General features: G+C 41.2%; 7 protein-coding genes across 12 annotated transcripts; 2 read left to right on the top strand and 5 right to left on the bottom strand.

Moving 5' to 3' along the window:
* Positions 1 to 5346: 5346 nt before the first annotated feature.
* ppef2a (protein phosphatase with EF-hand domain 2a) lies at positions 5347 to 14588 on the bottom strand. The gene is made up of 15 exons (XM_070965077.1): positions 14464 to 14588; positions 14320 to 14374; positions 14057 to 14232; positions 13507 to 13621; positions 13275 to 13321; positions 12589 to 12755; positions 12454 to 12490; positions 11654 to 11803; positions 11232 to 11567; positions 9562 to 9747; positions 9299 to 9441; positions 8441 to 8547; positions 7740 to 7915; positions 7467 to 7554; positions 5347 to 6332 (listed from the first exon to the last, which is right to left on the bottom strand). Exons 1-15 carry the CDS (start codon positions 14530 to 14532, stop codon positions 6079 to 6081), a joined length of 2106 nt encoding a protein of 701 aa, XP_070821178.1. The 5' UTR covers positions 14533 to 14588; the 3' UTR covers positions 5347 to 6078.
* Positions 14589 to 18261: 3673 nt separating this feature from the next.
* On the top strand, positions 18262 to 24221 carry LOC139333200 (flavin reductase (NADPH)-like). Of its 3 annotated transcripts, none has more exons than XM_070965494.1 (5): positions 18262 to 18494; positions 19720 to 19877; positions 20511 to 20712; positions 21747 to 21911; positions 22280 to 24221. In XM_070965494.1, exons 2-5 carry the CDS (start codon positions 19743 to 19745, stop codon positions 22435 to 22437), a joined length of 660 nt encoding a protein of 219 aa, XP_070821595.1. In that variant the 5' UTR covers positions 18262 to 18494; positions 19720 to 19742; the 3' UTR covers positions 22438 to 24221. The 3 variants fall into 3 exon arrangements, with proteins under 3 accessions (XP_070821595.1, XP_070821596.1, XP_070821598.1); XM_070965495.1 differs by having other exon boundaries at positions 18475 to 18494; positions 19656 to 19877; positions 22280 to 23603; XM_070965497.1 differs by having other exon boundaries at positions 18480 to 18576; positions 22280 to 23603.
* A 582-nt stretch (positions 24222 to 24803) lies between these two features.
* LOC139332533 (long-chain-fatty-acid--CoA ligase ACSBG2-like) lies at positions 24804 to 32554 on the bottom strand. Its single transcript, XM_070964553.1, has 14 exons — positions 32414 to 32554; positions 32098 to 32303; positions 31065 to 31348; positions 29933 to 30021; positions 29359 to 29479; positions 29174 to 29254; positions 28792 to 28941; positions 28165 to 28332; positions 27898 to 28079; positions 27148 to 27381; positions 26835 to 27052; positions 26272 to 26411; positions 25949 to 26192; positions 24804 to 25627 (listed from the first exon to the last, which is right to left on the bottom strand). Exons 1-14 carry the CDS (start codon positions 32476 to 32478, stop codon positions 25548 to 25550), a joined length of 2262 nt encoding a protein of 753 aa, XP_070820654.1. The 5' UTR covers positions 32479 to 32554; the 3' UTR covers positions 24804 to 25547.
* Positions 32555 to 34225: 1671 nt separating this feature from the next.
* Positions 34226 to 37011, bottom strand: hint2 (histidine triad nucleotide binding protein 2). Of its 2 annotated transcripts, none has more exons than XM_070964557.1 (5): positions 36787 to 37011; positions 36399 to 36536; positions 36138 to 36242; positions 35834 to 35906; positions 34226 to 35725 (listed from the first exon to the last, which is right to left on the bottom strand). In XM_070964557.1, the coding sequence occupies exons 1-5, from the start codon at positions 36874 to 36876 to the stop codon at positions 35634 to 35636; spliced, it is 498 nt and encodes a 165-aa protein (XP_070820658.1). In that variant the 5' UTR covers positions 36877 to 37011; the 3' UTR covers positions 34226 to 35633. The 2 variants fall into 2 exon arrangements, with proteins under 2 accessions (XP_070820658.1, XP_070820656.1); XM_070964555.1 differs by having other exon boundaries at positions 34957 to 35725; positions 36649 to 36992.
* Positions 37012 to 37689: 678 nt separating this feature from the next.
* mrps30 (mitochondrial ribosomal protein S30) lies at positions 37690 to 40483 on the top strand. 2 transcript variants are annotated; one of them, XR_011602292.1, is made up of 6 exons: positions 37690 to 38307; positions 38458 to 38603; positions 38749 to 38854; positions 39590 to 39766; positions 39930 to 40244; positions 40275 to 40404. XR_011602292.1 is itself a non-coding variant. In XM_070964554.1 (5 exons), exons 1-5 carry the CDS (start codon positions 37701 to 37703, stop codon positions 40187 to 40189), a joined length of 1296 nt encoding a protein of 431 aa, XP_070820655.1. In that variant the 5' UTR covers positions 37690 to 37700; the 3' UTR covers positions 40190 to 40483. The 2 variants fall into 2 exon arrangements, 1 of the variants encoding a protein (XP_070820655.1); XM_070964554.1 differs by having other exon boundaries at positions 39930 to 40483.
* A 582-nt stretch (positions 40484 to 41065) lies between these two features.
* Positions 41066 to 46512, bottom strand: emb (embigin). Its single transcript, XM_070964494.1, has 9 exons — positions 46327 to 46512; positions 45509 to 45586; positions 44466 to 44649; positions 43937 to 44019; positions 43649 to 43785; positions 42810 to 42971; positions 42140 to 42257; positions 41996 to 42026; positions 41066 to 41874 (listed from the first exon to the last, which is right to left on the bottom strand). The coding sequence occupies exons 1-9, from the start codon at positions 46397 to 46399 to the stop codon at positions 41814 to 41816; spliced, it is 927 nt and encodes a 308-aa protein (XP_070820595.1). The 5' UTR covers positions 46400 to 46512; the 3' UTR covers positions 41066 to 41813.
* A 1507-nt stretch (positions 46513 to 48019) lies between these two features.
* Positions 48020 to 59473, bottom strand: malt1 (MALT paracaspase 1). 2 transcript variants are annotated; one of them, XM_070964495.1, is made up of 17 exons: positions 58367 to 59473; positions 57772 to 57938; positions 57358 to 57479; positions 56273 to 56420; positions 55969 to 56147; positions 55706 to 55802; positions 55551 to 55598; positions 54564 to 54584; positions 54411 to 54455; positions 53524 to 53727; positions 53183 to 53360; positions 52704 to 52775; positions 52481 to 52608; positions 51774 to 51923; positions 50346 to 50503; positions 50096 to 50221; positions 48020 to 49062 (listed from the first exon to the last, which is right to left on the bottom strand). In XM_070964495.1, exons 1-17 carry the CDS (start codon positions 58513 to 58515, stop codon positions 48571 to 48573), a joined length of 2484 nt encoding a protein of 827 aa, XP_070820596.1. In that variant the 5' UTR covers positions 58516 to 59473; the 3' UTR covers positions 48020 to 48570. The 2 variants fall into 2 exon arrangements, with proteins under 2 accessions (XP_070820596.1, XP_070820597.1); XM_070964496.1 differs by lacking the exon at positions 55551 to 55598 and having other exon boundaries at positions 58367 to 58614.
* Positions 59474 to 60227: the final 754 nt, after the last annotated feature.

Here is a 60227-nt window from a genome sequence, read left to right as displayed (position 1 = left end):
TGTCTTTGAGGGTTTCTCATCTGCACTTTTGATGCTCATGCTGCACTGATTTCAGTTTCCATTACGTTTAAACACACTGAGCGGCACCAAAGATGGATCATCTCCAGAGTCTGGTCAAAGCACGCCAGCCACTTCCAAGCCAGTTTGCAGTGACATGAGATGGACTTCGTCATCATTCAGGGATGATTCAGCAGTGTCTGAATAGCCTCTACTGTTATTGCTCAGTGCAGCAGATTTCTGTTGCAATCATTACGTTTTTGAAGCAGCAAGCATTTGATGCCAAATGAAACAGCCTGAAAATCCATGATGATAAGCAGCTTGCTACCATCAGCCACTGCACAGTGCAATAGCAAGCAGTGCTATTCAGATGTCATCAGTTAAAGACGCACCTTCAAGTGAGCAGGCCTGTTGTAATGGAAATGTGCTGAGCTGACATGCCGAGTCAAACCGAGTCAAAACAGGCAAACACATGTTCATACAAACCTGTATGGGCTGTTAGCAGGTCACCAAGATTAAAAAGATCTCCACCTCAACCAGCTACAACAGTAAATCCTACTTACACACTGACGCAGCAGAAACAATCTGATAATGTCATACAAAACAATACAACAGTCACTTTTTACTTTTACTTTTTACTGTTAACACCTTAAATACATTTAGTTCATACTTAGTAATGGTTTGGGTTAAGAAGTTGCTTTGTAACTATGATCAAGCATTCAGTAAGAGGCCTAACTGCTGGTCCAAAGTTGTTTGATAGAGTAGATTTCTTTTTCCTATGACTAACTGGACAAAAAGACAAAGATTAAAGCACAAGGACTTTTTCAGAGACTAACTTTTTGCATAAACATTCAATAAATTTGAGATATGTACAGTAAAAACAGCTGAGTCACCACTAACTCATCACTGCTGTCACTGTAAAACCTACAGCCTAATGGCAACAAGTCCAGGCAAGGATTTTCGGGGGCAGATGGGGGTCACATGTTTTTCTGTCCTTCATCCCATCCTATAATAGAGATTAATCAACAAATCCCCAAGGGCTTCAAATGTGTACAAAGCAGCAGCCTTGTGTTCAGTATTCAAACTTGTGGCCTCGAGGGCAGTTACGATCTCCCCGCCTGGATTCTTCCGAGAACTTGAGATCATTGTTTCAGGGTCCACAGACGTCAGCATGCACTTTCTCCGTGACTTTCCATTAACTGCATATCATTCACATTTTTCGGACCTGATTGACCTTTAGTGGAGTCGACGCTGTTGTCTGCTGACACTGTGACTCTTCTCTGCTGATTGCTTCGTTTGTGCACTCTGGAGTCCAGGTCCATTTTGTTTCATATTTTTTGCTTAGTTTAGTACATTTTAAAGTGTCTTACCTCCACATGCATGGTATGCTATTTTTATCTAATTTTAGGATGAAGTCTGACTCATCATTTTGTCAAATTATCAAAGGATCAGGCTGCCAGAAACCCATATTACAAAGAAAATCACACAGGCACCTAATGTTCATATCTTCATGGATAATCAGTCAAAATATTGTTATAGAACAATTCAAGGCTTAAAAATATAAGAAATTAACTATACTACAGTGTATTTAGAGGTTAGCCTCCATTAATACTAATGTGCTGACCCCCAAGATGGGAACTGCTGTTTCATATGGCAAGGGCTTTAACTAAGGATTACTTTTTATAATGGATTATTTTGCAGAGGTTTTCTTTTTCTTTCTTTTTTTCTTTTTTACAATTCACAATTACAATTAACAGTGATGTATGGCAAAGAAAAGTAGCACATCCTCTTGTCTGAGAAGCAGAAACCAGAGAATATTTGGAATTTTTCACCATTTCATCTTGAAAAATAACATTTACAGCAGATTATTTCTCTGTCGATGGACAAAAAGCTTTCTGGGAAATGGGGAAAATCTCTTATCAAAGTCAAACTAGCAGGGTCAGGTGACAAAAACGCACATCAACACACTCAAGCTGCTCTACAAATTCACAATATCTTTCAGGGTCCAATTAATTTTTCCCTTTAAGACTCATGAATTTCTTTAATGTTCCTCGAAAGTTAGGCCTTCAGTCGATGACTAATACATCGCCGTGAGTGCTTTGAGACGCTCCAGTTGACTGAGAATCTTTCATTCTGATGTCTTCATTAGGGCAGAGCTCCAGCAGCTTTACAACGCTAAGACCACCTGCTGACAGAGAACAATGTATGCCCTCTCATCTAGTGCACTGGAAAAATAGGTTTAACTGCCTTCGTCTTTTGTCCCACTTGTCACCAGTGTGTGAGTTCCTATGTTGGGGGTGGTGGTGGTGGCTGGATGTGAAAAGCAACAGAGGGCGGGCGGCAGCACGTCAGCCTCCATCTCTGGGGAAGCACACCCTGTTTGTTTTCACATGCTCTGAGTGTTGATGAGATTAAAGATATACTTATTTGCTTTCTTGCTGAGATGAGGAGATCGTTGCCACTCTCTTACTGGTCGGTTAAATATGATGGTACAGCCAGACAACAGTGGAAACACGGGTAAAAAACAAGCCTGGCTCTTACAAAGACAACAAAATCTTCCTAACAAAACCTCTATAGCTCAATAATTTACATGTGTTTGCTTAATCGGTAAAACAAGAATGTGCATTTTCAATGTAGGACTTTAACCCAGTATATCTTCAGTGTGGCACTTTTATTAATGTAGTGTATCTGAAACCTTCCTCCAACACTGCATTTAATTCCACAAATCAAGAGCTGACCGGTGTGTCAATCTGTCTCCAGCTAAATGATGACGGGGTGTAAACTTTGGTCTGGGCAATGCTTTTTTAACGCAGCCTCACTGCACGTGCAGACAGCTCCAGGCACGTTCTAAGATCCTCCCACCTGAAAGATTACCATTGCAAGGAAAACTGCTCTTACAACACAGACACTTACAAGGACATAATGTTAAAACCACAAGAATTTCCATTATGCATGACTACGGCTCAAATCCAGGGTGCAGCGCTTTGAGAAATCCCAGTTAGCCTCTGTTCGTTTGCTGTTTTGTATGCATCGTCAACTACTAACATGCTTATCGATTGACTTTAAAAATGACAGTGTGCTTATTCTTTTAGCCAGTCACCAGTTCTGAGTCTGGGCTCCTGGTTAACAGAAAACCTGCTGTCGTACATATGCTCAGTACTCCAAAGTTGTATTAAATGGTCTTTTGTGCCCTCTGCTGGTACTCCTGAAAACTGACTGACCAGGAACAATCATAAACTATTGATTATAATTTGACATGGGATGAGATGCTTGAAATTACCTGAAAATTTGCAGAGGTTGTTCATGTTCAGATGATTTAAATTAAATTAGATATGTTAAAGTTTTTTGTGCATTTCAGTATGCGAACTTAATTCTGAGGGAAATTGATTCAAATGTTGCTCAGCTGTTACTTAATATAAGAAAAAATATGGGACAATTAATCGATTTGTTGATCGTCAAAAAATTAATCTGCAATGGTTTGAAAAATGTTTAATCATTTCAACTGTTTATCAGAAACACATGTCAAGACTTCATTCGTTCGAGCCTCTAAGACAGGATTTCATGCTTTTCCTGGTCTTGAATGATGAATAGTGTTAGGTTTTGAGCTATTGGTGAGATAAAACAACACAGCAATTCGGTCACTGGGCTCTAGAAATTTATAATAAATATTAGATTATTAGACAAGTTGAGAAACTAACCCAAATGGATTAATCGATAATGAAAATAATTGTTAGTTGCAGCCTTGTATTATTGTGTGACATTATTTAAGGAATAAATACCTTTTTTCATTATTTACTTTCCATTGAGGAGAAATTAATAGGAAATGTTGGATAATTATTAAGGTGTGATGATAAATATTCTGGTACTTCTTGCAAATGATGTATATATATATATATATATATATATATATATATATATATAATAATTTTTCCCGGTTCAGTCACTGATCTGTTACTGAATTCATGAACATCACTTGCTCCAAGCACAGACACAAATGCATTCTATAAATTTCACTGTGAGGTGTATTTAGAGTAAATGTTTTACATAGTCACCATGCTAGAAAATCATACAGCAACACTGACATTTTACATACAGCAGAATTTAACACGTGTGCACACTGATTTCTTCATGTCTCTTTTGGTTGACTTAAACAGTATGAAACAATGTGGGAGCTTTAGTTAACAATGAACACTGAGGAGATTTAACTAAAAAAAAAGTAAAACACCACATTTTCTCCGTGTCTTAAAGGAATACTTCAACATTTTGGTTATTTTTCATCTTCTTGCTGATAGTTCCATAAAATGATTGACATCACTTTTATGTCTGTAAGGTGAATATGATGCTACGGCCAGGAGACGGTTAGCTTAACTTAGCTTAGCTTAGCAGAGAGACTGACAACAAGAGGAAACTGAGCTAAGCTAAGCTAACCATCTCCTGGCTCCTACTTCATACTGTACAGACTCACATGAGTGAAAGTGAATAAAAATATAAAACTATCCCTTTAAAATTCAGCAAACGTTCTGGGCTTCAAAAGCAACAATTTGGAGGTAGACGCGCATCCTAAAAGTCAAACGAATGAAAAACATGAGTTCTCCGTTCTGGATGAGGTGAGGGTTCCACCTGAGACAAGGAAGAACTCCAGTACATCGTTGGCAGTAACAAACGTCATCAGTGCAAACTAGACTTCATCTCTAGAAGTTAAAACACTTCTACTGCTAAGGCACCAGCAACATTTAGTTGCAAATACTTAGTGCAAGTGATGTCGAGCTGCACAATTATTCATAGTTTTATCATATCTTTTTATTGGTTTAGTTTCTGGTATCTATAACGTCTTTAGGAGGAGTGTAATTATTTTCACATCATGTGGATGAAAGGCTACGGGAAAACAGCATCGATGAACAGATGACCGCCTGCACACAGACTCACAGAGAGCTTTAATATGTAGCTGAACAAAGGAGCTGTATTATATTAGCAGAGGCAAAAAAACAGAGGAGGTTAGGAATCCAGGAGGGGTGGCATTCGGGAGATCTTAGCAGGTTAAACTGCTATGTAAAATATAATTCATTGATCGACAGAAAAACTACCAGCAACAATTCTGATAATCAGTTATTTTATCAAGAAAAAAAATCGTACATTCACTGATTTTCTGTTTTATATCATTGTAACCTGAAATTGTCATTTGAACAGGTCCCTGTGAAACCATGATGGGCATATTTCACAGTTTTCAACATTTTATGGATGAGACCTGCAAAGTTTAGATGATTAATTGATTGGCCAGACAACAGAAATCTAATGTCCTGCTACTTTGATAACTGTTTAAATGTTTGTCTTTTTTTTTCTTTTTATTTTAGTAAAAAATTCAACCATTCTCTTGTTAAAGGTTCTTAAAGGTGAATATTTGCTCTTCTTTTCTCATCTTAACATTGTGGGAACTTGATTATTTTAGGGTTTTGGGAACTAGAAGACTGCTTTGGATAAACTGATTGAGAAAATAACTGTCGGGAATGTGCTTCAAATGCTTCTTGTTATGTGCAACATTTTGAGGTTTCTGCTTTTGGATATCAAAATGCTGTCCATTTAAAATCATCTGGAGTCAGTGTGCAGGTCTTTAAAGTCTTTTACATGAAAGACAGATAAAATAAGGACAGATGTGGATATAAAACATTCTTCAGGACAACTGTGATCAGAACATCTAATATTATTATTAATAATCATGCAGCCTAAACATGATGCCTTTTTTATTATGTGTTCGTGGATTTTGCAGTTTTTACTTATTCTAACATAACAAAAGAGACGAAATTCTTGTTCATGGAGCTGTGTTTCACCCACACACCTCCTCAGAGGATAAAACAGCTTCAAAATGAGAAATGAACATTGGCTGTCAGATACCATGAACTCTAACCTCTTGCTAATCCCCTGTGATCCACACGGCTGTTGCTCAGCACCATCCTACGTCTTAACGTGCGTCATTAAAGCAGCTTGCGTTGGCTGCATCTCCCCGCCCTCCCCTCCGCTGCCTGTCTGCCCGCCATGGAGTCTGAGCCAGGGTCGCTCTCTGTTTCCAGTCACTGCTCTCTGAGCTCAGATGTTGGGGTCTCCCTCGAGCTTGGTGAGGTCGTTGGCGGTGCCCATGAACATGCTGCGTCCTCGCTCCAGTCGGCTCTTCTTGTCTGTGAGGCGGAAGGCCTCCATGAACTCGTCGATGTCGATGCTGCCATCCTGGTTGCTGTCGATGGTGACGGCCAAATCAAAGATAGCCTCGTCCGTGATCTCCATCTTTAGGTAGACACTCAGCAGCTTCCAGGTCTGCCGGAAGTCCTCGATGGTGATGAAGCCTGGAGGGTAGAAAAGGGTAGAAAAGAAAAGATTAGTGATGTAGTAAAAGGGCAGGATGGGAAAAGAAGCAGGATGATACTGATAGAGGGAGAAGTGTGTGTGATAAGAGGCAGGGGAGACCAGTAGATCAGTGGGTTAATCTTCGTCTTAACTGGGATGGATTCAAGAGGTAGTAACATGCTGTTGCTCCCTCTGCACGCTACAGGTGGATTAATGGAGGCTGAACTCAGCAGACTTTTTTATCCTGACACAACAAACACTTTACAGAGCTCTGACACACTTTACACCTCCACTGAGAGTTAGTCCAGTTCGCTGAAATTCACCATGATTGGCTAGAGGAATGGGGGGACTCACAAGCAACAAAGATCAAAACTGAAGCAGCAGAGGACGAAATATCCTGACATTTAGTCCTTTGTATCAGTCAAGGTCCAAAAAAACTGGATTGTACACTTCCCATAATGCAACTTGATAGCATAGCCTCTTTCTTTGGAGAGAAAATTAATCCGCAACTATTGAAACATCCTGTGGCTGCAGCCTCTTCAGTGTGAGGATTTGCTGTTTCTCTGTTTTATATGATTGAATATTAGATTTCTGGGGGGTTTGGACTGTTGGTCGGACAAAACAAGACATCTGAAGATATCCCCTTACACTCAGGGAAACATGATAAACATTTTTTCATTGTTTTCCGAAATCTTACCGACCAAACAATTAATCAATAAAGAAAAAAAATCATCAGTAGTGGTCCTTAAATCTAATTCATCTTTCTACCCTTTTCTGTATTTTTGTCTAATCATTTTTATCTTATTACTGCTTTATGGCCCTGTTTATTTTGTGTCTCATGTTTTCCTTTATTTTGCGTATCATTTATCTGTATTTTCTTTGGCCAGTTGTGAATAACTGCCTGGTCTTTTCTGTCATGTTTTTCACTTCTGTTATCTGTTTGATGCTGTTTTACAAGTGCAAAAAAACTAAGCTAAACTTATCGTGAGAAAAATACACAACAACAACCTGAACTGAATCAGGATTTTCCCTTTAAGAGGCAAGAGAACAACAAAATATTGAGTCTGTTAAAAGGAGGAAGAAGCTATTGGTGTTTTCAGCAGCTTGTTTCAGTGATGAATAATGCGTTTTACCTGAGTTGTCTGTGTCTACGATTCTGAAGATGGTCTCCAAGGTGGAGCGGTGGCGATACAAAGTCTCAAGCAGACTCTGGTCAATGTGCTGCAACAGGAGAAATGATGAAAAGAATATTATTTAACGGCATTTAAATATACGTCACAGTAGAAGTTAGAGTGTGTCAGCAAAGTTCATACAATATCCTTAAATTGATGCAAAATGTGATAATCAGACAGTATTTCTGTGACCACATCAATCTCTGTCTCAATGACTCAGTGCTGTGTCCTTACATCCGTGTTGGGTCCGGTGATGGCGAGCTCATCGAACCATTCGTGGTAGTCAATCATGCCGTGATTGGCGGTAACCAGCTTGGAGGTGACCAGCTGGTAGCGCAGCATCCTCCAGGGCAAACCGAGGTGCATCACACTCTCCACCGCAGATGCCCAGTCGCTCATAGAAACGAGACCTGACGAGGTGGACATTTTACCCACTGCCTGGTTCATATTGTAACAAATTATTAACTGACCCAAAAGAGTCCAAAGAAGAACCCAGCCAATTAGTATTGGTATATTAATATATACATGTATCTTCATGTAAAGAGCTTTATTTGAAGGTGATTTGCAAGGTGGTAGTACAAGAAAAGAAAGGGAGGAGCTGAATGAAATAATGAATAACATACTTCCTTATGTGCTTATTATGTGCTTGAGAAACAAGGGTGTTGGCTGAATTAAAGTATCTCACTGAACAGCAACAGGTTCAGCAGAAGTTTCCGTGAAGACTGTGAGACTTTTGATCAGCCCACATGTTCTTTTTCTGAATGGGGATTAAAACATTTCACACAAAATACAAAAGTGTGAGCTCACATTTCTCCCTAACCCAACATTGTCCACTGAGAACCACAAGGGGAAGTACACATGAGATCTGTCAGAAAAATGAAGCAACACCTGATCCGTCGAGGGCTGCACTGGTTCATGAAACTCACACTACACACCTGTGTTCTCATTGTCGACCTTTTTGAAGGCACAGATGAGGTCAGATTTGTGCGCAAACAGCTGCTCCCGCAGGACTTTGAGGGCTGAGCGCTCAGTTCGCCCGACGCTGCAGACAAGATAACAACATAATGACGGATGATGAACAGAATTAAAGGCAGAACAGTGTCATGAACAGTGTTGTTTTACACAACAGTTCGATCTAAAGAGGCAAAGCTGAACTTTGCTGTCTAATGCAGACACGCCAATGAAGGAGTAGATATGTTGTGTACACATATTTGCTGAGGGTGGTGCTGAAATGATTAGTCAACTGACAGGAGGTTCATTTGACAATATTTTTGAAAATCCATTAATCTTTTAAAGCAACAGTTTGACATTTTGGGTCATATTTGCAGTCTTGCTAAGAGTTGCACAAGAAGAACGGTTAGCTTAGCTTAGCGCAAAGACTGGCTCTGTCTAAAGGTAAACAAGACAGGTAAACAAGATAAATGTGCTCATTAATGAGATTTGAAGGCGCTGGTTGGTGAATTTGTTACCTTTGTACACTGCCAGGCTGGCAGTCTTAAGATAAGATAAGTGGCTGCTGGCTGTTGCCTTGCACTTACCAAACATATGTGAGAGTGGTATCAACCTTCTCAGCTAACTCTCAGTAAAAATGAGCAGATTTACCAAAATGTTGAACTTTTGATTGAATTTTTTTTTTTTTTTTGGTTGCAGTCTCAGAAGTGCAGGGATTTGCAAATTTTTGGACATTGAAATGAGTGTTAATCAACTGATTGATAAATGACCTCATCGCAGCGCCTGTACTGCAGAATGAATCACGTTGCTGGGATGAGTATTGTCTCGTAGTTTTGTTGTACCTTTGTCTCACGGTGAGCTCTCTGGTCATGCTGCTGGCCTGGTACTGAATCAAATAAGGCACAAGGTCTGGACCTATCTTCACGTAGGCCCCCCTGTTGCTTCCCACATCGTAGTAATTGGAGGCAGAGAACAGGGTGAGGACCTGAGTGCAATGAGAGAAAGGATTAATGTCTTAGCAAAGTTTTTAGTGAAAATGACTGAATTGAGGCACTGAACTGTGAAATTATCAGAGGCTCTGTGGGCCGTCAGAGTCTCAGCTCACCTTACGATTGTGGCAGAACTCGTATCCATCCTGCTTACACTCATGGGAGCGGATGATGAGCTGCAGGTTGTGTCTGTTCAGGAAGTCCTCGGTGACATCGGGGCCCCAGTAGCAGCCTCCGCCCCGCACCTCGTTGGGTGTGCAGCCGTCCTGGGTCATCGGGTCGCTCCACAGCAGGTCCAGGATCTGTGGGCAGACGAGAAGAGAGAAGGGAGAGATTTAACATGAAAGAATCGAACTGAACATCTGACAGTAGAATTTGGAAAAGGGGGACTTGGAAACAGCAGCTGGAAAAACAATCTATCATCATCATAATCTATATTTCTAGAATCTCTAATTCTGAATTTCAATCTTAAAGTGCAAAACCTTTTATATTTGTAAAATAATATTTTATAAATATTATTATATTTTATGGAGTGTTTTTTAGGACTTGCTGTTACTTCTGTTCACAGCGGTTTAATGCACGCAAAGACCTGAGGAGCACTGACTCCTCCAGCCTGTGTTTAAGGCGGTGTCTGAAAAGCAGATTGAAGTGACAGCAGAGGGATTAATGACGTGCTGGATTACAGCATGTTGAGGTCCACACAGGCCACAACCCTCAGCACCTCCTCTTAGATGTTCACTGATGGAGCGTTTGTTAGACGGTGACTCAGGATTGATTTAGTCCACTAGAACAGAGATGAGCCATGAAGGCCACGACCTTTGATCAAAACTTTCCACATGACAAAATCACCAGTTGCACATCCCATGTGGGACACTTTAAGACACAAGAAATACAAACTATAATAATAATAATACATTTTATTTGTAATGCACCTTATATCCAGGCAATCTCAAGGTGCTACAGAGTAAAATTTAGCATGTTTAAAATCAAGGTAGGAAGTAAGTAGTAGGTTAAAAAAAAAAAAAAAATTAGTAAAAAGCTTTTTTAAAAAGATAGGTTTTAAGATTTTGCTTAAAAACACTTGTAGACTGTGGGGCCCTCAGATGGTCAGGGAGGGCGTTCCACAGCCTCGGTGGTACGGAGGAAAGTGCCCGGTCACCCATCCTGCGGAGTTTGCTTCTGGGGGCTTGGAGAGTGTTAGTTGTTGCTGATTGGAGGGTGTGTGAGGAGGTTTGGGGGGTGAGGAGTTAAAGGTAAAGGGGGGCGTGACCGTAGATGCACTAAGAACACTAAGAACAAACTGTCTCACACAGCAACAATAATAAATAATAATGAATGACTATCCTTGCACAGTGAGGTGTCCATCATTTGAAAACACTGACACCTCCTCTCATGAATAACAAGAGTCATTTTAAATTTTAATTATATGTATTTTCTTTGTGTGTGTGTCTTGTCTGTGCCTTTACAAGCTGAATATGACATATATTTATATACTTTCTCTTGGTTTTGCCTCTTTTCACCATTATATTATTTTCTGAGTATGTCTGTTTATCTGTCTTGGAGTTCGACTGTGTTTTATTAGTCTTTAACAGTGTTTACTTTTGCTGTTTTACTGCCTTTTCATTTACAGTGCTGGGGTTGGAATCAGACAGAGAATCAGACTCCTAACTTTGGCAGCACTAACGTGGTTAGTTATGAAACAAAATTTAACAAAGAGACTTTGGGATCAGTTGTCTTTTCAGCAAACAAACAAAATGAGACCAATCTATTCAGCGCTCCTCATCACCTGTTTCCACTCGTCCTTGGTCGTTTCGCTGTTGGCAGAGTCAGTGGACACAGACAGAGTCATGTCTTTTTCTGATCTGTTGTTCTCTAAGTTGGACTGTTTCCTTCTGTTGATCTCCAGCTCGTCCATCACATTCACTTTGATCCGGTCCGAGAAGTCCTGCAGCGAGCGGTTCTGGAAGCTGCTGCGAGCTCCGAGAGGTTTGGGATACGTGAGGGAGGTCCGACGCTGGAAGATCCTGTTGGTGCACCAGACGTCCTCGTCCAAGTCCGAGTCGATGGATGTCCCCGCTGAGCTGCGGTGTCTCTTCTTTGGAGGTCTCAGCGCTGAAACATACTGAGAAAGAAAGATTTCATGACTGTGTGTGTTTGATGGAGCATCGATGAGAGAGTTTATCGCAGCTGCACACGTTGTCTCCTCACATTGTGTCTGTCCAGCCTGGCGAGGACACTGAGGTCTGTGGCGTCGGAGATCCCTCCGTGGAGCACAAGCACCTTCTGGTCAATCACCGTTGCTAATGGCAACCAGCTGAAAATCTTCTGCAGCAGCTTCAGGATCCGTTTGCCGTGCATCTGAGGAGAAGCACAAACTCTTCATCCTCCTCCTTCATCAGAAACTATTTGACAGAAACTATTTGACAGAAAATTCATTTTTCTGAAACTGATATTTGAACTTTCCTTTTTATTTATTGCATTGTGTGAATCCCGGGACACATTTTTGTCTCATTTTAGGGGAGTCTGTAATCAACTCTTGATGGTGTAGTTGTCTTTATCTGATAGGCTGTTACAGTTTGTGGCTCCAGTATAAAGATGCTGTTTCAGATTGTGAGTTTGTTGCCTCTTCAAATTAAACTAGTGCACAATCAGTAAGAGAAGAGAGTAAATTTGGGGCATCTGAGGTTTTCTCCATGGGTCTTTGGATCACCTTCAGCTCCTTGACTCATCAGAAGCCAACAGTCAGATGTCCTGCAGGCACCTGGTTTAATGACCTCAAATCCTCTTAGCTGTGAGGAATGACCAGTGTTTTTGGTCTATATCAAGCTTTACTGAGAATGTGTACACACAGGTGACTGAAACCATTTGAATTTGCTGCTCCAGGGATAGTTGGGATTAGGACACATGTCAGCAGTGCAGGCTTGAAAAGCAGGGATGAGGAGTTAATACCAAGCAGTAAACAAAGGACAAAGACTGTTGGGATTCAGGTTAATGTGATATAAACCTACCTTGTATTTAGTCAGCACCTCTTTTGTGAAGCCGTACCTACATCAGCCAGAGAAACACAAGATAACAGTTAGAAACTGAGGTTTTTGATTATACCCGATGAATCTGGACAACAAGAACATGTGCTTTTGTGTCACCTCAGGTTGACTATATGGTCCTCATGGTTTCCTCTGTTCAGGTAGACGTCACTCGGGTAGACGAGGAGGAATGAAAACAGGATGATGAGGATCTCAATGGAGTCTTTCCCCCGGTCTACAAAGTCTCCGTTAAACACATAGGGCTTATCCAAACACGGCATTCCATTCTGCAAAGTGAAAAGCAGCAAAGTGAAGCCGAGTTAAAGGGTCATTCTGTAATCTCACTAAAAACAAATGATCAGCCACAGCACAGAGAGCGAAAACAGATCCTGTCTCACTCACTGATCCATCTGCAGAGAAAATGCAGCGCGTCTCTGTTTTAACCCAAAAGTAACATTTATCAAGGAGGCAAATAGTTGATTTAGCATTTAGTCGATCAAAACATTATTAATTAGCAACAGTTTTGATAATCAATAACATTTTTCAAGTTGTTTAAGCAAGAAAAAAAGTCAAATATTTCCTGATTTCTCAAATGAAAGAATTTGCTGTTTTCCTCCGTTTCACATCACTATGAATCATTTCAGTTGTTGGACTCATTATAGATTGAACAATGAATGAATGAATGAATGAATGAATTAAAATTAATTAATGATCAAAACAATTAGTAGCTGCACTACTGATTTACTTTAGGGCAATCAACAGCAACACCTCATGATCTAAAAAAAACAAGAACATGAGGTTCAGACCTTGTAGAAAATCAGCAGCAGATCTTCCAGTTGCCCGTGCAAATCACCTGCAGTGAAGAGGACATGTATTAAAAAAGAGAAGCTCTTGTTAATTTTTTAGGAATTGCTGTATGTACGTATCATCAAAAATCTTTTGGGATGTGTCTCTGGCTGAGGACCTCATCCCCTGAGCTCTTTTCCAATCACCTCTCCACTGTCTCTGTCTAAAAATCACAGATTTCTTTCATCTCACCACAAATGGTGATTTCTTTGCTTTGGCAGGTGGAGACACGGTTGATATTTGGCAACATCCGGAGCTGTTTCCACGTCTCAAGCAGGAGCTGGAGGACGTAGCGCGAGTGCAGCTGCTACTGGGAGAAAGACTGGTTAGTAAGACGGTTTCAGGCACAAATCAATGAGCAGGTGGTCATACTGCAGCGTTTGATAACCGCTGTGATACTGTGAATTATGCATCAATGTTTTTTGCCTCCATCATCCACAACGCAAATGTCGAGCGCTGAAGTCATTTGAATTTCTAGCTGCAAGGTTAATTCCTCCTTTTCAGTCTGTTTGGCAAATATCACAGCTCAGTGTGCGACAGCCAAAGAACAGAGGACATAAACACGTACATAAGTGACAGTAAAACACCATTTCTTCAATTAACTACTGGCCTTTCTTCAAAATGTATGAAATCTAAGGATATCTGGTGCAGTGAAATACAGAAAGGAGCGTCTTTAAAATCATTTCCACCTCATTTTCCTATAAACTAAGACCACTGAGGTGAAGATTGTGTGTGCACCTACTTTCTTGTTCCTGAAGGCCTCCACCAGCCCGACTGCCTGCTCCACCGTCAGAGGGAAGGTGAGGTGGGGTCCCGAGTAAATCTCCGGCACCTCGATGTTCTTGTAGCAGAAGTACCTCTCCCACTCCACATCCCGACAAACCTCGTTCTCTCGGAAGATGTGCGAGATCAGATTTCCTGGAGGGAAGTTCAAGATGGCAGTTCAAACTCAAGGATTCAGTTTTGCAGGACAGCGTGGTTTGTCAGCCGAAATGGAAACCTTACGCTCGTTGCTTGATGGTGTGAAATTGTCCATGAGGTAGCCGAGGAAATTATACAGCTGCACAGGGAGGAGACGTGAAAGATGAGCTGTTATTTTGGTCATTCCTCTCCAGCAAACATACAGGAGCACCTCTGGTAGTGTCTCACCTTTATCTGAGCCTGTTCTCCAGAGTATTCGATGGACTGGAAGATGTGCCAGGTGTACCTCCGTCTCATCTCTGTGCGCGCTACGTACTGACGGTACCATCGCTGAATCAGGACCGCAGCTTTTATGGCTGAAACAGACGGCAGGTGATCAGAAAATATCTCACAGCAGAGAGGACATATGCAGGGGTGCAAAGTCATTAAGTACATGAACTCAAATACTATATTTAAGCCCAATTTTTAGGTACTTTACTTGATATAATACTTCATTTTTCTGCTTCTTTACACTTCTCCAGCACTAGGAAAATATTGCACTTTTAATCCACGATGTTAATTCATTAGCTGCTAGTTACTTTGCAGATTCAGATTAATAATACAAAATATAATCAACATATGAATTACGATGTATTATTGTAGGTTAATTTAAGACTTTATATTTTAAGATGAATGTCACAGACCTTCATTGACAGAATTGCCTGAGAAACAGCCTGAAGTCCTGAGAGGAAATAACTTATTTATACTTACTCTCTGGTTACTGTAACCACTGGGTATAATAATGTATTTTTTTCAGTATTTCTTTATTCAAGTCCGTTAATGATTATTAAGAATAATCTTACTGAATCACCAATCCACTACAACCTGAAATTTCCGCCTTCACAGAAACTCTTGCATGCTCATAAAAATATCACCAACTGCAGAAACATGAGTCGACCACTTTCGGAAATTATGTTTAAAATGATCATTTCAGGCACATTTTGTCTCCAGTTTTTTCACTTCAGTACTCCAGCCCTGAACAAGATTTGTGTGGTTTGAGCTTATGATCAACATTTGGCCAAACAACACCAACAACACAACAAACAAGGACATTGCTTACATGTGACGGCTGCATGCAGCAGAGCAGAGAGAGACACACAGATACATTAATACAAGGGAGATTAAAGCCTTTCTGTTCAGGCTGAGTGATGATTTCTGTAAATCTGAGAAGGTTGAACAGGTTGGTTACCTTTCCCGGACTGTTTGTGGAACTGGTCAGACTTTGTGACGCCACATCCCATGACTGTTCCTGTTCAAAGCAGCACAAAATCATCTCATCAGCTAAAAGTGATTCCAGCATATGGCAAAAAAAAAAAGTATATGGGTTGTTTGTGTTCTACGTGTGATGCATCAGCATGCATTTCTCTGTATTGCTGAAATTTTATGAGATTATAAGATGAATTCAAAACTTTTTAGAGTAGCATCTGACTATTCATACAGTTTACACGTCCACTACTCTCCACACACATTTCTAAATAATTCTGCTCCAGTCCTCTTGACCTCTAAGGAACTCCTTCATTCACAGAGTGACAAGCTGTGGGTGGCTCGGCAGCAGCAGGAGCGCTGAAGCTGCAGGAAGTTTGCCGTTACACTCTCTTAATCCTGTTATCTTCTGGTGCACTCCTAACCTCTGGGATTGGCCTCAATCCTGCAGCAGAGGACTGTTTTGGTCTGAATTCTACGAAGGCTTACATTAAGCAATCTATAGTCCAAATAAAGGAAATATCTTCACATGCTGAGGTTGTTTTGATGAAACTGAATAATTAATTCACGGAAATGGCATCTCTAAATGTCCTTTCTCTTGCTTGAGGTAAACAAGCGACACCTGAATTAGTGTTCACAATTTACAAAACCTGATAAAACACTGAATGTTAAAATCTGGATGTGGTAGATTTGCACAGTTCAAGGTGTTTGCACATAACTTTCTTGTTTCTCAGTGCTGGTTTTACTTAAAGCAACAGATGGGTGGCTGTCATCACCTGTAAAGATATTTAGCTGCAGGCTAAAGTCTTCCATCAGAGAAGGTTTTAGTTTGAGGTTAAGGTTTAAAGTTTAAATGTACTAAAACGGACTTTGAAAAACACTTGAAACAATTCTCTTCACCATGAAGATGTTTCAGACTAAAAATGAGACTTATGCCATCTAATTTTCTGTTTATAAGTCCTCACTTTGGGTTTCACTGAATTCATTTAACTGCTGTAGAAATCTAAAGAAGTTATTCTACTACAAGATCTTTAAACCAGCCGTTTACTCACGTGGTCACCTCCCTTATACAGTCACCAGCTCCCGAGTTGTTTGGCTGTCAGCTCTCAGTTTCATTGAGTTTTTAAAAAGCCATATGCTCTGTTTCATCCTCCAATAGGCCACCAGGATCAGGTCATGACCTGCAGGGTGTCCATCATACCACTCATTGTAGATGGATGAATGACAGCAGCACCCAGTTATTCACCACAGGAGCCTCCTGCATGCAGCTATCCCAACTGTGCAGCTCCCTCGGCCTGTGCTGAAGCTGGTTTAGCCTTTGGTTCCTCGGTGTGATCGCATAATCAAGGCACTGAGCCACAAGTGGATTACGAGAGCTAATGACTTGATGCGACTAGACTGGACTTTATATAGGAAGATGGCAAAGTGCAGAGGTAAAGACAGGTGGCAAGAGTGAGGCCGGCCCGGCATCAGTTTTTTGAGTTTTTTTGATTACAGGTGCTTTTTATGGAGTCCAGGATTATGTGTGCCTGAGTTGGTTAGTAGTGTTTGTAATGGACCAAAAAGCTGAATGAGGACATCTCCATGATTCATTGCAGCAGCCACAAGTGGTAACACTGTCACCTCACAGCTAGAAGGTCCCGGGTTCGAGTCCCGCTGTGGGCGCTGGTGGCGTGTCCTCCACCATGCCTTCGGTGCCTGCTGCTCGAGGAAAAAGGGCCTTTCTGTGTGGAGTTTGCATGTTCTCCCCGTGGTCACCCGGGTTTTCCTCCTTAAATAACCCCCACTAAAAACATGCAAGAGGATCACCACCTGACCAATGGTGACGAAGAAATACTGGTCCCCGGGCGCAGGCGTCGGCTGGCAGCTGGCAGCCCACCGCTCATGGTCTACCACGGATCGACAGACCGAGGATGGGATAAAAGCGGAGAAAAATTATTTCACGGAAAGCATGGCGTGTAGTGTGCAACTAACACTGTGTGACGTGATCAATAAAGTACGTTTCTTCTTCTTCTGCTGTTGAAATCACTGGTCTGATGCTACAGGTCTGTTCATGGCAGGCTGGAAAAAAGCACAATACCTTCCAAAAACAAGTTATACTACAATGTGTCATTCATTCGAATATATATATCTTAACCATGATTGTCTATTTGTTATTCCTGTTGTCAGACATTTTATTGTTTCTTTTGACTGCTCAGATGTTTTTGCCCAGTATAAACCCAATAAAAAGTGATTATCAATCACATAAAGTGGCTCAATTCAAATTTCCAGTGCTGAGTTCAAGAGACCTCATAAAATCAATTGTTCCATATTTGACACGCAGAAGTAGTAAACCTGTAACCTTATCAGGTATCCTACAAGTAATTATGTCTTCTTCTTTTTTTTTACTGCTAAATCTATTAATTAATTAATTAATTAATTAATATCAGATTTAATAATACATGCACATCACAAGTTAACTTTGACCAGAATTCAAAGTTTTGTTGTTATAGCTTCGATTGTCTGAGAAAAAGACAGATACTGATGTCAACTTTATATGAAACATGGACAAGCCAACAAAAATACATTTGAGAAGCTGTAAGCTACAAAATTCGGTTATTTTTTAACTGATGGTTATCAAATTGTCACTAATTAGCTCATTTTCTGACGTCTGACGAAGTTTAAATGCAGCTAGCTAATGTTTAGCAAGGTAACAGATTAAATTGGCTAGCATTAGATTAGCATTAAATCATACGTTTTGGATGTAGCTTTCCAGCAGCTACAGACTTCTTACTTTTGAGTGTCACGCAATCTCCCCCTGCGTATTACAAAAGACATTACTTCAAATCCGCTCCATCCATCCATCCATCCATCCATCCATCCATCCATCCATCCATCCATTTTCTATGCCGCTTATCCCTTTCGGGGTCGCGGGATATTGAATACATTAAACTCATAACTTTTGACAGGCGTTGATTTACAAACACACTTGGACGCTACGGCTCTTGAACGTCTCCCTCACAGGACGTATGGCGAGGGTGAGTTACCTAATGTCGTGTTGTTACTTAACGTGAGCTAGCAGCATTCACTCCTCTGTGAATTAATGCTCAACACCTAACTGTAAGTTACTGTTTGGGACAAATGTGGCAAAATGTACGTTGCTCCGCATGAGAACATAAATACCAAAGAAAGGGGCGTATTCAATGCGCAAATTCACCCTGGTTAGAGATCATGTATGGCTCCATAGTACTTGTACTCATCCAGTAATGCAGTTTAACTTAATGCAGTAGTTTTGCAATAAATCCAGAGTTTCTGATCATCGTTTCTGAACTGATCATGACTATTAAAGAACTAAACTTAGATTTAGTCGTGAGTCCCTGTGGTGTCATCTTGCAGTATTTGATTTTTGGCAGTGGGACTGTCAATGCTGGGATCACAGATTGAACAGTATGGCGCTGTTGTTAGTCTGGTTAAACATTGAAAGCAGCATAATTCACATAAAGGAAGACCTGGTGTACTGTCAGCTGATGGTTTATGAAACTTATGTTTGAGGTGTCTTTACTTTGAGGATTCATATTAAATCATGTTATTATGCTTTCAAAGTCTGCAGCAGAATTGGCAGGATGAGAAAGTCGTGGCAGTTGTTCTGGATACTGGTGCGTTTTAAGTGCCAGGACAAAAGAAAAAGCACCAGATTGTAGAAAAGCACAAAGTGACCTTTGACCCTTATTAAAGGTCATTTCGGGTTCAGTTGAGTACTGATTGTATATCCCTGAAACTTTATTTATGCTTTATATAATCTAAAATGTAATATCTTTAAGTTTTAGACTGTTAATTGAGTAAAAAAGTGATTTGAGGAGGTCATCTTCAACTTGTGCAGGGCTTTTTCACTATATTTAGGCACTTAATAGACCGAGCAACTTATCAAATAAGTGAAGAAATAATCAGCACAATATTTGATAACGAAAATAATCATTAGCTGCTGCCTGTGAGTACTCCCACACTGTGTCTTTATTGTATATGATTTGAACTCATGAGTATTTCTGTTGCATCAGTGACTAATGTATGAACAGTGAGTCAGTGTTTCATTTATCTGCACTTTAAAAACATAATTTGTCAGATGACAAGCCTAAATGTCGTAGAGAGGGCCTCTTTATTGCGCCGTAATAATCATTTTTTTACACTCGAACTTATGAAAGGGAGGGAACTTCCGAGCTGTTAGTTTGAGAGGTCAGAGCATTCAACACATCGTCTATTAATCAGCCTTGACTGAGCTCTGTGTGAAGATGAAGATCACTGTGCTGGGAGCCACTGGGCAGACTGGACAGTATCTGGTAAACCAGGCGTTGCAGCATGGTCACATCGTCACTGCCATCGTCAGGAACCCGGGAAAACTCACCGTGCATCATGACAATCTTAAGGTAACATAACAGTGAGTTTGTTGTATTGTGCTGCTGTTCGCTGCATGTTGGGATCAAAGTTCAGTCAGTGTTACATCACATGATAAATGTTTTATTGTGTCTGATGGAGGGTTTTATGAGCGACTGAGTACTGTATGTTCCTGAACAGTAGTCACTTAATACACTTATTTTGAATTTGATGCAGCAACATGTTTCGAACAAGTTGGGACAGCTACAGACTGGGAAAGTTGTGGAATGCTCCAAAAACACCTGTTTGGATCATTCCACAGGTAAACAGGTTGATTGGTAACAGGTGATAGTATCATGGTTGGGTATGAAAGGGGCATCCTGGAAAGGCTCAGTCGTTCACAAGCAAGGATGGACAGAGGTTCACCTCTTTGTGGAGACATGATTGTATAATGATTCCTCTGAAAAACTTAAAAACACTTTAATGAGCCAAACTGTTACACTGAGTCAGTCCCATACACGCCATCCTGCTGCTGTTAATACTCCCTAGAGCACAAAATGTGTGTTAATCCGCAGCTGAAAATAGTCCCCAACAACTCCACCATATACATACATCGAATACGTTGCTCCTGATCCGTATGAACAAAAGTCAAAAGAAGAAATGGTTTCCCTGTCTGATACTTTCAGGTGGTGGAAGCTGATGTTTTCTCAGCAGACAGTCTGAAGACTCATTTCAAAGGACAGGATGTGATCATGTCCTGCCTCGGCTTCCCGGCCTCTATCTTCTCAGCGGTGACGGGCTACACCCTGTCGATGAACGCTATGATCAGCGCCATGCGAGAGGCCCGGGTCAACAGGATCATCATCATGACCTCCTGGTACACTGAGCGTAAGTGCAGCACACAGGATGAGGCCTTCTGCCAGGCCTGTTGTGATATGGTAACGAATGATTCTGTAATTTACTCTTTCATCCTCCCAAAATAACTTCCCCTCAGATGTCCGCTGTGAGTATGTGGCTTTCAGCCAAACATTTACAGCTTCTTATCCAACTCCTTTCTGAGCACTGGCTTGTTGCTGTGCTTCATTGTGGTATACTGAGGATGTGATTAGAGAATTTGATATGGATAAAATTTCTGCAGGCAATGTCTAGAAAGAAACCCTCTTTCAAGACTCTGACACCAAACAATGGTGCTTTTTGAGGCATTTTGTGTAATACGATTGATGGTTGATACGATGTTGAAATGACACAGTAGTATGATCTGTGTCTTGTTGGAGTTCAGGTATTAAGAATGACTAACCTTTAAAAAAAAAAAAGTCCTATCTCAGTATCCACTGACCAGTATTTATGAAGTTATTCATTTTCCTGGAGTTTTACCAACACATAATGGTTTTTATCAGTGGATAGATTTGTCCGTTTTTGCATGGAGTTGTTATCATGTGACCTAAGGTAACCTAATCTCTGTGATGACTGTGCAAACTCAGCCCGCTGATAAAGAATGTACAATGTGTTATCTAAGAAGGCCCTATACGTGTGTGTGTATGCAGTGGTAAGCATGTTAGCATGCTGATGTTAGCATTTAGCTCAGACTGCCGCTGTGCCCAAGTGTCGCCACACAGAGCCGCTAGCATGACTGATTTATCACCAGAAGAGCACAATATATTTCTGTACTCCCTGAATCTGAATTTCAAGTTTAACGTGCTACAATTAAAGCTTTGTATATTTGCATACAAGCACCTGAAAGCAGCACTTTACATTTCAGACAGTGGATCACTAAGTTTTTTCTAAGTTCAGGCTCTAGGTCTGTGTGAAAATGTGTTATAGAAGATTGGTTTTACACAACAACCAGCCGTCATCAGAATGAAAAGTTTTTTCCATGCAGAGACTTAAGAGAAGAAACTCTGAGTTTCTCCTTTGTTCGTTAGCCAACTCTGGAACACAGTCTTCTTATCTCATCCGGTTCCTCCTGCTGCCGATGATCCGAAGCGTCCTCACCAACATGTATGAGATGGAGCAGCGTTTGCAGAAGATGGAGGACATCAACTGGACCGTGGTTCGCCCACCTGGTCTCAAGAACCTGCCTGCCTCAGGTAAAAGCAGACAATCAGTGGCCAACAGGGGTCAGAAGCAAACCTATAATAAACAGACTCAAGAACATACACAAGTATTAGAGGCTGCCAAGTCTGACTGCAGGGCAATGTTGACGCCACCATCAACAGCAGAGCTTCATCCAAGGAACCCCATCTGCCTCAGGACACATTTGGCTTTAGTTCAAGCCTATTAGCTTACTTAATGCAGTGTTTGTAAGAATGAATAGGCCTAATTTTTCATTGATGCTGTTCCTTTCCTTTAGATTTCCGCATGTATTTGGGTTCACTTTTTTGCACATTTTACTGCCTGAAGGACCAAATGAAAAGGCTGTTGTTGTAATGCCAGTTTTTCTCCTTTTTGTCTACAGCTCAAGAGTTTCTGACGCATGAGGGATACTTTGTGCCCGACAGCAATGGTTGCCCTACAGGCAGCACAGTGGCAAGAGGAGACGTGGCTCGCTTCATGCTCTCTCTGCTCAACAGCAACGCCTGGGTCAAGAGGGGAGTGGCCATAACTACCAAATGAGAAAGAAGAAAGCAATGTTAGCATGATTAAAGAGAACAAAAACACACATTTACATGTTAATCTCCAGTGGTCTCTAGCCAAGCAGACAGTTTTTTTCAGTGTGAGGTTTAGGGAGAGATTTTTGTCTGCATCCCAAGACAACAGAGGTAAATGGAAGTTTTTTTGTTTTGGATTTATGGTTCAAAAGACTCACCGCACTAGTCAGCCTTGTTTACATCAACAGCAACAGGCAGCTGTTCTCTGTGAAAGAGCTCTGACAAATCCACCGTACGCTGCTTGCCCAGGAGCAAAAAGGCAGACAAGATTAGTGACTAGTTGGTGAACATAGTGGAGCACTTAGCTGCTAAAGAGCTAAATGTTCCCCTCAGAAGTTGCTGGAGAGCAAAGCAGAGCTAAAGGAAGCGTGAGGAGTGGACTCACATTCACAATATATCAGTGCTGTGTTTACAGCATGAGTGGCCAAACAACAAGTTAGTAGTGCTGTAAACTTCAGCAGCAAACTCTTGTTTCAGACACTGTTTTTCCATTACATCTGGATTGTCCCACAGATCTCACCGTAAACTGTTTTCACTGGAACTGTTTTTTAGAAGAATCGCTCCCAGTGGACATTGTTGATTACATGTTCAGTGAATTATGGATACAGATGAGGACATAACTCAGAAAAAGAGATGTTTTGTAAATGCTTCAATGCCACAAAATTCACTTCACCTCTGTTGTACTGGAGCACCAGCAGAAATAGTGAAAATAAAGCCCAAACTGTCTTCATGGTTACATACCACTGGGGCTGAGGAAGATGAGGAGCCTTCACAGTCTTCAACTGGATATAATGGCATAGCTACCGCATTTAGCCTAATATGTGTGATGAATGTCTTTTTTATTTACTCTTTTTTTTAATATCCTTGTTTTCATGTGTTTGAAAACCATCATATGTGTGTTGTATTACATGATTTCAACCACATGAGGGCAGTGTTGTACCATATCCAGCAGCAGTTAGAGAAAGTCAAATGGGTTTAAAACGTTTCCATTTGCTTTTAACTTACAGTTACTAGTTCATATCTCATAACAATGGAAATCTTATAATGTTGCACCATATATTTTCATGAGCACTTCATATTCAAATGTGTACTGTGTCAGTTGTGTAAAATAAACATAACGATAATGAAACTAATGGAGGATCATTTGTGCTTTAAGTGCATAATGACAACTTTTGTGCATTGTTTATGGAAATGTATCAGACAAGTCAGACAATTATAGGTTTTGGAAATCCCTGGTGGTTCAACGGTCCATAAAACAACCAAAGCTGTGATGTACAAGCAGGTGTTTCATATAATCCGTCAAACAAAGCGAAACACCTGGCTGGCTTTGAATTCAGTTGTCTCTGTCATGACCAGTGTAGAGAACAGGACTAGCAAGTTAAGTTTCATTAGTAGCATTGTGTGTGCATGTGTGTGAGTGTGTGTGCGTGCGCGCATCCACACGTTTGTGTATGTATACACATATACGCACATACATGAAAACAAATCAGAATTAAAATGCACAAATAAGGAGAGGTTTGGTATGTTGATTCATGACACTGTGTGGTAAATTCAGACATTTGGAGCACTTGGACACAGTTGTGCAGGGTGCATGTTGTGACAATAGAGGATGTGAAATTTAGTGAAAACAGAGACGTCACATGTTTGGCTCACTTCCTTTGTAAAACTGGCCTATTTCGTGCCTCACCTGGAGAAGTTGCTGTCGACTTGAGCCACTGGTAGAGATTTGAATAAATATTTCTACAACCTGAGTTGACTCTTTGACACAAAATGACAGAACATTTATGGGTCACAGGTCATGAAAGGTTTTCCACCAGCCAGTAGGAGGATTAAGATCTGTTCTCCTTTGCTGATGAGCGTGTTGATGTACCACATGTTTTCGACCTGATGTTATCACTATCAGTACACTTTGTCAAATTCCAAAGTGCCAGTAGTGAATGTGCAGCCATTAGTCCAACCCTGCACTGACAGTTAAAATAGTCAAATAATGCAGAGGTGCATTCTCATGACCTCCTGTTGAACAGTTTTGGGTGACATGCCATCATAGCTTTTTCTGAAAAACTGCTGAAACAAGAAGCAACATCAACCATCCACATATTAAAATTATGCTCATTCCCTCTGGCAATCTGGTTTGTATTTTAAGTCATTAATCAAGCAAAAAGACCACACATCCCAGCTTCTCAAATGTAAGGATTTGCTGTCCTTCTGTTTCACACCGTGATGCATAATATTTTAAAATGAAAATGTAGCATAGCAGTAGTTCAAATGCATTTACTACATTAAAAAGTAATGATTCAAAAATGAAAATTGCACACTCATTTGACCCTGGTTTGGTCAATTTGTGCAAATCATTCACTTTTTATTGACAATCATGGAACACCTATCACAAAATAAACCTTTCAATATTTCTGTACATGGAGAGGCACAAGTGAGATGTGTGCTTACAATCATTTTTGATTGGAGAGATTCAAGCTATTGATATTTGATCATATTTTAAAAACATTTACGCAAACATCACCTTCAGGCAATGTCTGCTTTGCCAGATGGGGATTATTTTACATATACATGAGACCGGAAACGGCATTTAAAATCTTTAAATACATACTGCTGCTTAAAAATGTTTTCATTTGCTTATGACCAAAACAAGTTCACGTTTTCCTTAAAACCTTTAAAAAGGTTAACTTCCTTAAATAACGACCGAGTTTCCAGTGTTTCCAACCCCACATGTGGCTTTGGAGTTACAGTGTACAATTTACCTGTACATGCCACACAGTGAAAATGGTAAGATTTTGGCTCTGATCTGGATATGTTATTTACAAAAACAGCTTAAATATAAATTTAGAGTAGACAGCAGCAACTTGATATTTTGAAACATAGCAGCATAAATCCATATTCCAGTAAATACAACTCAATCAAAATCGGATTTTTACCCTTAAATCTCTTTTGCACTTTTAACATTGAGGCAAAAAGAGGTTGAAACATTTCCCAATGTGATGGCTGGGCATGATACCATGTTCTTAAACAATGACCATCTCTCTTCAGTATTATCTTATCTCTGTGCAGTACAGTCTACTGTTATGCCACTGCGTACATTTCGTCTATTTTCTCCTGGTACATCTTCACAACAATGGGCCTTCTCAGTTTCATGGTGGGTCCTGAGCAGACAAAAAAGAAAAGCAGGTTAACTCGATCTAAATCTCAAAGTAAAGGTTCAGTTTTTACTCAGCAGCACCTGCACCGTAACAACATTTGATCTATTGCACAGCAGCTTTAAAAAGGTTTCAGAGGGAGAGATTTAATCGCGATCAAACAAACTTCACTTGAATGCTGTCTGGCATGTTACACAGTCACAGCACATACCTGTTCACAACATGACCTTGATTAAAAGCTGATTAAACCTAACAGTAGGTTAGGTAGGTACTGTCACATGTAACCTTTGCTCCAGTTTTAAGCAAAACAAAATTCCAATGACTCACCCAGTTCTCCGCCACCGACTGAGAAGTCTCGCTCCAGTATGACCCACTTCTGCACCCTCTGGGCATTGGATGTTGCTCTGGCATTGACGCGCTCCATGCCCTCCTGGATGGCTCTGTAGATAGCTGGCTCCTTATTGGCTATGATCTGTGACACCTTGGTCGCTGTGATGCCGTTCTGCTGGCAGAAGTCCAAAGCCTCGGGGCTCAGCTCGTCTGTGGGATCGCCATTGTCGTCTACGACACACTGAGGAAACAGACGGGTTGTTATGGTGTTTGTTATATTTATTTAGTAGCCGTGACTGCACGAATGGAGGCCCGCTTACTTTGAGAGTGAGCAGCATGGAGAGGAACTTGAGCTTGTCTCCGATCAACATGGCATTGCTGATGATGGACACCTCGCTCTTCACGGCTTCCTCGATGGGCACAGGAGGGATGTTCTCGCCACCGGCGGTGATGATCAGCTCTGTGCAAAAAAGACAGAAGCACAACAGTTCATCAGTGTGTCAGTAGTCTTTCACTGTTGTGACTGATTGAAGTTGAAATTGTTTTAACTAAACTAACTTTAACTAATGTAATTTAGAAACAGAGCCACCATCCCAAATATTTTTATCAGTATCAGCTTTAAGAATCCAATGCCTGTTGGTTTCATCAGCTTATCCAAAAATGTATCATTTTTCAAATGTATCTGAACCTAAAAAGTAACTAAAAACTCCAGCTGTAATATGAAGTGTAAAGTTACATTAAGCACAGGATAAATTACATAAATAAATAAAACCAACCAACCAACCAGCACAAATCCATGTTTCATACCAGAAATGATACAAAATGCTTGTGCATTTTTCCAGACTAAGGACATTCAAAGAAGGTTTTTTTGACCACGGCTTACCCTTGATCCTTCCTGTGATGTACAGGAAGTTGTGCTGGTCGTGTTTTCCCAGATCTCCAGAGTGCAGCCATCCGTCCTGGTCAATAGCCTCCGCTGTTTTGTCAGGCGAGTTCAGGTAGCCCATAAAGACGTGTCGACCCCAGAAACATATCTCTCCATTCCCATCCTTATCTGGGTTGTCCAGCTTCGTCTTGCAGCCTGCCATCACTTTTCCACAGCTGTAAGGACAAATCACAAGTTAACTACATGCTAACTAGTGATATGATTATGATTTAGAACTTGTGGCATGACTCGTCCATAATTTGCTGCTGACCTTAAGATGCGGTATTCTTCGTTATGGGAGATGCTATGTGGCCCGGAGCTTTCACTCATGCCGTACAGCTCCATCAAAGGGATGTTCAGGCTCATGAAATACTCCAAAGTGTGTTTGGTGATGGGGGCAGCGCCTGTGAAGCAGATCCTGCAGCGATCTAAGCCCAGCGCATCACGCACCTTCTTAAAGACCAGATTATTAGCCAGCATGAAGCCCCACGGCACCAGATTCTCCCTGTAAGCCAAAAGATAAAGTAAAGTTAAGAGATTTGTTAGGAATGAATGAAACATCATCAAGATGATGATGTCAGACTCTGTGTTAGACTGCGTGCAGACCCTCATACCTGACTTTTCATCGAGAGGTTGACATTTGTGGTTTGTAGTGAAATGACTCAACAATTATTGGATGGATTGCACTGAAATTTGCCAGAAACATGTTCCCCTCAGGATGAATTTTAACAGCTTTGGTGATCTAGCACCATCATCAGGTCAAAATTTTCAACTGTCTGACTCTTTGGTGTATTAGGAAACATTTCATTTGCCAAGGAAAAATAAATAGAGGCTGTATGTCATAATTATCACTCGCTATCTCATGACCTCATTATTATCAGAACAGATCACATAATTTACCAGATAACAGGTGTTACAGCATATTCTTTGAGCCACCAGATTTTAGATAAAAAGGAGTGTTGGCACACTACCAGACATGTACTTGCTAAACTCTAACAAAGGACTGCTGCTTGTGTCTCACCCATTCATGGCACTGTAGTTGTACTGCAGGCCTATGGACTTGGCCCAGTCCGCCACTCTCTTCCTCATTGGGGATGCCTTGGCACCGACGGCTCTCATCCTCTCCTGCATCTTCTCCCACACGCGAGGAACCCCCATGAAACAGGTTGGACGAGCCTCTTTCAGTGTGTTTACTAAGGAGCCCTGGAAAAATTAATGGAGATGATAGTTAAAATGGGAAAAACCTTCATTTTTAATTTCATGTTTATACAACAGTAGGCATCCTTACCTTGAGGGCGTCTGGCTCTGCAAAGTAGGTGGTCAAGCCAAAAGCAATACACATCCACATGTCAAACATCTGGGCTGCCACATGGCTGAGCGGCAGGTAACTGACCACCACCTCCTCGCCGTGTTTAATATTTGCAACGGTGAGTGCCGAACGGGACGTCCACATCAGCTGCACATTAATAGGTGGGAGAGGAGTGATCAGAGAGGTCTTAAATGCGAATATTTTTCTTGAATTCTCACAATACAAATCAGCAAACGGGCTCACACGCACATAATATGAAATGAATGACGCCACGTTGAGAAGAAAATGTTTCCAGATCTTGTAAAACTTTCTGGTGGAGCCAATAGTAGTATAGCTCAGCTGCTGGAGTTTGAGGTGAGTCTTTACATCCGCCAGTCAGCGTTTATGAGACGGTGATGCAATCTTTTTCCATTTGAGGAGAATCAGTCGTCGAAGAGGCCACAATGGCCCAACATTCTCTAAATGCAGCCTCTGAAATGAGGATTTGCTGCTTTTCTTGATCACATATGACTGTAAATTGAATATCTTAGAGTTTTTAATCAACTAAATGATTAATGGGGAAAATATGTGGCAGATTAGAAAAAACATCTCGTCCAGATAACTCACATTGTCGTGGCTCAACATGACTCCTTTAGGGTTGCCAGTGGTTCCAGAGGTATAGATGAGCGTACAGCACTCATTGGCTCGAAGACTGTCAATCACAGCGTTCAGCTGCTCGTCGGGAACGTCCTCTCCCAGCTTCATGAACTCTTTCCACTACAGAAATACAGATGTTATGTTAAAGTGCGTCTAAATCCAAACTGACCTCTGAGCTGTGCGTTGCAGTTCAACGCTACTGAATTCAGTCACATTTATCTAATTGCTATTCTCACACCACATGTAAGAAAGATAATAAGTTTGCATTAAAACAGTGTAACTACAGGTTTCATTTACAGCATAATAGATGCAGCTTATCTGCTTCATCAGTATGTTTGCCGAGTGAACGTACTGTGTACAGGAATGGCAGTTTCTGCTGCAGCTCGCCTTTATACTGGACAATGGCTTTCAGATGAGGTAACTGATCTTTAACCTGCAGGGAAACACAGATTAAACCACTTGCACAGATTTCTTTCTATCTTTGCAGACAGTTGTCACGTGCACATTAAGAGCTGGTGCTGTGATAAAGCTCCCGACCTGCATGATTTTGTCGAGTTGTTTCTGGTTCTCCACAACCAGGACGTTGGCCTCACAGTTGGCTGCCACATACTCACAAGCTTCGGGCGAGTTGGTGGTGTAAATTCCAGTCGCCAGACCCCTGTGGCACAAACCCAATATAGGAGAGAAAAGAGATTATTTGCTGTGGATTTTGCTCGTTTGAATCTAAAGAATCTAAAATACCCCAAAACATCAACAGCCAGAGGAGAGAGCACACAGTTTCTGCATTATATGAATTCATTCATAAACTGGATATCTCATCCACTGCAGACAAGACAGTTATGACACAAGAGCTACATTTCTGAATATGAATCCTTGTTGTAAAATAAATTTAAGTGTTGCATGCCACTGATTCATGTGAGCACAGCAGCTGGATATACTGACAATACTTTCTGCTGTGTCCATACCTTTCTAGACAGCAGTAAAGAAATGACATTAGGTTGTCTGAGAATTGAAAATGCAGGCAGAGACAAAGAGATGGACTTCAAGATAAACACAGCCAGAGATAAATGTGCAGCGTCAGGTGGAACAATGTCGAGGCATGTGATCTTACCCGGCAAGGATGCAGCCGACGTCTGAGATGAACCACTCAGGGGAGTTGAAACCCAGAATCCCCACGCCATGGTAACGCTCCAGCCCCAGCTACAAGAAGTCAGTGAGCTTTATTAAGCAACATGTATCTTTAATGACACAGTGGCTCAGTGCCTCAGTTACTCTTGACCTACATCCCATCACTCCACCTCATAGGACACACACACACGTCCGTGAAAGAGGAGAAGTAACACAAGCTGTGAATTTCACACACCTGAGTGTTGGTTTTCAGCATCTGTTCCTACACCACAGAGACGGAGTAACCTTTGATGTACTGTTTACAAAAAGGGTGCCAGGAATCGAAGCCTTTACGTAGCTTGTTATTGCAAAAACTACTGCTACTCTAGTTTAGTTTAGAAGTGAGGAATATTACATACAGTGCGGGCAAACAGTAACAAGAGGTGTTCAACTTCAACACTTTAAAGCACTGAGTTTCAGTTTTAAAGGTGTTTGCTGAAGACCAGTCTAAAAGCAAAAAGCCCCTGGAAGGAAGTGAAGGAAGTGAAGATGGCTGCAGGAAAAGTTTGAGAGAGCATCGAAAGGAAAGATGCCAAGTGTCTGCTGATGTCTTTGGGTCAGATTATTATATATGATGACCTCAGGCCACCTTGAATTAAACACAGCTGCTTTGTCAGGTAATTAAAAAGCAAGACAAAATAATCAACAATCACAGAGAGGAGTCATAAAAATAAATAAAAATAAGTAAATGAAATAAAAACACCTTAAAAGAAAGATTTTAGTTTGTGCCAAATTCACAGCTAAGTCAGAGTTTTGCCATTGTTTTTTTCTATTCTATTCCATTTATTTTGCCACCAGTGAACAGATATGCAGCACTAAGCCTTTCTCTCAGCTGCTTTTAACGTTTAATTGTATGTAATTCACTTGAAAGTGCTTACGCTACCACAGTTTGTACAATAAAAGCAACAATTATTACAGTGTTGACCCAAAGCCAATGCAAGTGCCCTTAAATTAAAGCTTAAAACACTTCAATCTCACATTTCAAATTCTAAATCCAACATGCCAAATATTCCCTGATTGTGCTGCAGTAATTATGTATTTTTTTCTATGCAGAACGAGTTTGCACCCAAACAAACCTTGAGGAAACTTTTCGCAGATGCCCGGCACTGCTCGTAGTATTGCGTCCATGTCAGAGTCACCCACTGACCCTCCTCTTTGGAAAGCAAGGCTGGTTTATTCCCGTACTTCTTCACCGTCTCCAGGAACATCTGATGGATGGTGACTGGTGTTTCTGAGGCCGGGCCCGAGCCCTCCATCCTCAGCTTGACTGCCTTGTCTCTGCTGGTGCTCCATAGCTGGTCAGCTGGGGCCAAAGTTGCTGTGACGTTCGGCACTGACAGGGGAACAGCCTTGGGTTCTTCTGTATCGGGACAACAAGGGCAGCAGCGTTTACCCGCCATTGGTGACAAGTTCAGGAGACACCGACGCGACACCAAGACACAGCGAGCTTCTTGCCTCTTAGCAGAAGAGTCAAGTGTATGAGAGGAAAATCATCTCTGAACTACCCATGTGTGTTTGTTGCATCGCGTCTCTCAGAGAAACCTGATTTGCAGGTTGTGCACAGGGGAAAGCGACACTGTCACCTGAGACAAAACAGGAAGCTGTGGAATGTCAGTTTCTATCTCCCGATCAGGTTAGGTTAGAGAGAGTAATATGGTTTTAATACAGTACAATAGACTTGAATTACTCGACTGAGTGTATGAAAGAACAAACTTTACATTTAATGCTGTATTTTTTTTTTCAAGAATTGCACAAAGGCCTTGCTAAAACTCCCTCCTGTTCTTTGTTATTTCTTCTTTTTTTATTGTACTTACTGTTATATTCTGCTCCTGTCATCATTCATTTTATCATCTTCCAAAATCTCAAAATTCTTGGATGATATTTATTCCTCCAAGGCTGTGAGTGCTCCACTCGAATGTCAGGTCTAGTTTCCAAACTTCAGTCTGGTTTGCATTTCTTGTCTTGGAAATCTCACAAACCCTCAGATTTGTCATTGAGTCACTGTGCTCTACACTGACAAGCAAAAAAGCATCTTGTATCTTGTTCAGACACCTTTGAGGGAGATTTTCTAATTGTTCCTTTCTCCTCACGTCACATTCAAACTCATACCTGCTGTAAGTCCTTCAGTAGCTCCGTCCAGCTCTGGAGATCTGTCAGGCTTCACTGGTGACTCAGTGTTAATGGAAGAAATAGTCTCCAGGTTCTCTGAAGCTGATGCTGTACTGAGCTCTGCTGTGGTGGCTTCGCTGTTGAGGTGGGAGTGGGTCTTTAAGTTTGTGGAGTCCGACAGAGTCTGTTCCTTTTGTGTGGGGATGCTGTGAAAGCCATGGAGAGAGCATGAATGCGCTGATATCCACTTAGTGATCACCTTGAAAAAAAGCTAAATATGTGTTTTCCACTTTGGGACATGCACCATTTTACATACCTCTCACTGTGACCATCCATGATGGCAACACTGTTGCTTTTAATCGTATCTTCTTGAAGGTTCATTTTGTGTTTGCTGTGAAAACAGAGATTTTAAATGGACATAATGTAAAATTAGCATTTAAACTCCTCAGACGTCCTCCTCATAGATAGGATTATCTGTTACGACACAACTCATTTATACAAAACAGACATTCATCAAAGTTATTGCAACAGGTCAGAGCCAATGACTGCCATCACTAGTAAACATGCAGAGCAGTAGTCTAAATGTTGAAATTTAAAATATTGCCAGACAGCATTGGGATGTCTGCATGCATGCAATATTCATACTCCTTGCTCCACATTGTGAGCACCTCTGAGCCAAACAATCCCACTTGGAAGCAGAATACACTCAACCATCACGAGCTTGATGTCTTACTGCACAGTGAAATAGCGCCTCCTAGTGTGTGTATATTGAAACAGTGGAAATTATTCCAATATCTGTGTCATCTGGTCACAAGTTGTGCCTTCAAAGAACTGCACTGCCAAATGAAATAACTTAAAACATCTGTAAAAATGTAATTATTGATGCATTCATGGGCACAACTGTCATGATACTTTTGTAGATAAAATCCTATCCTATTAGACTAAGATCTACCAAGCCAGCAGTCTGACCTTAGGTTTTTAAGATGACTTTGGTCAAGATGTTTTACAGACCGAAGTTCATTCGCTACTCAAAGCCACAGTGTGGTACTATGAAGTGAAACGCCTTTGCTCTGGATAAAGTAATTATCAATTTAAGTGCCCCATAATGCATAAAAAGTAGATTTCCGTGTCATGACTGACTTTGATTTGTACATTACCCAGAAAGGAGACAACTTGTTTGAATCTTGCAGTAAAAAATGAGTAGTAGAAGTCCCAGTAGAAACACTGAAAATCCAGAGTAGTCATATGTGTTTAGTCTCAGTGCATAAAGATGAGATCCAGGAGAAGACCAGTGATGCTGTCTGGTAAGCTTTTAACTCGAGCCAATCACTGCGGAGGAGGGATTGCAGAATGACTCTGTTGACCAAACATAAAGGTTGAGGAACCTGCTCACATCGAATGGAGGCTATATCCAGTTCCCAGTCATGTGATTGTCCCATACTTATTTATCAAACATCCCTGAAGGCTGGTGATTTCACTTTGCTTCTGTCAGCATGCAGAGAGTTTACATTAAACTGTGTCATTTTTTTTTGTGTTGTCACTAAAAAAACAAAAAAAACAAAACAAAAAAAAAAAACACTGAGTGCATATGCAGTCCCCATGGCAAGTTAGGACAACACAAGCATTTTCACACTCCACACACTGCAACATGACATTAAGATATTTAAGAAATAATAACTACCTTTTCCGGGGACAGAGCTGATTGGCATCAACCTTTACAGTTGCTCTCGGGTGTAGCACAGACCTGGATCAACCTCCGCCTGGTGCAAGTACTCGCCTGACACCCCCTGCAGAAGAGATCAGCCTATAGGGGACTTGTGTGGGTTTTGCCCAAGTGCCCCCGCACTCACACCTCATCCAGAGCAACAGAGACTTATGCAATCCTCTGAACACCTGCTGCTGAGTATGTGTCAACCTGTCAAAGATCCACCGGTGAACTTGACCAAAGGTCACGGCTCCCAGAGGTGAAGATGACCCAACACACAGTCTGCAGCTGAACCTGCTTTGTTTGTAGTTATTGTAATAGCTGACGACCGTTGGCAGTGGTGACAGTCCAAAACATTTAACAGTCTGAAGAATGAGGGAGCCTATAGAGCAATGGGATCAAGCTTGAGTGGGTGGGGGCAGGGAGGGTTTACACACTTTTATTTTCCCAAATGGACAGAAATGATCAGATATGCATGACAAGGCCTGTCAGTAATGATAAAAAAAGATAAGTTCACTCAAGTTTATGAGGACACATGAGACTTTGACCCATAAAAAAAGTTATTCAATAGCTGAACAAAAAAACCTTTTTCTGCCAGACCGACACTTCCAGAAATCCCTTAACTTTTCCACTTCTCTATCCACGTCTGACTCTTTGTGTCTGGTATAAAGCGCATGAGGGAAGTCAGAGACGGCCAATGATTTTTACTCAGTGAATGTGTCATTAATACCTTGTTTCCTCTTCTCTGCTGAGCTATGAACATGTCATGGCTGCATCTGTCCATCAGCCGTCGGGAAGGTTAATATTGTTTTTCAAAGCAAATATGGGGTAAAGTTCAAGCCCCATTCTCAAATGACCTGTAGTTACCTTAGTCAAAGGCACCATGGTCACAGAATCATACCACCAGTCACACCACGTATGTCCTCCATACGACCCTCACTGATATCATCTGGGCACATGCTTAGTGAGGGGATTCATCTATGGCAGCAATGCTAAAAATACATGGTCGGTACTTGACTACATACAAGAAATTCTAAATGTGCAGGAGGTAATAAACATTAGATTGGATGACTTAAAACAGGATTCACAGTGTAAAAATGTGACTTTCAGTTAGAACAGCAACCACTTTGTTCTCTTTTCTTCAGATTTTTTTTAAAATGGCATGTTTCTACAGTTAATTATCAGAAAAAAGTATGACTTCATTTTATAAAATATTTGGACACTACGTAGAGCAGAATAAAAAAGTTAAAATAAAGAAACATATTTAATAAAGTATTTCCTTGATATACATCTATACTTTAATGTGTCCATTATTTGTAGAAATGTTTCCGTTTTCATTTTTAGTTTTAATTATTATTTGTCTCATTTTGAAGACGTTTTTATCAATTAGATTAATTGGTGACTGTCCAGAGCGTTTGATATTTGGTTCAGGGGTTGTGAGATTCGGCTCCCTTTTGATTGGTTGTTGCAACCTGGGATTTTAGTATAAAGATGTGTTGTATGTGACAACATAAACTGCTCAGTGGGTGAATTTAACCTCTGCTATTATGTAACTGCTTATTTATTATCTAACAATAACAATGTCTGACTAAAGAAGGGAGCTTTCCATATTAGACAGCGTCTTTATTTGCAGCCATATCAAACATAAGGTCTTTACTCTTAAGATCAACATATTTAGATGTCACATTCTGTGCGGTGAAGTGAGAATTTGTCTGAAAAATGTGATGGGAATAGGATTTTCTTTTTGGATGAACTACACCCATCATGTATCATGTCCCGCTCATGAAATTAAACATTAGAGACAGAAAAGACGAACATACACATGAAACCATTATCCTGGTGGCCACATCATCTGTCTTCCTCCCAGGACGTGGATGTGAAGGTGGTAAACTGACTGAGAACCGTGCCTTCCATCATTGATCACTGCAGAGGACAGAAACATACCCACAATTCAGTGTGCAAGTGAATAAACGGCCTGTATTTTCACGGAAATGACCATTAGGCCCATTACTGTTAAGTCAAGTAACTTACCCACTCGGTATCCCTCATTTAGAGACTCTTGCTTTGCCACATTTTTGGCAACAACCAACAAATGTCCTAAGAGCTGAAAGTCAAAAAAAGAAGACATCTGAGCCTTTTCAAAGATTCAAATTTAGAGTGCGGCTGGACATGGAGGGAGTTCTGAGGCAAAGGGACCCGGCTAGACCTGATCCCTGTGTTTAATTTACCCTCTACAGAAAACCTTCACAGAACTGTGGATGCTGTCATTGCAGACTAACGCCCATGATTGTGGAATAAGGATCTGCTTGGATAGAAACAGGACGGACAAACTTACCTCAGCATCATCATCTTTGGCCTCACTTATTCTGGGAATGGGAACCCTTGGAATGACCAGGAAATGCACAGGGGCCTGTGGGCTGACATCCCGGAAGGCCAAACACTGACAAGCACACAAAAACAACATACGTGAAGCCCTGAATTGCATAACTTGGAATTCTTTTATCTACATCTCAACAAGCATAATCTGTTTCAGGACTCCACGTGGAAGAGGCCAAGCAGATAACCCCAAAATGTTTTGAAGACGCTGGTTGTTTACCTTCTCGTCTTCGTAAATAATATCTGCAGGGATGCTTTTGTCAATCACTTTGGAGAAGATAGTTGGAGCTGGGGAGCCATACTTCTTGCTGGCCTCCTGTGCCAGCCTCACCTCGTCGCTTTTGGTGCACAGTGGTCTCTGAGGGTCAATGAGGCACATGACAGAAAATAAAGGCTCTGCGCTGACAACTGCTGCTAGCTTACACCCAGCACATATCAAAACAACATGTGAGGGGCACAATAAACCAAACCTCTTGGTGGCAGAGCACAGAAGGTTTCCCACAACCACCACCAGGGCTGGTAGGAGAGTTGTTGTCAAAATGCTCTGCTGCAGCCAACCACAGGAACATGTTTATGTAAATAAGACGGAATATTTTTGGAGCAGCTACCTCAGCTCGACAAACGCGGTGCCAGCGGTTCAGGTGAGCCGCTCTGGTCCCGACGACGACCAGCGTCCGCAGACCCCGAGGAAAATACATAGCTTGCTAACTAGCTGTTATAGTTTTCCGAAGTTAAATTATTTGTTGACACACTTCTGCACAGTCTGCACAATACGAAAGTCTTGTTCGCAGACGTCAACTCTGCACCGTACGTTGATGTTGCCTTCACGTAACCCCTTGTACGGTGTCCATCGCCGGTTGTGAACCATGTTTGGATTAAGTTTCTCTGTTTACTGTTGGCTACCGAGAAACATACCTTTAAAGAATATGACATTGTTGTTTTATCAGAAATTAATTTATGAAGGGATAATTTGATAAACAATATTGCGTCAGACGTAAAATGCACCTCAGGTGCCAAACTCAAGTATAAGGTAATTCATTTAAAAAAAAGTCGATATTTTTCTTATCAATTGTTGGACATGACTTCACTGTCGAACTTATCAAATTTTTATATCCGACAGTATACATTTGGGTTCTCTAAATCTTATTATTCCTATGATGATGTTGTGGTAAATTCAAGACTTACGACATTTTTCAGTGCATGTAAAGGGGGCTTTTTTTTTTTTTTTAACAGGCACAGGGGTCGCTTCAAGAGCGTCAGTGTTCTCCGATGCTAAGTATGATGCTACCATTAGCCCTATGAGTAAATCATAGAGAATGGCCTTGTACTGAATTGCATTAAAATGATGAGTTTTACGTTTCTCAGTTCATACATAGGAGCAGATTTTCATAGAACTGAAACAAGTTGAATATGTTAGCAACATATTATTATGCCTTTTCGTGTAGTAGGGGGCGCTGTTGTGGGAGGCAGTTAGTTCATATGCTAACGGAACGGAAGAACAAGTTGACATCATACGAGAAACATGGCGGCTCGCAGACGGCTGCCCTTGCTGTTCCCCAAAAACCTGCCTGCGTTTAGAAACCAAAAGCTTGTTCACACCGAGGCTGCGGTCAAGGAGCCCGCGTATCCCCCCATCGTCCCCTCTCTCACGGCTAAAAGCAAATCTGCCCGGCGGCGACAGGTTGACGAACAGGTACAAAAGATATGTGCCTCCCCTCTGGAGGAGAAGCTCTCCCTCATCACTCGTATCCAGCGGAAGAAATTTGTGGTTTACCCTCAAACGTGGGCACGGAACGCAGACAGATGGTACCAGCACTTTACCAAAACCGCATATATCCCGGGCTTGCCCGAGAAATTCACCGTGGGCCAGGAGAAGACCGCGGGGGAGGAGAGCTCGCCGCCAGCCGCAGCTCAAGACACAGTTGCGGGGATTGAAAAGGATGCGTTCGCGGACATCCGCTCCATGATTACCTGTGTGATTTTACAGGAGCACTGGCACATGAAGAAACGCAAACCTTTCCTGTACAGACACCAAGAGCACATGGTTGGACCTTTACTGAGAAACCTGGTGACTGGACTCACCTACAGTCTGGCCAAATACAATCCACTATTCCTCCTCTCCAGTCTAGGTATGCATGATTGATTTGACAGTCAAACTGTGATGGATTTATCTGACTTGCTATCCACTCTGGCACATTGAAACCGTACTTTCCAGGCTTTGTGCCTCTCAAAAACCACATTTGACTAATGCAACTCTACCATTTGTGTTTCTCTATCAGATATTAATCCCCAGGTGAATTTTTATTGGAGGCGAGGACAGAGGATCATCCCAAAGGGGCACCGGAGAGGCCATCAAGAGCCAACCAGGTTCCAGATTGATGACCATCCGCACAGCCAGATTAGGATAACTAAACAGCTGCCGCAGGTAGAGCTCGCACAGGACCAACCTGCCAAACTGGAGCAAAAGCATGTTAAAGCACATCATGGCACATGGAACGTCAACAAGTTTCCCTTTACTGTCAGTCATATGTGGGATTTCTGTTCTAATCAGTCATCTTAACTCCTTTTAGTTCACCCCGCTGGAGGCTTCCTATGCAGCTGAAGTTCCAGAGATCACATTAGCTCCCAATGTGATGCCTCTGTTCAGAAGGCAATATGACAACAACATATTTACAGGTAATATAAGCTACAAGAGACCAGTCACGTCCACTGTGTCTTACTCATCCTGATTATGTGCCTTTGGAGTTGCCAAAAGAATGTAAATATAGCACATTGAATACTGGTTTCATGTTGTGAGTTGAATTATTCAGTTACCTCGCACTGTCACTAGGGGGCGCCAGTATGCAGCTATTCACTCAGTTATGTTAATAACGCCAACAGCTGTAGTCTTTTATGGGAGTCTTACATTTCTTTGTTCTGTCCAGTTTCCTTAGATAAATGTTACGTCCCTTAAAATACATTGGCCACAGTCTTTTCTTGAACTGTAATTTAAGATTATTTTCGTGATCAGTAAATCTGTAGATTGCTTCTTTAATTAATCAACTAATTGTTTGGTCAATAAAACAGCAGAAAAATGTGGAAAAAGGGCAAATCACATTCACATTCAGTCAGAAGTTGGTCATGTTAAATTTCTGTAATTTACTGTGATTAAGACAAAAAAAAAGCAGCTAACATTTGAGTAGCTGAAACTATCAAATATTGGACATTTTTACTTGAAAATTTACTTCATGATTGTCAGAATAGTTGTGGAGTAATTTTCAATGGATTGACCAATCGACTAATTGCTTCAGCTCCAGCCATTTCTGGAAAAGAAAGGTCATCCCAGTTGGTTACATAGATCAGTTTTCATGATTTAGTATCAGTCAGTTGCTTGGTTTACATTAAACCCCACACTTTTGGTCTCATCATCAGGTTCCAAACTCCCAGACCCGGCATGTTACGGTCACACCCAGTTCCACCTGGTGCCTGACCAATACCACAGAGACCGGATGGCTGGGCAACAGCAGCCTGACCAGGTGGAGGTCTTCCTCAGAGCCAATGGACTTGCCAGCCTCTTTGCCTGGACAGGAGCTCAGGCCATGTACCAGGGTGAGTTATCAACACAGAGCAGAGATAAGAGCAGAGCTTATCATACAGTGTATATTTCAAATCAGTCAAATGATTGTTTCTATTCGAACAGAATTAAAGTGAACTTTCACTTAAAGAGAGAAGAGATGGCAGGTGATCATACTTCCCTTCTTGCCTCCTGCAGGTTTCTGGAATCATGAGGATGTCACCAGGCCTTTTGTGTCCCAGGCAGTGATCACAGATGGCCAGCTCTTCTCCTTCTTCTGCTACCAGCTCAACACAGTAGCCCTCTCCGTAGAGACGGACGCCAACAACCCCAGAAAAAACCTCCTGTGGGGCACCGAGAGCCTGCGACTGTACGACAGCGTGCAGGACGGAGAGGTGGTGGGTCTGAACGACAACGTTATCAAGCTTCTGGTTCAGTTCCTCATGAACAGGCCGTAGATTTCTTCACATTTCTGTCTTCGCCTCTTTGAAAAATGTCCAAGGGGAGACTCCCGTTAGTCTCCTTTATCCAAGCCATTGAGAGATGACACACATCAAGAGAAGAAGCTTTTAAAGAGCCCAACATGGCAGACGTGACCTTTGTCACACTGTATAAAATGTAATGTTCTGAAAATCAGAAAAATCTATATTAAGCTGTGTTAAACAAAATACTGAAAAAATACTGCATGCACATCTCGCATCATTGTGCAGACTGTATTTATGCAAAAATTAAACCATGCGTTTCAAACTGACGCCCTTGTTTGTCACTACTAAACTACACTCACTAAAGGAACACTACACAGCCTGAGCTTTGCACTCCTGTAACACTATTGGATGCACAATGGACTTCACAATGGATCAAAATCAATGCACCACAGATATCGGCTGTACTCGAAACAGCCTACTAAATTAGCAGTACATACTTATTTGTAGTCTGCAGTATGTCAAAAATACTTGGAAGTTTTACTGATTCAGAGGAAATCTGCAATATACATGGGACTGGTCCACCTCCCTTGCAAGACAGCCAGCTGTTGTTCCACACATTCTTTTTCATTAAGTGTGGCGCCAACATTACCCACAATGCAACTCAATTGCCAGCAGTTCAGTCATTGATTCAGGTGTGTTATGCCATAGCGGCTAATGTAGCTTCAAGCTGCTAGCAGAGATAAGGAGCGGGCTAGTCTGGAGGCTGGCTTCTTTCTGACTCCACACCATCACATCTTCAGCACTGACGCACTTCCCTCTGTAGCCACAGCAGCTTTTTTTCACATGTACAATGCACCCACATCAACCAAGTTGATAGTTTTTACAGGAAGTTACTGAAAGAAACACAATGACAGTGACTTGTGTTATTTTAATTTGCTTGTTAACATTTAAAGTGGCACACCTTTCAGGTTAAGTAAAGGCTGACAACGCGACACACACGGTTGAAGTCAAGATTAGGGGGCAACGTGATCTTTCCGACCACCTTCTGTTACATCAATGCAAATAAGACAAACGAGCATCTGCAAATATGATGATATATCTTGACATACATGATATTAAGGTTATGGATATTCATTAGGCAAACATTACTAAACGGACTAAGTCTAAAAAGTGACAGGAAAGTGGTTGCAAGCACAGTATGGATGGTTAGGTGCTTTTTAAGGGTGTAAGGCACGGATCACAAAACATAATGCATAGATAAGAAGTGAAGAGGAGCTGAGGTGTAAGTTGTTGCCAGAAAGAAGAAAATGCACTTCCTTTCTGAGAGAAAGTAGTAGTGACATGTCAGTTTCCACAGGAAGTGAGGGGATACAGGGTTCTGGACTGAAAAAAAAGGTAAATGCTTTACTATTTCAGCAATTATCATCACACTACTGTCAATTAAACACACACAAAAAAACGTATTGTCCAGTGAAATAAAGTGAAAACTGACACTCGGATGTAAAAGAGGCTGCTTGTGTAAGAATCAAAGGAATGACCATTAAGTGGTTATTGCACTTTATTTGGTGAAAATATTCTTAAAATAGTTGAGATATTGCTGTTAAACTCGATAGTTCTGATCTCAGCTCTGATCTGCTGATTGAAGCAATTGCAGCCTTTAAACTTTCCGCTGTCTCATTGAAGAACTTCCCTCTGATTCATTATTTTCTCCTTGTGTCCTGTTGAGGGCATAAAAACATACATCATGAAAGAAAGCCACCTATAGGAGGCCTATATAGACATCAAACTCTAAAGGAAATATATCTCTAGAGACATTAGCAGCGTTTCCATCATACTCACAATGTGTCGGTTTGGTCATTCGTCCCATTTCCTGAGAATATAGCAGACAATTTTATGTTAAAACTCAACAAACTGCACAACACAACACAACATAACACAACACACAGTGACATGAAGTGCAGCTTCTGTGTGCCATCTGACTACCTGTTGTGTAGTTGTTCTTGGACTGCTTTTTCTCGTAGAGCAGAATGGCGGTGACCAGGACGATCACTTCCACCACGATGGCAATGAAGGGTTTCAGAGGCTCGTAGAAGCTGATGACCTTCAAGTTACAGAAATAGTACAACAATGTAGAAGTGTAGAAGTATTATTATATATGTATTATTAGATTAACCCTGATGCATCATTGCATAAGCAGCATTTTGCTAGCTGGTTGAGGTGGAGCTAGTTTTAACTACTTTATATACAGTTAGGTAGTTTAGCCTAGTGGTTCCCAGCATGGGGTTCAGGTCCCTCAAAAGGATTACAAGATTTATCTGAGGTGTGTTCAAATGTTTTGGACTTTTGTCATACCGTCTGCTATTTGGTAAAATGTTGGAAAGTTGTATGTCTTCGGGTCTCAAACAGTTGTATAAATAAAATCATCTGAGAAGGTCTGCAGGGCCAAAGTAGACGCTGTGATTTCAATATAGCTCATAGGCAAAAAAGTTTGGGAACCAGACAAATGTAGTGGAGTAAGAAGGGTAATATTTCCCTGTGGAATGTAGTGGAGTAGAGGTATAAATGAACAGAAACTAGTAATACTCTGAACTGTACTTAAGCACAGTCTTAGAATAATAAATGCACTTTGACTTGGTGACTTTCCACATCTGACCTTAAGCTTCACGTGGCCCATCGTGGTGCTGATGGCGTACACCGCGCCGCAGTAATACAAGCCAGAGTCAGCCTCTGTGAGGTTGTACACGAGCAGTTTGGTCTCCCTCTCTTGGTTTTTGATTTCATAACGGTGAGGCTCTGCAGCAGCGAAAATCTGCTCCTACAAATATAAGTCCAGCACGTCAGAGGCCATACATGTCTTTAAAGGTCATTTCTTATCACATGAGGTTTTTTGAAAATGAACTGGTATTACTTGTAGACAACATCTTCGGTGAGAATTACTGCACAGAGAAGCTCTTAAAAGCACAGTATGAACAGCTCGTTAAGTGCTTTTTAGGAGTGTCTCGGCATAAATATGAGAAGTGAAGAAGTGTTGAGGCTTAAGTTGCTTCCAGAAATAAAAAAAAGGCACTTCCTTTCTGAGAAAGGTGACACGGGCAGAGCAATGTGAGAAGTCAACAGCAAGATCTTCAACAAGAGAACAGGAAGTGAGGCGAGTCAAGACTGAAAAACAAGTAAAGGCTTTGCTCTTTTAGCCATCATGACAACACTGTCCATTAAAAGTAAAAACCACGTTCCAGTCAAATAGATGGAGAAGTGAAAATTGTGCATAGAGAAAGAGGCCACTAGTGGAATTAATATTAAGTGGTGGTTCCTGCTCTTTGAAAATATTTTAATCATAATTGTCAATATTGATTTAATATGAACATATATATAATTGTTTTTCTATTCTATATCCTGTATACATTCTATCTTGACCCTTCGGTGCCACTATTTTTACTTTTTGAAATACTTGCTGGCTGTAATGACTTAATTTCGTCTGAGCAGCTCACCCACCTTGTCTGTACCGTTTGCTCTGTACCAGTTCCAGGTGTTGGGCTTCGGTTTGGTTTCATCCAGTTTGCATGCAATCACCACAGAGTCACCCACATAGCTGACGATCGGCTTATCTCGCACTTCACCAATCTGTGGAGCTGGTGGACAAGGAAGAGCACGAAAATGGCACTCTGCAGGCTGCATTTTGTTCCCTTCAAACATAGTTACTGAGTGTAAATATTGACCTTTCATAGGGATAAGCAGCAGAAGCTTAGTAAGATGATAATATATAAAGGATGTGATCTGTACCTGCCAAAACAAAATCTATTTTCGCTTCACTCCCAAACACGCATGAGTAATTTCCGAGGTTTTCTTCACTGACAATGTTGAACCTGAAAAGCAAAAATGGATTTGTGATTTTACACCAAAACATATTATTATTTTCAATTTAGGATGAGTCTTTTAAAAATAAATCTGTGTATAACATGTGAGTCTTTCATCAAAACATGGCTACTCTGCCTTCTTTATTTCTTATCTTTAGTCCTGCAGTGCAGCGCAGACTGACACTTAGCCAGTTTTGAGACATCCAACACAAGGCTTCAAGCCACTGCGCATTTAAAAATGCACTTGATTAATTCATAGAAAATTTTCTAATCTGTATAAAATGTAATAATATTTGCATATTATTACAAATTTTTGGTGAATCATGATGCACACATGCATTCATTTAAATAATCTGACAACACAGCAAGCAGCTGATACCTATCAGAGACACATTAGACTAAAAATGCCTTTTCTGAAGATGATGGATGAAAGAATGAACTCATGAAGTGCTTACACTCTTTTAAGATTATACTGCTCATTCTCCAGCTGCACTGTGAGGCGGCTGTTCTCAATTTCATCCTTGTCTTTTGTCCAGTACCCAGTTATGTTTGGCGGTTTGTTGTGGTTGCCAGTCCAGGTGCACTCCAATGTGATACTGACTGGGTTCAGTAGTTCAACTTTTTCAGTGTGACTTTGGCCTGTGTGGAGAGGGCAGAAGGACTTCAAACACACAGCGGAAAAGCACCTGTTCATTAGAAAGTGTGATATTTGAACACTCATGGCCATGACAACACAGCTACTTCTGCTATAACACTACCTTTTACAACCAAGCTGTGGAGGGATGGATGACACAATATGGCGACAAATGTAGTCTGCTCTACAGTGCTAAAAAACATTACCTACACATTGAGTCCAAATTCCCACAAAAACCTCATTTATTTTGCCAAATAACATTTTTTATTTATTTTTTACTATGCTAGCTAGCTTGAGGTAGCTACAACTCGCTTAGACTAAAGGCTGTTATAACTACATCTGTTTCAGTGAACTAACATTTTGGTACTTTAGTTTGTTGTCCCACATACTGTGAGTAAAACAGAAGCTAAATCAAGAATAGGAAGACAGATAGCAGAAAGATAGAAAGAAACAAGTGGCTAGGCTAACATTAGCTTAGCAGAGTAGCAATAACTGTCAGATCAGTTTTTGACTTTTGTGGAATTTGGTTTTTGGTGTAAAATTACAAAAAAAAAGTGTAGTTTGATTTGTTATTTTCATTTTAAGTTAATTATTAGGGAAAAAATAGAAGGAAAGCTGAAAGAACTCATTTTATTTGTTGATAGAATGTTTTCCCCTTGAGGTTTTTCCAAAGGTTTATGTCAATTTATCTTTTTTGGTACAATAATAAGCCCTAAAAGATATTAAATGAAGGAATTACATCCTCTGTGTCTGTTACAGATAAGTAGGTTGACAGCTTTTAAACACTTTCTTTTTTTCATTTCTGTTTTTCTCGAGTTACTGCTCTCTGCCTTTGCAGGCCAGTGTCCTCTGATGGACAGTTACCTTTGAGAACAACGTTCCTTCCAAGTGTGGGTAGGGGACTGATGGGAGCCAGTGGCATGGGCGTTGGGACAGGTGTTTCTAACAGGAAACAAGTCATTATAAAAACAAACACAAACCTGCATATGTGAAGGATTAAACACTAGCTGACTATTTATAGTAAGACCAGGTGACACTTTAAACATAAAAACAGACATAAATAGAAAGAAGGATCAAATGTAGAAAAAGGACAAAATTAGACCCTTCTCTTTTTGCATGGTGTTATAATAGAAAAATTCAATTTCCTTAAACCCGCAGAAATGAACAATGAATTTATCCTTTTTTAATACTCAATAAAAACATTAGTGAGATATTACATCAAAGGTAACTAAATGTGTGGTAGGTATAAAACATTATAGCATTAAACTCATTAGCTATTTGCCTAAATGATAATTAGCTGCAGTTAGTAATCCCCCTGATCACAGCTATAAAATATATTTTCTTTCTCATTTTTCTTTTTCAAACCTATATTTATTTTTTAATCCTTACATAACTAATCGCCCTTTGTTTTAATGTAGAGTCTGAGTGCCCCATGATGATTTAAATGCTGCAGATTGTAACCCTAACAAGAACACTTTTGGGGGACAATAAAAACATACAATAAACATTGACTATCTGTAGCTTAAACCGAAATACAGTACACACATGATGGTATGAAAGTCCTACTACATTTTCTTCTCCTCCTGACAAGGTTGTAGATCATTTAGTTGGGAAAAGAGAAGGCGGAGCAGGCTTTTAACACAACCACACACAGTCAAAATTTAACCCAAATAGTCATTTACTTGTATTGATGTGTCTGCAGGAGCCGACAAGCAGGAGGATCTGAAACAAGAGCTGCTTGCAGTAGGTTGACATGATTATTCTCCCTCTGTCCTCTCTGTAGGCAGGTTTCTCACTTGTTCTCTCTCCTCTCTGCCTGCTGCTGCATCGTCTAACCAGCCCTCCCCTCCTCCCTCAGCTGCACAAGTGACGCAGCTATGATATCACCCTGCAGCTTGTGGGTGGCTGACTCCATCCATTATTCAACCAGACAGGGTTCGTGTCTCGGTGCTGTGCTGCAGTGTCCTGTCCTGCAGGCTTGTGCATGGCTAGAACATGCTGAAAGAGACATTCCTGTGTTTTGAAGTAAAATGTTGTCTTGTGCATGTGCTTTGATAAAAATATGACATCCGTCCTGACCTGAGTGCTGTTATGTGGCTACTGTGGAACTGTCCTGTCCTGTTATGTGCAGGACCTGGCAGCTGAAGGTCACATGATCTGCCTGCTCTCATGAAAACAGCAATGAGTGGAAACTTCTACTACTGTTAATACATTCACTTTATAAAACAATTTTGCTCTTTTGAGCTGTTTAAGTAGATTTTACAATTACAACTAGTCATTTGGCAGACGCTTTTATCCAAGGCGACGTACATATGAATTCACACACCAATGGCACAGCATCAGGAGCAATTTTGGGGTTCAGTACCTTTCCCAAGAATACTTTGGCATGTGGACTACCGAGGCCAGGGATCTAACCACCGACCTCCTGACTGGCAGACAACCACTCTACTTCCTGAGCCACAGCCACCCACCCGGATTTTAGATAATGCACTAAAGATTACAGGATAGATGTCAAAAGAGCCACTTTTCAACCGTCACTTGAGCAATTTTCATCACATCTGCTTGAGTAACTCAACAGTAGCTCTCTTTTGGTCCCTCAAAACAACCCCCATGAACAACATTCAGTTAAATACCCTGATGTATTGCATCATGGATGTACAGGCTATGAAATGTAAAATTTACCACTGATATTCACTCTCATTACATCCCACCTCAGCGTGCTCATATTGTTCTTGTACCTCATTTGTTCTCCATTCTTTCGACATTTGTACATTTTGTTACTAAATTTCATTGTCTTTACAGACAACTTCCTCTTCATCTCTGTCCTCTGCCACTATCCCTTAATGAGCTGTTCCTCTACAAATAATCTTGACCTGAAGAGCATAAATACTGCATAGAGGCAGAAAAGGGCTGAGCTGTTGAACTAGTTCTCTTTCTGTCGCTGTGCAGGAAATCCTCGCACAGGACTCATGTAAGGAGATTATTTCTGCATGTGCCACACTGTCACATGTAGAAATGAAGATACTGCGGAGCTGTGGAGCAGCACATTATGTCTGTGCTTACTGCCATGAAAGAAAGTCTGGCTTGTTGTGCTCTTATTTAAGGACCTCACACTACAGGAATGATGTCCATCAAGTGTGCAGTGGACTATGTTGGCCCTTAGTCTGTCATTTCTTTCTTTTGGAAAGTTTCACAGTTCACTGATGAGCAGACACCAATTAAGTCCTCTGCAAAACAAAGATATAAGAGGAGCGGATGACTTTGAGTACTGCAGGCAGGTAAGCTGGTGGAGGAGAAGTCCTAATAGAACAGCCTTCTCCTGCCATCATGAGGAGACAGAAGATAGAAAAACAGAACAATAGCTGTGTGGAAATATTTTCAGTGGGTTGAGGTTTTTAATCAATTGTCCATGGTAAAAGTTGTTAACCATCACTTCCTCTCTTTGGCTGACTGTATTATAAAACGTCTGCTGATGGCCTTCGATATGTATTGTAACTGTACGGCAGAGAGAAATTTAGCCTCCATGAGCAAATGTTTACAAAGCTTTTCTTGCCATGTAAACCTTATCTTAATCGTACCGCCCCCCTAATTTAAAGTCATGTAGCTTATACTTTTAAACAATTCCAGCTCTGCTTTCCTATTTGGCAAAAAGTTAGAGAATCACTGGTAAATTGTCGCCTCTACAAAACATACAAAACTTGTCACGCAAATGTGGCAGTTTACCCTTTTTCTAAAAATGCAAGTCAAGTACAAAAGTCAGTGTACAGCTTGGTGAGGCAAATAATGCTCATGAAATCTAAAATTCTAAAAAAAAAAAACATTATGAAGTCACAACATGTAACAGAAAGAGCAGCAGTATTCCAGGTACAACACTAGACATTTAAGGCTTCTCTTCTGAGAAATATTGATGACATCCAGCAGCCATTTTATTGCTGCTGAAGCTGCAGACTGTTGATGAACACAGTCTGCAGCTCAGTGATGTCGTCAGTGGCCTCTATAGGGATGCTGAGCCTCCCTGGTGAGCTTGACAGCCCACCAGCTGAGTCGTATGCAGGTTCATAGTGAGACTGGCTGAGGTTGTCATAGTGGGAATCCCCACAGCCACCCGCTGCACCCTGAAGATGCTCATACACGTCCAGGTAGTGGTTCTGTGGTGACAGGCGGCTGTAGTCCTGGACTTGGTGCAGCCCGTGATGGAGGTGGAGGCGGTGTTCAGGCCCGGGGCTGTGACAGGGGCTGTGGGACGGGCTGTGGGGCATCATGCATGTCTGCAGGCAGCTATTTCGCCTCATGGCCCGGTGCAGGTCCAGTCGAGCGATCAGCGGCTTGCCGATGTTGACGCTTTTGGTCCAGTGGACGGGATCGTCATCCATGGCGGTGAAGGTGCCCTGAAGGCACACGGTGAAGACCAGCTCCTCCTGTTGCATGTGGGGTCAGAGGAGAGACATTATTAAGAAACACAATTGTATTCCTTTTTGTTTTCAGGACCCAGAATTGGTTGTCTTCAGCTAAATTTAACCAAATATCCTCAAAGATGGACACACAATAACAGAGTAATAGATTTTCAGGGCATTTAATCATTCGCAACCGGACTTTGTCAGTTTGTCTTGGAGGACGTTTCGCCTCTCATCCAAGCAGGCTTCATCAGTTCATGCGCACCAGACTAGATAGGACAGCTCTAGTCCAATGAAATGGTGTTAGGTTCAAGTATTTATCCTCTGAGTGAGGCCAACCGCCAAAACCAAGGCTGGTATCACTCTATTGTGAGGCAAACGATCCCCCATTAAGGCGGGGTAGGGTGCAACCCTTAGGTGTCAACGACAGTCGTCTGCCTCGTTAGTGTCCCATTCTTGTCATTGGGAGGCTCCTTGAGCCATGTGTGAATGGCTTTGTTGTTTATTTTCAGAGGCTAAGTTTTTGAATCTCTTTGGAAGAGATGAAAGGACAGCATTGTATCTGGGAGATAGGTGGCGTCTCAGACCTCCCCCTCTGTTCAGAGAGAGTTTTTCAACTTTGACAAAGATGGCCTCTCTCACTCCTCTTTCAAACCATCTGTCTTCTCTGTCCAGAATATGTACATTTTTATCCTCAAAGGAGTGTGCTTCCTCCTTGAGGTGCAGGTAAACAGCTGAGTCTCTCATCCTGCTCGGATGAGAGGCAAAACGTCGTCCAAGACAAACTGACAAAGTCCAGTTGCGAATGATTAAATGCCCCGAAGCTTACAATGACCTGGATGAATGAGAATATTCACAGGCAGAGTAATAGATATTCTATGTTGAGTGAAACATAAATGAGTAGAAGCATGGTTCTAGCAATGTCAGTCTCTCTGTCACACTAAATCTGGCTAATTTTCCTCATCTTTGTGGGTCTGAAGACCATTGTTGAAATGCAGACACCTTTTAGTTCCTTAAAAAGCAGTTCCTGGGACTAAAAGTTGAGTTTGAGTTTTACCCTGAGCTTCTGCAGTGAGCTGACTCTGGTGTAAAGACAATGCTGTGGCAGGCTGCTGGACAGAAAGTAGATCCCCGTCTCCTCTGGAGTCTCTCTGTTCATCTCTTTAGGATCCACGTCAAGGTCCTGCAGTCAGGTAAGGAAGCAGGTGGCGATGCATACAAGCACTGTCAAAATACTTTTAGGTACATGCATTCTGTGGCTTTGCTTTATTTACACAGCTGTTTTGTGTTCATGACAACATACTGACCTGTGAGAAGTCCGTGACGTGAGCCTGGCAGAAGGACATGTCCTCGGGCTTCTTAACGATGTGAGTGTAAATGACGAGCACGTTGGAGAACTCTGCAGCGAAGCCCAACTTTATCTGAGCCCCACAGTCAAAGCTGAGACACATGCTCTCAGGAAGCTCTGGAAAAACAGACAGAAAACACACACATGTTGTTTTTGGTGGCCTGTTTTAATTTTAGTCTTAGTCTAGTCTTTGTGTCAAGCTGTCATTTTAGTTTTTATTAGTTTTAGTCACGCTCATACTCTTTTTAGTCTAGTCAAGTTTCAGTCAACTAAAAGTCTGAGCATTTTAGTCTTTTAGTCAGAATTATCTGTGACTATTTTCCTCTAGTTTTAGTCAACAAAAACTGATGACATTTTAGTCTAGTTTTAGTCAGTGAAAATTGTAGTCTCTTTTTAGTAATGCAATTCTATTTAACCCAGTCCATATAGTGTCTAGTAGTATTGACAAAACCAAAATTTTCTTTTGGTCAAACCCATTTCACAATTCAAATAAGGTTGTCTTATTATTATTGTTACCTTATAGACTCAAGAATACATCCATTCCAGACACGAAGACGCTCTGATCTGAGTTTAAAACATATTTATTTTACCAACCAAAGCCAGCTGGCCGGCCATCGGTCCTGTTCTCTGTGTCGGTTGTCTGTTGTTAACGTTAACCTACCGTAGCTGCATCTTCTAAATAACGCTGCAAGTGGGAACTAATGCCGTGATGTCGCCTGCGACTGCGCAGTGCGACCTGATGCAGCCCCTGAACTGAGACACAAGAAACAGAAATACTGCAAAATAATAATAACAACGCAACTAAACGAGACGAAATAACGCTTGAACATTTCGTCTCGTTTCGTTTTAGTTGACAAGACATTTTAGTAGAGTTTTTATTTTGTAAACCACATTTAGTCTTGTTTTTATTCATCAACGATATTGCATTATATATTTAGTCATAGTTGTCATAACCAGCATTTACATTGCGTCTCGTTTTCGTCACGTGATAAAGGCTCATTGACGACGATATATAGTCATAATTTTCGTTGACGAAAGCAACTATAATTTCAAGTGCCATAATACACTGATTTGTTTCAAGAACTGCACCTGGTTTTCATGCTCCAAAACACTGAGAACCACTACCAGGAATATCATATCATAAGCAAATATTTATTAGCCGATGAAAGAGTAAGAGGTGAAAATCATTGTTTCTCACTCTACCAACCTGCTGCCAAATCACCGACAGTGTGGTTGTCATAGGAAGGCAACGTGTGTGCAAGTGTGTATCACACAGTGAGTCAGTGTGCAGTTCTGCAGAAAGCAAACCAGGGCTTCCCAGCGCAGTGATGACAGCTGACAAACAAACATTTAAAAATAAAGTGGAGGGTCTGTGTTTTAATCTCACCATGAGCCTTTGCCCACTGGCGACTGTGAGCGTGAGCGAGCTCTGCGCTGTCGCCGGGCAGAATAGGATCAGTCAGCGCTCTCCTCTCTGACAGACTACTGCGAATCTCTAGAGCCTGCTTCCCCTTTGTAGCATCAAACTGACCCATGTCTGGAAACAAGAAAGAATAGATCACACATCAGCATTTCAACAACAGCCTGATTGAGCGTAACACCTCACAAAATATCCAGATTACATTACATGAGCTGATATTGAGTCCAGCCAAGGCATCCACAAAACAATGCTAGGAGGCAGGGAGCACTGTGAGGAGCATTTTAAGTTCAACTCACTTACCGACCCTGAGGTAATGTCAAATGTTTAATATTAAGTGCATCTTACGGCAACCTCAAGTCATTTTCCCTCATTGACCCTGCTGTATATGAGCAAGCTGATACAATTTCGGATACAACAATGCAAATCAAGCCTCATTTCATTGGCTTTATGACACTTCTTCTGAAAAATAACTTCAAACACATCCTGTAACAGAGCAACTGTAAAACAATCACATTACAGCAAAACCAAATGATCTTCTCAGTCACAAACTCATTTTAAGATCAAAGTTTTGGGATTATTTACATCTACGATGAATGGGACATTTCTGATGTGACTAGTACTTCTTGCAGGGCTACATGTGACGTTATTAAATTGTGTTTTTGTTCCTCTCTCACCCTCGGCAACTCTGTCCAGCACCACGGTGATCTTCTCATCGTCAAGCAGTCGCTTCTTCAAAAACTTGACAAACACACCATTGGTGAAGCCACTAGAGCTCAGTTCAAAGGCCTCTGCATCTTGACACCTGGAAAGCCGAATGAAAAACACTATTTGAATATTCTTAAAAACAGAAAAAGTGTATAAATTTCGTTTTGGTTACAATTTATGTTGCAAACTTACGTAGCATATCCAAAGACAATGTTAGCCGTAACCCTCAGGACAATGTTTGGAGTGCTGTCGTCATGAATATTCCTAGAAAATGGACACATCTATGAAACTTCTGGGATGCAAACCAAGGCAATAAATCCCTAACAGCTCTATGCTGGAGAAAAAATAATTCCTTAATGGGTCCTGTCGTGGAATTACACACACGTATGTAAATAACAATAAGATCACAGTGGTGCACTGGAGGCCTCATGCATGCGACGGTAGCTTTAGTCAGTGGTGGAGGAAGTACTCAGATCATTTAATGAAGTAAAAGTACTAATACCACACTGTAAAAACACTCTATTAGAAGTAAAAGTCCTGCATTGAAAATGCTACTTGAGTAAGAGTATGTAAGTATAATTGTATCATATTTTAGTTTGTTTAAAGAGAATCAGATAAATCACAGTTAAACGTAATCAGCTGAAGAAAGGCCCACAGACTCAAGGACTCACCTCTTCCTGCACATGTCCAGCAGAAACACATTGAGGCCCGTCTCCTTCTCCTGCATCAGTTTAAGGATGCTCTGCACGCATAAACAGTTGGCTGACCGGTACGGGTTTGGTGCGTCCACTGGCACCATGAAACTGTTGCCATAGTTCTCATATCCATGACCAGCATAGTACAGCAGACCTAAAGAGGGAGGTGTGTGTGTTTCAATCCTTCCTTCATCAAACCTTCAGTCCAAGTCACTCTAAAAGTCAGTCACTTAAGACATTACTCTTATAATTCATGTTTGGGATGTGACTGTTTCTGGATTTCTGACCATCCACAGGTTTGTGAAATCTCAGCATACCATAGACTCCTTTGTGAAGCAGCAACAGGAACTCATCCACAGCATTTCTCATCTCTGACTCGGTGAGGTCCAGCAGTGAAACCACCTGGAAGTTGAGCTGCCGCAGGAGGTTGGTGAGGTCGTACACGTCCACCATGGGAGCTTTGAGCTGCGGGTGGTTCTGGTAAGACAGATTGCCAATGAGCAGGGCCACTTTGTCGGTCGCTGGGACGAGAGAGTGAGAAAAGCACACTGTTAAACTACGGGAGGGAAAAACTGTTCTTACATTCATACATCTGAATCACATATGTGAAGTAAAAATCATTAAATTATTTTAATGAGGACTCTTGAAGGACTCAAATGTCAAATTTGTTGGTGAGGATTTACTTGAGAATGCTGTTTGTTTAGATTTTCTCTGACACACTTGGCTTGATGTGGATTCAATTTCATTAATTTTAGCTGTCTTTTTTGTGTTTTTTTTTTTTTTTTGCCTTGCTTTTACTATATCCTACTTTCTATGACATACACGCTGTACCTTATATGTCGCATTTGTGACTGATACACCAAGAAATCAGGCAGTGGTGCTACAAATCACAATTATTTAATTAAAAAATTAATTAATTACAAAGAAGTGCGGGCATGAAGGAAGTGGATCATAATGGGTTCAATACCAAACATAATGACATTAATAGCTGCTTCATGTCACATAACACATCATCCCTGGAACGCAATCTTTGTGAATCTGGTAATTTTCCTTCGCTGGTGACGCTGTCAGAGAGACGTGGTTAAACGCTAAGGTACTTTTTGAAGTATTATTGTCTGTATTGCATCATGTTATCGAGTGATATTGATCATATTGTAATAATTCACTAACACATGCATAAAGAGATGTGTTGAAAGACACTTACCATATAGCTGTTCTGGAATACTATTCAGGAAAAAACCACTGGAACCTAAAATTACAGTGTCACAGTAAACACACAACAAAGTTTCACACTGCAAGTGCTGTGTAATGTGTATATGTACGTATGTATAAATATTACTACTACGATTACTCTTACCTCCGATGGCGTAAACATCATCTAGGGAACAAAAATAGAAATGCTTTAATTTAAATACTTAAGATGAACATTTTTACGTCGGTGTTAGAGAAACATTCTATTGATTCAGGAAAAAAATGATTCGGGAAGGTAAGCCTGATAGTGAAGGAAGAAGAGAGATCTAATTTTCATGCAATGGAATCACCTGCTTATGATTATACTTAGAGATTAAGGCCATGTTTACGTTATTGTCAGCAAATCCAATGAAAAGTCATTCTATTTTTCAATTTCCTAAAACAGCTGGGCACTCCAGTTTTCAGCAAACGTTACTCAAATCTATATTATTAAACATATTAATACTCATTAGAAGCAGGATACCGTGTTCATGTCACTCCTGCTGACTTAATAATTAGTTTTTTATGGTAAACGTGTCACAGTTTATAACAAAGAGGAATGAACTACTTCCAGGAAGTCTGGCTTGATATTAAATGGTGCAGATCACCCAAACCACAATATCATTCATTTTTTATTTGAGCATAGAGAGACTAGAGTTGCCTATGCTTGAAGAATAAATGAATAATATTATTTCACCTGAAGACAGAGTGTCTTGGTTTATTGTTGTCTGTACCTTCACATACGACTTGCTGAACCTTGTTTCTTGTACTTCCTTTGACACACCAGCAATACCACAGGAGTATGTTTGTGGGATCGATCCATAGTTGGTTTTGGTCTTTTCATGGGATTTGTTGACATTAAGATACATACAGAATACTAATGACATTAGTCAAATCAAGAATTCATGCATATGAAAGCTGGCGATCAAACCCTGTGAGCCTTGTGCTGTTTAGTGTCTATGCAACAACAATCCAGATCATGACCCACATGCAGTTAAAGGAACAATTTAGACTTCTGAACACAGTAAGGGTTAGCATTCTCATGCAGCTGACGCACGCTAATTGTTACCCTGTTGCCATTTGCCACACCATGCACCAGCCCTTTCAACTCTACCTTCTGAGCACTCCACTGCCCCTGAAAACTGCACAGATATCCTTGGTGCTTTCAGTCAAGAACAGAACAAATAAACACTCAAATGTAATGACAAGACAGTTGGTTTGACTAGACTGCAATTACAGTATGAAACAATGCACTGCGGTGTGGCATACCTATGACAACGTCAACTTCATTGCTCCACATTCTCTCAGTGCTGCTGCTGATCTCGCAGCGATACCTGCCGTGCTGATCCTGCATCGCGTGAGGAATCTGAAATGCAGACACTTTTCATGGCGCTTTGCTCGCTACAAAATGTAAGATTACTGAACTGAACAACATGACTATAAACAGAGAAAATAGTGTCCAAACAAGAAGGAAAAGGTAGAATTTTCGGAAGAGTAACATCATAAAAGCTCTCACACAACGATCTCCTCACCGTGAATTTCCTCTTTGTGGCGTTGGGGACCGGGACTCCATTTCTGTGCCACTGGTATCGAGGGATCGGCCGCCCCACGGCTCCACACTCCAGCTGCAGGTTTTCCCCAATATTTAGTCGCTGCGACTGAGGCTGGATCACCAACTTCAGCCGACCTTCTAAGGAATGGTAGCTCAGCCCTGGTGGTGGGGGGAGAGGAGACATCATGAGCATAATATCTACTGCATCCACTTCAAAGATTCATGGGCACTCAGAGCTGGAAACAGCAGTCACAAGTGAGACTTAAACACCTGTAAAATGTTACCGTAAGGCATGGCGACATCCAGGACGTCCACCTGAGCCCACTGGCTGAATTCAAAAGCATCTCCACAGTTGACCCTGCAGATGTAAAAGCCAGCGTCCTTCGGATGGACCGGACTTATCACCAGGTCTGGAGAGAGGCTGTTTGGCACCTGAGGTTGTGAAAATGGGAATCACATTGACTAATATATACCAGTCCAGGCCAGAGGAGAAACAGGGCCCAACCCCGTCTGCAGACTGAAATCTCACTGATTCACCCCCACCTCAAATTCATTCTCCTTTGCTCAATGTACTAGCTCTTTAAGTTTGTCTATTCCAGTGTGTTGCAGGATTTTAGAGTTGCAATATGATCACCAAAATTCAGCTTCTGAGGATTTGCAAAGGACAATATTTAGGGGAAAACACTCCATGTTTAATTTGTGTGCATGAGAATGATTCTATCTTCACAAACGCATAGCAGCCAAACTTAAAGTCAGGGAAAGTGTGTATACTTGCATATATGGTTTTATGTAAATATATAAAAGTATATGCAACTGCCCCTTTTTAAAGTTCAGATGTCCAGCTCTGAAGAAAACTGGTTTGACATGTAGTTGGAAAAGGGGAACAGTGAGTAATTTGACAGTGTCCAGTTCACTTTGAGCGACCCAATATGTAGAGACAAAAACCACCAAATCTGAAGGCTGTGATGTGACTACTCTGCAGTTTTGTTGTGCAGTTACGACTCCGTTCAAACACCTGGCTACTCTAATGCAGGAGAGGATGATGGGTGAGAGAGGGAAGCGTTTTGTCAAATTATAATCTACATTTTATAATATACATTGTACACTGCAGTTCAATTCAGGTCAACATCCCGGGAAACTGAAAGACCGTTTGCACAAGGAGGTTCAATGCAAAAAGTTCATTTGGCTGCAGTATTGCAGATGCAACATGGAGACATGTGCAGGCATTATTTTTGCCATTGTTTTTGTGTTTAGGCATCTGAGCCGGGAGACCACAGAAATACCGATGGAGAAGATTTCAAGCCCAGACCTGTTAACTTGGCACTTAAACAACAGTTTATGTAATTTTTTTTCAAGTAGTATAGCTCACCTCTTCCTTGGTCTTGAACCATTGGTACTGTACTGGAGATTTGCCCACGGCGTGGCAGCTGAGGCGCAGATTGTGACCAGCTATAAGAGCTACAGACTGAGGCTGAATGAGGATCTGCAATGCTGAACATACAGGCGACTTTCAATTCAGACTATGGAAGGCCGACATGTATTGTTAGATATCAAAATCATCCACGTTGGTTGAAAAGGCATTTTAGTTCCCTAAAGGTGTTTAAATGCAATTCGACTGTGCTCACAGATTTGGAGTAAACACATGATCACGTGATTCCCCTTTAAAAAACCTGAACTGACTGAGCCCTGCTTCCATAGACAAATGCAACTGACTGTGAACAAGTCTGTCATCCAATCAACACAGAGAACACAGATCATCCTCGCCTGGACAGCTTGATTGTACCTGATGGTTTCAGGCACTGCAGGGCCTCTGAGTTTCCCAGAGTTTGGAGGTAGTCGATCAGGTGACCTGCGGTGCAACCTCGCTCTCCCATCAGCCTCAGCAGCATGCGGCTCGGGCTGCCCTCCAGCTGCAGCACCTTCAGAGAGCACATCTCCATGTCGTCTGAGCTGGAGATTGACAGCACGTCATGTTTCAGATATCAGCGGCATCTTTACTGGCAAAGTGTTTTGACACATACAAGGACTCCAGCTGTCAGTAGCTGGAGCTTTGTCCTTGTTTTTATCTGTATTTTATTACTACTATTCACTGAGTTTTGCTTTCTATCTTTTGTTCTGCATTCTCTTTATTTTACTTTCATCCTTACTTTTGTCTATTTTTTACTGTTATTATCAAATGGGTGTTATTCTCCATCTTCTAATCGATCTTTTTATGGCCGTTGTCTTTTTTATGTGAAGCACTTTGTTGTAAAGCACTCTGAGCTGCATTTTTTTTTGTATGAAACGTGTTATAAATATATAGGTTATTTTTTTATTATTATAATCGTTATTCTTATTGATTGACTTATAGTTTACAGTCTGAATCAATGTCAGCCTACCTGACTTTGAACCGTCGGTCATTGCCGACAATCTCTCCAAGTTTTCGCCATCCTTTACTGCTGGATTTGTCCAACACCTCACAGAGCTTCTTCACCACCTGCTCACGTAACAAGTTGATCTTCGTGGACCGCTCCAAAGAATCCGACATGGCGACCACACGGAAAAGTTTAACATCAACGCGTTAGTGCGAGACTGGAGCCGCTGTTGTTACACTTGACAACAACTGAATTCAAAACGAAAAACGTCTACTTCCTGGAAGAATCGGTGAAGCGATACGGGCACACCTACTTCACCGTCTTGGTTTTCCCCCACGCAGCTGAAGGCTGCATTTGCCAAAGATGATGTATGTGTCAAGATAATACACTATAAGTGGATAGGTGAACGTTTGGGTGTTTTTTGTAATAACAGTAGAATTGTAAAATAATTTCCAGGTTGACTAAAATGTCTCCAACAACAGGTATATTTCACAAATAGCATTTTAACTCCTTTCAGTAATGACACAGTCACTAAGACTGACCTGATCTATAAGGATGAATGCCAAGGTCGAACTGTGGAATATGCTACATTCTGGTTGTATTTGACCACTTAACAATTATATGCCACTCAGTATTAGCATGTCACTCCTATCCCACTAGAAGGTACTCGTTTTCACTTTCCGTTAATGTTATTTGAAGGTAACGACTTCTTGTAGGCAGCTGTCTCTAGCTAAGGAGAGCTAACTTCACCAAATATTAACTAGCAAGCTCGGTAGGCTTGGTATAGCAAGCTTAGGCAGTCGTAACATGTGAATGACTAAACCTTAACAAAGTTAGCTGCCATTATGTGTACTTGATTGTTTTTCAGTAACTGGCCGTTGTGTTGAGTTAAATGCGCCACAAACCACTGCTTCGACTATTAGCTGCTGATGCTACTGAGCTAACTACAAGCCAATGACCGTTATGTCTTCATTAGCAAAGTGTCGATCTCGGCGCACGAGACTGAAAAGTGACCCAGTGAACATCTCGCACCGTCTGCACTCTCTGGCTGTAGTGTACTCACGTGCTGAAGTCGTGAATACAATCAAGCTTTTGTATCATGTCCTACCTGTGTTGTCAGCTGACAGGTGTGAGAGAGTAGTAATGTAGGTAAAGTGGAGTACGTTACTCTTTTCCGCCGTCTGTGAGTGCATCTGTCCCAAAATGCTGAATAAGTGAGCGAACATCATAAATGTGTCACTTTATTGTCCTTGCAAGTTTGGGCATTAATGTGTTTAGAAGCGGTTATATTTAATTATTTTTAATATCGCGTTTGTTTGAGTTATCTATATTAATTCTCTCATCTGCGTTGGCTATAAAATGTACAGACAATTAGAGGTTGTGCTTGTTTTCCCCTAATATCTCCTTGTTTTAAGTAAAAACAGGCCAAGCCACCGTTTTATATCACCTCATTAACCACAAGCTGGTGATGTCATCACCTTTTTCAGGGTACACAGAGTGTCAGTTTATGGACAGAATTTTATTCTTTTTAGCCATTCAAGTTGTGTGGCCCGAGTCTGTTGCTCTGTCCACCACTTTGGTCCAGACTGAATGACTGCTGCATTGCCCTGAAGTTTAGTACAGATATTAATGTTGCCCAGACAGTAAGGCCTAATCACTTTGGTAATTCTCTGAATGCCCTTCTGGCGCCACCAGGAGGTCAAATTCTTCACTTGTACAGTGAAATATCACAAGTCTACTTCATATACTGGTACATTTGGAACAGAGGAACAGGTGGTAACACTGTTGCCTCACAGCTAGAAGGTCCTGGTTCGAATCCCGCTGTGGGCACTGGTGGCGTGTCCTCCACCATGCCTTCAGTGCCTGCTGCTCGAGGAAAGGGGCC

This window comes from Chaetodon trifascialis, chromosome 6 (genome assembly GCF_039877785.1).
Source record: "Chaetodon trifascialis isolate fChaTrf1 chromosome 6, fChaTrf1.hap1, whole genome shotgun sequence".
NCBI lineage: Eukaryota > Metazoa > Chordata > Actinopteri > Chaetodontiformes > Chaetodontidae > Chaetodon > Chaetodon trifascialis.
This window is presented reverse-complemented; position numbering and strand designations above follow the sequence as displayed.

Excerpts from the sequence above, each read along its gene's own strand:
- ppef2a (XM_070965077.1), bottom strand. The coding sequence starts at position 14,532 with ATGAGACGGAGGTACACCTGGCACATCTTCCAGTCCATCGAATACTCT. Across the intron at positions 12,491-12,588 it reads GACCATATAGTCAACCTGAG|GTACGGCTTCACAAAAGAGG; the intron begins GTGACACAAAAG and ends TGGCTGATGTAG. Across the intron at positions 8,548-9,298 it reads GAGCTCACCGTGAGACAAAG|CGTCGGGCGAACTGAGCGCT; the intron begins GTACAACAAAAC and ends TCTTGTCTGCAG.
- malt1 (XM_070964495.1), bottom strand. The coding sequence starts at position 58,515 with ATGTCGGATTCTTTGGAGCGGTCCACGAAGATCAACTTGTTACGTGAG. Across the intron at positions 55,803-55,968 it reads CCACAAAGAGGAAATTCACG|ATTCCTCACGCGATGCAGGA; the intron begins GTGAGGAGATCG and ends TCTGCATTTCAG. Across the intron at positions 55,599-55,705 it reads TGAAGTTGACGTTGTCATAG|CACCAAGGATATCTGTGCAG; the intron begins GTATGCCACACC and ends CTTGACTGAAAG.
- emb (XM_070964494.1), bottom strand. The coding sequence starts at position 46,399 with ATGTCAACCTACTGCAAGCAGCTCTTGTTTCAGATCCTCCTGCTTGTC. Across the intron at positions 44,020-44,465 it reads CAGTATAATCTTAAAAGAGT|GTTCAACATTGTCAGTGAAG; the intron begins GTAAGCACTTCA and ends TTTGCTTTTCAG. Across the intron at positions 42,972-43,648 it reads GAGCAAACGGTACAGACAAG|GAGCAGATTTTCGCTGCTGC; the intron begins GTGGGTGAGCTG and ends TTATATTTGTAG.
- mrps30 (XM_070964554.1), top strand. The coding sequence starts at position 37,701 with ATGGCGGCTCGCAGACGGCTGCCCTTGCTGTTCCCCAAAAACCTGCCT. Across the intron at positions 38,855-39,589 it reads TGACAACAACATATTTACAG|GTTCCAAACTCCCAGACCCG; the intron begins GTAATATAAGCT and ends TCTCATCATCAG. Across the intron at positions 39,767-39,929 it reads AGCTCAGGCCATGTACCAGG|GTTTCTGGAATCATGAGGAT; the intron begins GTGAGTTATCAA and ends TGCCTCCTGCAG.
- hint2 (XM_070964555.1), bottom strand. The coding sequence starts at position 36,876 with ATGTATTTTCCTCGGGGTCTGCGGACGCTGGTCGTCGTCGGGACCAGA. Across the intron at positions 36,537-36,648 it reads CTGTGCTCTGCCACCAAGAG|AGACCACTGTGCACCAAAAG; the intron begins GTTTGGTTTATT and ends ATTGACCCTCAG. Across the intron at positions 35,907-36,137 it reads CCAAAGATGATGATGCTGAG|CTCTTAGGACATTTGTTGGT; the intron begins GTAAGTTTGTCC and ends TTTGACTTTCAG.
- LOC139332533 (XM_070964553.1), bottom strand. The coding sequence starts at position 32,478 with ATGAACCTTCAAGAAGATACGATTAAAAGCAACAGTGTTGCCATCATG. Across the intron at positions 30,022-31,064 it reads CTGCGAAAAGTTTCCTCAAG|CTGGGGCTGGAGCGTTACCA; the intron begins GTTTGTTTGGGT and ends GACTTCTTGTAG. Across the intron at positions 25,628-25,948 it reads AGTCGGTGGCGGAGAACTGG|GACCCACCATGAAACTGAGA; the intron begins GTGAGTCATTGG and ends TTGTCTGCTCAG.
- LOC139333200 (XM_070965494.1), top strand. The coding sequence starts at position 19,743 with ATGAAGATCACTGTGCTGGGAGCCACTGGGCAGACTGGACAGTATCTG. Across the intron at positions 19,878-20,510 it reads TGCATCATGACAATCTTAAG|GTGGTGGAAGCTGATGTTTT; the intron begins GTAACATAACAG and ends TGATACTTTCAG. Across the intron at positions 20,713-21,746 it reads GACCTCCTGGTACACTGAGC|CCAACTCTGGAACACAGTCT; the intron begins GTAAGTGCAGCA and ends TTTGTTCGTTAG.